Source organism: Carassius auratus, chromosome 6, assembly GCF_003368295.1.
Source record: "Carassius auratus strain Wakin chromosome 6, ASM336829v1, whole genome shotgun sequence".
Lineage (NCBI taxonomy): Eukaryota > Metazoa > Chordata > Actinopteri > Cypriniformes > Cyprinidae > Carassius > Carassius auratus.
This window is the reverse complement of record NC_039248.1, coordinates 23,917,425-23,970,957: the sequence shown is the minus strand read 5'-3', so window position 1 is coordinate 23,970,957 and position 53,533 is coordinate 23,917,425. Positions and strand designations below refer to the sequence as shown.

The 53,533-nt window shown below is 35.8% G+C and overlaps 2 protein-coding genes and 1 pseudogene across 3 annotated transcripts; 2 read left to right on the top strand and 1 right to left on the bottom strand.

The window, feature by feature from the left end:
* The first annotated feature begins 3,729 nt into the window (after window positions 1-3,729).
* On the top strand, window positions 3,730-13,072 carry LOC113102296 (SUN domain-containing protein 2-like). 2 transcript variants are annotated; one of them, XM_026265786.1, is made up of 18 exons: window positions 3,730-3,774; window positions 6,507-6,627; window positions 6,715-6,827; window positions 7,160-7,243; window positions 7,360-7,419; window positions 7,517-7,610; window positions 8,252-8,313; window positions 8,492-8,595; window positions 8,719-8,796; window positions 8,888-8,941; window positions 9,075-9,118; window positions 9,233-9,350; window positions 9,442-9,660; window positions 9,795-9,879; window positions 10,272-10,387; window positions 10,466-10,633; window positions 10,719-10,808; window positions 12,047-13,072. In XM_026265786.1, the coding sequence occupies exons 1-18, from the start codon at window positions 3,738-3,740 to the stop codon at window positions 12,158-12,160; spliced, it is 1,761 nt and encodes a 586-aa protein (XP_026121571.1). In that variant the 5' UTR covers window positions 3,730-3,737; the 3' UTR covers window positions 12,161-13,072. The 2 variants fall into 2 exon arrangements, with proteins under 2 accessions (XP_026121571.1, XP_026121572.1); XM_026265787.1 differs by lacking the exon at window positions 3,730-3,774 and adding an exon at window positions 3,964-4,242.
* Window positions 13,073-15,451: 2,379 nt separating this feature from the next.
* Window positions 15,452-32,931, bottom strand: LOC113102279 (solute carrier family 2, facilitated glucose transporter member 1-like). Its single transcript, XM_026265785.1, has 10 exons — window positions 32,574-32,931; window positions 21,040-21,135; window positions 19,056-19,216; window positions 18,657-18,897; window positions 18,409-18,571; window positions 18,129-18,316; window positions 17,909-18,013; window positions 16,530-16,631; window positions 16,196-16,399; window positions 15,452-16,110 (listed from the first exon to the last, which is right to left on the bottom strand). The coding sequence occupies exons 1-10, from the start codon at window positions 32,586-32,588 to the stop codon at window positions 15,913-15,915; spliced, it is 1,473 nt and encodes a 490-aa protein (XP_026121570.1). The 5' UTR covers window positions 32,589-32,931; the 3' UTR covers window positions 15,452-15,912.
* A 19,210-nt stretch (window positions 32,932-52,141) lies between these two features.
* The window catches only part of LOC113088954 (apolipoprotein B-100-like), an 11,400-nt pseudogene continuing 10,008 nt past the window's right edge, over window positions 52,142-53,533 (top strand).

Below are 53,533 nucleotides of genomic sequence, written 5' to 3'. Positions count from 1 at the left end.
CTCTTTCTCTCTCCCTAGAGAGTCTGTTCTTGTCATTCTGGTCGATCAGCCTAATGACAGTCAGTCTGGTTTGGCCAAGCAATTGTGAGGAGCCCTTTATGACAGCTATATTGCATAATTTGTTTCACAGGAAGTCAGCAATCCATATAAAATTTTCAGTTTCGGAGAAAAAATATTTCTGTCACGCAATCACTCTGCCGTGAAAAGATGCAATCAGTCTGAAAAACCATATATTTTCATTTCCCTTGTCACAGGCACAAATAATCACATAGACAAGTCTCTTGCCAAGTACAGGGCACATAGACCCCTAAAATACACTTTAAAACAATACTTGAATACATTTAAAGCTTTATTAACATCTCATTGTGCAGTATTATACTGTTTGTGTAAAGGGCCTTTAAAGACCTACTTTGTGAACATTAATACAGCAAAGTATAGTGTTGATAATTTGAAAGCTAAATTATTATATAACAGAAAGCTAAAGTTCTCCTTAGTGATTCAAAAATGTTTGTAATTGTAGTGCATGAAATGATTACATGAGAAGCAATTGAGCAGCTCAATTGAAGGGGGGGGGGGGTTGTATTCTCCACAATTCAGAATCCAAAATTCAGAATTAAAATTTAAAGTGAAGGAGAGTGGAAATTATGTCATAAAGTCATATAGTGACTTGACGGTGCACATGCAAACACACATGGTATACTCCAATTCACACTTTGTTTTAAAATTAGGTTAAAATCAGTCATGCATTTCAATTATTACCTCTTCCTATAGTTATAGTTAGAGCACTACAGTTTCTTCAGGAAATTGATTTATATTTGATTATCAATTAATAATTCATGAAGCACTATCAACAGCATATTTTAGAGAAAAAAAAATTAAATGGAAATTAATGACATATTACAATGAAAAATATTAATAATGAATATTTTACAAATATTTTTAATATTAAATGTCAATTAAATATTTTTTTATTAAAAGAAAAAAATATTTGTAAAATAATAATAAAAAAACTTTAATAAATAAGAAAAACTTTTAAGCTTTTATCAGTTAGCTTACACAGCTATAATAGTCTGCGAGCTTGATTGCCTTTCACATACAATTGAAAAACTGCTTCGTTATTCAGACTTGGTTTCTGAATAATGAATTAATCAGCAGCAGTAGGTTAAACTCGAATGAAGAATGTCCAGTACATAAGCTTTTAAAACCTGATGTCTTTTGAGTCTGGATGCTCGGATGTCTGTTTTTTTTTTTCATTCTCATTTTTGTGTGCATCTGCATGTGAGAGACAAAAAGAGCAAATTGAGAAGTCTTTCCTTTGATTATGTGATATTATAGCAGCTATACACAAACTATACACTCACACACATGTACACACACACTTACACACACTCACAACAACACACACACGTGCAACTGGTTTCCTTGGCAACAGCAGAAAGGCACTAAAAATCAAATTTTGGCAAGTGCTTCTCGTTTCCTCACATTCTTCATTCTAGATGACCTTTATGTCATTGTACCTTGCATAAGTGATAAACATTTTCAGTTCAAATTGGCCTGACATTACAGTGCATATCTGTGACCTTGAGCAAAACATCTGGGTCTGATAAAGCAATGTAATCTATAGAGCGGGCAGGAATAAATGATCACCGCATGTCACCTCACTTAATTAATCAAGGTGCACAGATTGGTAATAAGAGATTGTAAGCTTACTGCACTGCAATCTTAAAGTCAACATGAACATTTCAGCAAAATGGACCAGAATTACAAATAGTACAACCTGGGTAAGGTGTTTTTTTTTTTTTTTTTTTTTTTTTTGTCAAATGTTCTCTAGTATGAGAAAGTCCCTATTCCCTAATATAATTTAATATGACAAGCAATAGCATGTAGAAAACCAATGCTGTACGTAACCTATTTATTGTATTGTAAAAGCTTGTAACTGAGGGTGTTTGTCAAGCCCTGTTAATGTCTCATTAATCAGACACGTCAAAATTTAAATTTGTTCTAAATGCAAATAAGGATAAGATAAGCCCTTAAGGATGTACTATTGATTAGAATGTTTCCTTCAAGGTGAACACAGTTTGAGGCGTGTGTGACATTTTAAACATTCATCCAATCCCTCTTAGACCTGATTAGAGTTGATAGCTCTCAGTTAACCCCCAATGACTCGTTGAGAAGGGTAGCCTACAAATTGTCTTGTACTTGATGGTAGCAGTGCTCCGAATGCATTAACCCTGTCTATCTGTAACCCTGCCTGAAGCAAAAACCTCTCTCACAATGCTTCTGTCATCACAGCCGAAGTTAAACTCGGATTTGATGAATCTAAAGCAGTAGGCCAATGATATGAGAATTTCCTTGGTTTGTTCTGAAATAAAGTTTTCTATGTTCAGCTAGAGCAAACTTTTTTTTTAAGTAGGCCTATAACTTTTTTTCTTTCAGTGTGAGTCTGTGTTTTAATGTAATATTTTTTTAAACGCCCCTTGAATTTGACTGAATAGGAAGGCAAATGCGTTTCTGAGTTAAAACTCCATTAAGAAACGCAAAGAAGAATGAGATTCGACAGGTGGACAAACAACTGCTGAAAATGGTTGACACGGGCAAACAAATGTAGACTACGATTTAAATGAATTTGAGTATTGTTTCGTGCACGGTCCATTAGACAATTCAGTCTTAACAAGGCTCGATGGCGCCATCTTCCGAATATAAACAAATATTAAAATATATCACCCTTCCAAAACTTGGGTCGTAAAAGTCTTTCTTATTTTGTAAAATATCTTATGCTCACCAAGACTGCATTTATTTGGTCAAAAACACAATCAACCAGTAATAATCTAACATTATAACAATTAAAAATAAATGATGCAACAATGACGTTTGAGCATCATTACTCCAGTGTTCAGAGTCAAATAATCCTTCATAAATTATTCTTATCAATATGCTGATCCTCAAGAAATATTTACATATTATTATCAGTGTTGAAAGCAGGTGTACAGTTTTTTTTTTTTTTTTGAAACTGTGATGAATAGGATTTTTAAATATGATTAATAAAGCGTTAATTTTATTTCATATCAAAAAAATATGTTGTGTGTTATTGTGTATTTGTGTTTTGTGTACATATACTGGTAATATACTACTTAAAAAGTTATGGTTATCAATTTGGGGGGACTTTCCCATAACACCTGTCCTATTATTTGTTATACTGTGAACTAAATGGATATTTTCTATCCCTTAACCCTAAACTCCTACCTCTTAGTAGAAGACCCTGGTTTGCATCAGTAGCACTTCAGATAAAATTATAGATTTACTACTTTTTATAGTTTTTTCCCCAATGTTAGCATAAACAAGTGGCCTTCTTCAAACCGAGGTGTTTTTGTGTGGTTATAAAAGGACCATAGCTGACTATAGTAAAAGTTTTTGGTAAAAAAAAAATAATAATTCTAAAAAAATAATAAAAATACAAAATTTTTATTCAAGAGGTAGACCAAAAGGACAAAGATGAATCTGAAGCATTTCATTTTTATTTTATTAATTTCTATTTAAATTTCGTTTGGTAAAATCACTGAAACAATAAATATCTATACAAAATATGTTGCCTGTATTAATTTTTTTGATGGCGTTATTATTTTACCAAAACTAGCAAAATCACTCAAAAGACGACATAAGATTTCGTTACGACGCGATGATGAAGTGACGATTATTGTTATTTACTTCTGAATTTTCGCACATTAAACCGTTCACTTATGCAGCGGTTACGTAAAGTCAGCTGGTCGACAGAAGGTGAGTGCTTAAAACATGTTTAAAATAAGTGTTTGAACAAACGACGAAGAAAGTTTACATATAAGGGTCATGTTGTAAATGAATGGTGTAAAACGAAGCTCCCATTTGACGAGCTGGAGTTTCTACATAACTCCGTGAGTCCTCTGGGTGGCGCAGCGAGCAGCACACAGTAGCGCTCACTGCCTACATCATCTTTCTATAAACAACCCCAAAGAAACGACGACGAGAGGTGGAGCTGCTGACAACTGTCAAAAGACCAAAGAGCCGAGCCCTTCCGTCCTCAAAGCATCTTGTCGTAGCGCGTTAGAATCCGTTATAAGCCACGTGATTGAAGTGAGTATCTCGTATCTCGTGAGTTTAACGACGTCTCTGTCGCTATTCCGTTATTGCGGAGCCGTTTCGGATGAGCGGTTCGCACTTTAGCAGGTTTTGACAGACTGCAAGTCTTCCTGGAGACCCACGGAGAAGGTGAGACGACCACGAGTGTGTATGAACGCTAACTTTTATTTTCAAAAGCAGCGTTGACTGTTTAGGGCACTAGTCGACATGACGTTACGTGCTGTAGAAATGATGCTGCGCGAGCGTTTTATAGACATGTGGCGCTAGTAAATAACCGCATTTCCACGCAAAGGCTGCAGAGCTACATAATGTGTAGTTGTATTCACATCTGGAGAGTCTGTTTGTAATTATTCATCACAGAACATCCAAGAAAACATTTAATTTGCATCCACGTCGGGAAGGAAATAAAATGTCTTTGTGGTTAAAATTGGCGCAGATATCAAGAGAACCGCCAAAGTTAGAAACGGAAACTCACTTTGCCTCCTTCTGTGAGCTCCAAATCATTACCGTGGTTTATAAAGTGATATAAAGTTTTTTGCATGATTATGCATGTTAGTTAATATTATTCAAAATGATGGAGTAAATATATAATATTAATATAATGTAAAATTATATTTTTTGTGACCCTAGACCAAATTTTGGCTGAGATACTGTACAACTATTTGAAAATCTGGAATCTGAAGGTGCAAAAAAAATCAGAATGATGAGAAAATCACTTTTAAAGTTGTCCAAATGAAGTCCTTAGCAATCCATATTACTAATCAAAAATGAAATTTTGTTATATTTATGGTAGGAAGTTTTCAAAATACTGTAGCCTCATGGAACCTGATCCTGTCCTATTTTTGGCGTATAAAGAAAATCAATAATTTTGCACCATACAATGTGTTGTTGGCTATTGCAACAAATATACCTGTGCCACTAAAGACTGGATTTGTGGTTCAGGGCCACATTTGTTGTTGGCCATAACACGAATATCTGTAGAATATTAGTAGTCCTTTCACCTTAAATAAAGTGTACAAAATAATAATACAGACTATACACAATATTTATTCCAAACAGGTCTCTTACCAGTTACATTTTGGAACTACAAATAACGTTAATAATAGAAAATTGTATTCAAATTTTTTTTTATAATTTGCATACAGTTAACAGAAAAATATCTTAATCATGTATAATAAAAAAAATCAAGAAATAAATAAGATGATGAATTTAATGAACACAGCTGATCTGAAAGACAACTAAAAGACTGTTAGTTTAAAATAGCTGTTAGAGGGATTATTAGCTGGATGTGTTGCATTAAACAGCATCTAAAGTTGGTGTAAATAACTCTTCAGTTCTCAATCAGCATGTTTTGCGTCATTGAAAGCATCTGTTACTTATTTGAAATGTATAGGTTTCAGCAGAGATACTGATATATTCGGATTACAGATTCAACTTGGTCAGACTTTGCATGTTGTTTCATCTTAGTGTTTTCCTCTAACATTGGTCATTGAGTAGTTTGTAAATGTGGAGGCATGTTTTTAATGCTGCGTGAGAGTATTAGCTCAATCAGGATTAAGGATTTGTAGGAAAAAAAAGAATAGTTGCTTGCATGAATGCTGGTTTAAAACAAACAAGAGCTTCGAATGAGAGTTTGTTTGTATTTCTCCATCTGCACAGAATGGTGGATTCCTAACTAATTTAAGTTTAAAGTGCAGTCTGTTGTTAAGATTATCTAACTAAAGAGACTTAATGTAACTGATTGAAGGGGAACTGGAGCTCCGTGGTTTGGGAATTTGCTCCACGTGTTCTCCTTCACATAATCTGCTGCTCAAAGCTGCCGTTCGAGATTAGGAATTACTCAAAGATCAGTATCTGACTACACTTTGTGACTGCAACAACAAGCTGTGGACAGCGTATTATGAAATGTCACGTTTATTGTCGTGTTTTTCATCTTGGTGTTCTGATTCACAATGTTTTCTGGTTTTCCTGTGAGCAGTGAGTAAAGATGTTCCTTAATGAGTAAATGTAATAATAAAGAGGGAACATTTAATCAGGGTTATTATCATTAACTAAAACAAATCCTTTTAAAACTTTTTTTTGTGTGTGTTTTTTGTTGTTGTTGTTGTTGTTAATTGAGATACAGTAAAAGCTGAAACTAAAAAATAAGAATAACATTTAATTAAATTAAAAAAAGAAATGTTGCCTTGGTAATTAACTGAAAAAGATTAAAAAGAATATATATATATATATATATATATATATATATATATAAACAAAAATAATGACAATAGTACATTAAAATGGTACAATAGTACATTACATGAGCAGTAGTACTAGTCTTGGGTTATCAGTCACCACTAATGAGTTAAAGTACTTTTTTCATAATAAATATATATATATGTGTTCTGCAGAGATGTCGAGGAGAAGCACGAGGTTAGTGACCAAAGAGCCGTCCATCCCTGATGATGACGCAGCCAGCACGAGCTCCACCGGATCCACTGGCCTCATCTCTTACAAAGAGAGCCCAAACAGGTGTGTTTCTGCTGGAGCTCTCAGTGCATCATATACAGTAGATAGTTTGCATGTGCATTTCTGGCTGATGCAGATGTTTTCTTGCAGGATCTTCAAGAAGAGGAGTGGTCGCAAGAGCACAGGAAATGTTTCACGCAATTCAAGTCGCGCGAGCAGTGTGAGTCAAATACTGACTGGACAGCACACTGAGAACGAGAAGGGTTAGTATCTAAACATACAGAGCCTTTAAAAAAATAAAATAAATAAATATATATATATATATATATATATATATATATATATATATATATACATTTTATTTATTTATTAAATGATACATTTATTATAAGTAATGTATAATATTAATAGAAAAATATATACATATCAATAGTCATATATATATATATATATATATATATATATATATATATATATATATATATATATATATATATATATATGTATGTATATGTAATTACAATTTGTAATAAAAATAATATATAATAGTCATTTCATATAAGCATTATTTATTTTAATTGTCTCTGTTTTTCAGGCATGTCCCTTGCTACTCAGGGATTCTCCTCTGGGTATTCCTCTGCTGAGGAGCATTATGAACAATCCATAAAATCAAACCCTAGTAAGTGTGAATATACATTTTATAAATGGGGAGAAAAATAATCACTGGCTAGTTGGTTGGTTGGTCAAGCAAAGAAGGTTGAAAGACATCTACTCTTTGTTTTCCCTTTTCTCCAGGTTCTGCCCAGTCTGTATCTGAACCACCGTTCGTCATTTGGGACGTGTTTCATTCTCCAGGTATTAAATGAATAAACCCTCTCCTCACTAACCTCACTAACATGAACAAGCAGGCTTTTTTTCCTCCAGTAGTCATGCGCTCGTGTGTGTGTTGCAGCTCAGGCTCTGGTCATGTTCTACTGGTGGCTGGGAAGTTCATGGTACAGCCTGACCTCTCGACTGTCTCTGATCAATGTGTTTCTGCTCAGCAGGTACAGTGCTCTGTGTGTGTGTGTGTGTGTGTGTGTATGCTCTTGTTTTTGTGACATATCAGGACACAACTCTGTATAATGACATGGGTATGACACAGGTATTACAAGGAGAGGGTGACTTATGAGCACATAACCCATGTCCCCATTTTTCAAAACGCTTATAAATCATACAGAATGAGGTTTTTTTTTTGAGAAAGTAAAAATGCACAAAGTTTCTTGTAAGGGTTAGGGTTAGGGGTAGGGTTGGTGAAGGGTGATAGAATATACAGTTTCTACATTATAAAAACCATTACACCAATGGGATGTCACTAATTTTCACAAAAACAAACGTGTGTGTGTGTGTGTGTCATAATTTTCAAATGTCTGGCCTTAAGAATATGTATGATAGTTGTGTAATAGTTAACTGCAACTTTCATGCACTTAAAATAGAACCTTTATAAGAACCTTTTTCTTGTCTAGATTGTTTTAAACCTCAAAATGTTTTAAAGAGTCTCACAGACTTCAGAAAATTAAAAAATAAATGAAGTGAATTAAGTAGTTTTCTAGATGCACTCAAATGTATTTCTGTTCATATCAAAGAACCATTGAGGAGCATTTATTTTTTTTACACATGGTCACATTTCCTCTTCCCCTCTCTGTAGATGCACATCAGATATGAGAAAGACCGCTGTTCTTCTCCTCCTTCTCATCTTTCTCATTTTTGGTGAGACGGCAGATAGTGACTCTTCTAAATATCGAAAACTAAATCTGTGTACAGTATTTCAAAATAACCCACTTTGAAGACTACATACAGTACAGTAGATGTAGCTGTAAAAATGCTATTGCATGTTCATGCCTGAGTAAAAAACATTAATATGCAGTGACCTGATATTGTGTTACAGGAATATGGTACTGGTTCCCGTTTGCTTCTCGTTCTCTTCCTCGTGAGGTTGTTACAAAGACTCCGTCTGTTAAACACACAGATAGACCTGTGAAAGAAACTTTTGTGAGTAGATTGTCTCCAGGTTAATTAGACCTCAGAAAGGATCCTGTTTCATACTCAGTTACTGTATGTTTCTCTTAAATTACTCTAATTATTTAACTAAAGGCTTTTTTTTTTGCTCTAAAGGATCATCTCCAACATGCGAGCTTGTCTAACTTGAAGGAAGAGATCGTCAGCTTGCATGAAAGAGAGGCGAGCCTGATGGTAATTCAAATCTAATCTCAGTCAGGTTTGTCTGTGTCTTTTAAGGAGGAAGTGTCCTAATGTCTTTCTCTTTGTCTGTCTGTTATCTCAGAAAGACATCGAACTGCTGAAGATAGAGAGCATGAGACAGAAGGTCAAATCTGAGGTGAGGAAACCAAACCAAACGTTCCCTCTTCCTTTCTACCACCTCTGTTTCTTCTGCCATAGCAACAAAGTGCAAAACAGGAAATGATGTCATCAACCTACAGTAATTATGTATTTGTGTGCTTGTCTCCTAGATGATTCAAACTGATCTGAAGTCTATGAATGATCAGATGAGGAAGTGAGTGTCTTATCAGTTTTTTGCTTTGATTTTGTGGAGTTGGTTCAATCTTCTTTTGCATGTTGCATCATGATTTTATGCAGTGATGTAATAAATATGTTTAATATTCATCAGGTCCGAGTCTGAACACGAGCAGCAGGTTTCTGATCTGAAGTCCAGCATCTCAAACCTGCAGTCGACCCAAGACCTCCTCAAGGAAAGAGTTGATGCACAAGACTCTCTCAACACTAACGTAAGGATGCTTTCAGCGCATTGAAATTCCTTTGTTGTTGTGATGAATGCGGTTGAGTATTATTTGACTAATGATGTCATTTCCTCTGCAGCTGAGAGCAGAGCTATCCGATTGGCTGATAAAACTCCTGAAAGATCCAGGCTCATTGGAATCGACCATCGTGCTCCGTCCTGAGCTGCAGAGGGCGCTGGAGGATGTGGAGAAACGGATACTGGACAGACTAGTGCAGGAGAAAGAGAGCAGGAGAGACGTCTGGAGGACCGTGGGAGAGACGCTGCAACAGGAAGGAGCCGGAGCTGTCACTATACAAGTGTGTGTCTGTGTGTAACGGGATGACAAATGTAGAATTACTATAGTGTTTTTGTGCTGTTTTAGTCTTAGTTTGAAGTATGCATCAGGATCATGATGTCTTTTAATGAGAATTTGTTTTTTTGTATGTAACAGGATGTGAAAGAAATGGTCCACAGGGCAATTAGTCTGTACAGGGCAGATGGGATTGGATTGGCCGACTATGCCTTGGAATCTTCTGGTAATAATTACCCTTGTGTGTGTGTGTGTGTGTGTGTGTGCGCAGTAAATATATACAGAGATTAAAAAAGCAGCACAGCTGTTTTCAACATTGATAATGATAATAAGTATTTCTTGAGCTCAAATCAGAATATTAGACTGATTTCTGAAGGATCATGTGACACTGAAGACTGGCGTAATGATGCTGAAAATGAAGCTTTATATCACAGGAATAAATTACATTTACAATATATTAAAATAGAAAACAATTATTTTAAAATGTAATACTATTTCACAGTATTACTGTTTTTACTGTACTTTTCCCATTGATCAATTAATGCAGCCTCTTGAACAGTAGTGTATATATGTAACGCTACCGGACATGACTAAGTGTGTGTGTGTTTGTTTGTGCAGGTGCCAGTGTGCTCAACACCCGGTGCTCAGAGACGTATAAGACCAGATCTGCGTGTCTGAGTTTATTCGGCATTCCTCTGTGGTATCATTCAGAAAGCCCTCGGGTTGTTATACAGGTACCAGATCACACACACACTGTCACATACAGTAGACACAGATCTGACTGTCTAAGCTTCCGTGTGTGTGTTTTGTAGCCCGAGCTGTATCCCGGGAAGTGCTGGGCATTCCGAGGCTCCCAGGGTTTCCTGGTAATCGCGCTGTCTTACCCAGTAAGAATCACTCATGTGACACTCGAACACCTTCCCAAAGAGCTCTCACCGACGGCCCGCATTGACAGCGCCCCCAAGGATTTTGCTGTCTATGTGAGTTGTTATTTCAGTGTTTTTTTAATCATCTGCATAACACTGAAGCAAAAGCTTTGAGATTCCTCGGCTGTGGTGTGTTCAGGGTATGTCTGATGAGACTGAAGATGGAAAGCTGCTTGGGACATTCATGTATGACCAGGATGGAGAGCCCATTCAGACTTTCAAGCTTGCGGTGAGTCCAAATAGACTATCTATCATCATCATGGTAGTACATGTAGTATTTCTGTATTTAATATTAATATTACTGTTGTTGTTTTTAAAAAAATGCAATAAAACGGTAATATTGTGAAATATTATTTCAGTTTAAACTAACTGTTTTCTGTTTGAATGTTTTTTAAATATAGTTTATGACGGTGATTGTAAAGCTACTAATATAATACTAATTCTAATATGCTGATTTGCTGCTCAAAAAAACATTTCTTATTCATTTTATTAGTGTTAAACACAGTTGTGCTGCTTAATATTTTTGTGGAAACCGATACATTTTTATTTCAAGTTTCAAGTCTGCTTTATTGTCAATTTCCACATGTACAGTACATACATACAGAGAATCGAAATTGCATTACTCTCAGACCCCGGTGCATATAGATAACATTAACATTAAAGCCTAAAAAAAATAAAATAAAAAAATAACTAGATCAAATATAAAATGTAGATACAACTATACAATAAGGGAATGATATAAAAAAATAAAAAAAAGACATATAATATAAATTAAAAATAAAGTTAAAAATAAGGTTAAATAAAGCAGCGCAAGGTAAATGACAGATATAGTGCAAATCAATGAAGTGAACAACAGTGCAGTTAAAAGATTTTTTAGTGCAAAAAATCACTTATTAAGAATATCTTATTAAGTCTGATTAAAGTGACAAGTGACCAAGAGCAGTTATTTAACGAACTGATGAGGTAGTGGAATGACGTCAGTTCCATGCCGAATGAGGTAGTGAGCGGTGAGTGAGCAGACCAATGCTGCACAAGTGACTAGTGCATGCCATCATATAATTAGGCTGAACTTTCTATTGATGAATAGAAAGTTCAGAAGAACAGCCATTTTTTTTTTCAATTTACTTAGTTTGAAACCTTATAAAAGTATTTTCCATCTGTCACTTATGATCAATGCATCCTTATTGAATAAAAGTATGAATTACTTTCACAAATAAAAAAATCTTACTGACCCCAAATTTGTCAAAAGTATTTTATATTTACACTGGTTTAAACAAAATGGTTGTATTATTGTTAATAATAATAAAACGTCTGGACACATTAATAATAATAATATTTGATAAATTATTATGTAAAATATAGTTTTTATATACATATAAATTAATTCTACATTTATTAGAAATGTATATATATTTGGGCTACCTAGGTGTGAAACTTGAGAAATGTAACCTTTCTTCTTGGCTGTAGGAAGCGTCAGAGATCTATAGCATGACAGAGCTGAGGATCTTGAGTAACTGGGGTCACCTGGAGTACACCTGTGTGTATCGCTTCAGAGTTCACGGAGAACCTTCATTCGTCTGACAGGAAGAAGATCTGAAATCATTCTTCAGCTTTGGTTTACTCTATGCAAAAAAAAAAAAAATGTAAAGCTCAAATGCACTGGACTCTTAAAGAATGAATCAGACATCTTCCTAATCTACAGATACCAAAAAACACACATGAACGTTCGACTGATATCAGAATTGATATCCGATTTTTTGCCCTCTCAAAAAATATTCCACTTTTGCATTCCTTAAACATTGATTTTCAAGTGCTGATAGGAACGTTTTGATGAAAAGGTGTAAATTTTTAGTTGTTTATACAGTTTTGAATTAAATTTTGGGATTTTTTTTTTTTCATATGAAGGACAGGCTTATATTGATGTCATGCTTAGCTGGAATTAACATAACACAGCATTTGTGTTGTATTTTGTTTTATCCTCAGTATGTGTTTTGCAACGAAACGTGTTTATTCACGTCATCATTGAACCATATACCTCTTAAGAAGCTTCTAATATTATATTGTTTAGGTATGTCCTTGTTAGGTATGAGCAGCAGCTCTGATTGTACTCTGAGATGTTATTATTTTCCGCCCCAGCTCATGAGTATAAATGGGTACTAGATGGTGTACGTCTCCTCTGCGGGACGGGGGAGGGCTGGAGTCAAACTCAGGTTTTGGGTTTTCAAACCAAAGTGCTCTTGAATGTCCCAGATTATATACAGTAGTTCTGTTGTCCTCTATTTGTATATGTATATATGTGCTCGATGCAGTTTTTCAAATGCACACTTAAAAGGTATAAATATTTTCATTGTCTTATTTGATTTATTTTGGCATCCTTTCTTGTCAAGCTTTGTAGAGCTTCAATGTTAATTTGGCAAGTTTACAAGAAGTTTCTGTCACATGATTGATATTGTTTTGTAAGAAATAATAAAATAAATTTGAAATGGTACATAATACTGTGTGAATGCCAATATGAATGCATGAGCTGCACAAGACATTTTCATGCAGATCTGCATGTACAGCACTGCACTGATCCTTCCATGCTTCATTTAATAATTCATGGCCAAAGTTCATCCAAATCATTTGCCTGTTTTATACACTGGCAATTCAGCAACATATTTTTTTTTAGACCTGGCTCAATTTGAATTTGACTTCAAATTCTACCAGCATCTAATGCTTTTTATACATGCAAAAAAGCACTTTTTTCACATGCATTTTAAACTGCTGTATGTGACTTCACACATATAATTTATCTATATCAGTTGCATGCATTTAATATTAATAAAGTGGTAATATTTTTTTATCCACACTTTTCAGAAGTTGTTTTGCATCTCCGTTCCTTAGTGTGGACACATCATCTATAGTATCAAACACAATGAGAAGAATCCAGTGTCCTTTATCTATGGCTGACCAGAGAAGTTCACCTCACCCTCACAAATGCTCAAACCTTCACTACACAACACTACCAGGGTTCATTTGCTTTGCTGAATTAGAAATTAAAACTGTTCAACTTCTTTTTCTCGAGGGTCTTGATTTCTGACAGTGGTTATTGTAGGTCTTCTAAATTACTCGCCAGTTTCAGTTTGATCAAAGTTGTATCGGGTGTGTTTGATTAATCAGAACCACTTGTTGGAAACCCCAGTGCTACAGCTACCCACACCGATCCTCAGTTCAATCACAAAAACAGATTTTTTTTTCTAACAATTTTATTTCCATAACAGAAGTAAAACTGAAAGCAAAAAAAACTAAAATAAATTAGGTGAACTAATAAATACAGTATGGTAAACAAAAAAAGGTAAGGTGTTTACACTGTCTTACAGTATTTACTACCATGATAGTGCATTAAAGAAAAGAAATCTATTCTACATTATAAAAATAGATGAAAACAGTACAGCTATTAAAATCACACTATAAAACTACAATTTCTTAGACATAAAATTCACCTATTTTACATTCATTATTTACAGTTACAATCAACAAACTCTCCATATGCTTTAAAATATTTCTTTCTTTGACAATTCCACACAACACACATCAGTGATTTCAGTGGGACACGCTCATTCTGAGAGTTCACACGTACATGCATATGATCTGAAACACACACACACTCGTGTCTTTCTGATGTGTACAAAATCTCAAACACTCGTATGGAATGCTGTGAGGGTGAACATGTATTCAGGATGCTGGTGTTGAAACAGAAATTCATTTGACCTGTTTGTATTGCTGGCCAAATATCTCATGCACACACTCAAACTGCACTAAAAAGTAAAAAAAAAAAAAAAAAACTAATTTACAGGTGTCTGATATGTCTAAAAAGTGACAAATAATATAGGTGATTTATTAGATGTGAATAGCAAGCATTTAGGTTTTTTACCTAAAAACTATAATTTATTCTAAAGTTTAAAAACCGCATTTGACGACTGATGTGCGTAAAAATCTCAAATACTTACTGTATGCATGAACTATCAAGGGTGAACATACTAGGTTAAAAAAGAAAACTACGAGTCTGAAAAAATGACAAGGCACATTGGAGCCAGGCATACTGTGTTTCCAAACGTGTCTGTCAGAGCAAGCTGAACAGCAGACACATGGTTTGTACTAACAGCATCATCAATGGTCTGATGAAGAAGAGGAAGAGGAAGGCTGTTCGGTGCACTCTAATCATGCCACGAGTCACAGTGCATTTTGGTCGCTCTCCGTGTTTCCCCAACTCGATAATTTCCCCTCAACTGGAGGGATTCGACTGTGCAAAACGCATAAACTACTGACATCTGAACTATTACTCATGAGTGACATTATGAATGTCAGATATTTGCTGTACTTTATGATCAACATTCACTTGCACTGATGCGAATACTTTGATTGAAGAGAACATCTGATTGTGCATTAGAAAGTGACGACCTTTCATTAAAAAGTTGGGTTGATGTAATATTCAGTGACAAGTAACATCATGAAACGACTTCGAAATGTTCTGTTTGTCTCCCCCTGGAGTGATCATAACTAACTGCATTTCATAGAGCAAGAGAATTTGTTACAAAATATAAATGCATTTAAACGCATCTTGAAAAGCTAGAACAGAAGACATTGACATGAATATAGGGACAAAATATCTTGTAATGAGTAAAAAAAAAAAAAAAATGCTTGTTATGCAGAAGTTAAATGTACATACATGTATGACGTCATATTGTTTCAATGGATGACATCATATAGGGCTTTTAGTTAAACTGTATTTTTAGGATAAAAAAAAAAAAAAAAAAAAATATATATATATATATATATATATATATATATATATATATATATATATATATATATATTTTTTTTTTTTTTTTTTTAAGCTAATCTAACTTCGACTTGTCAAGGCCACACACCTTTTATATTGGAGATACAGTTATATGGAATACAGTACTGAATTGTCAATCTGCATATGTTTGGCCTTTGGGTTTGTGACATCAACAGTGTCACGGTTCGGTCAGGAGTGACCGGAAGACCATCAATTTTTTACTCACATTGCACAGCAAAAGTAACAGTTTAGAAAAACATAAAACCAAGTTAGACAAGGCTAAAGCGATTCCAACGCAAAATACATCACCTCAAACGATTATCTTTCTGATAAAAGGAATATGATGCCTACTCTCACTCCCTGCCTTTCAAACTAAGGTGTATCAGGGACTAAGAGACGAGTGCAGCCGTGGCAAGGAGGAAATGTTTGATTGACAGCCTGCTGACCCCTTCTCCTCAGTAGTTGCGTGCAGAGCAGTGATCGGTGAGGAAGGCGGGGCTGAAGGAGGGGTTTAAAGTTGAGAGTCCGCCCCCAGGCTGTTGAGCTCCTCGGGCGAGTACTTCTCAGCCCCTGATGCTGTCTGGCGGAAACCTGCGGAGATTTCATCGAACGTCCGGCCCTTGGTCTCTGGAACTTTGAAGTAGGTGAAGATGAAGAAGCACAGTAGAAATACGGTGAAGATGATGAACACGTACGGCCCACAGAGCTCCTGTTAAAGCACAGAGAGAATAAAGTTAACCCAGCCAGATACAAACGTGTCTGTTTTCTTGAGATAATTATCCCTGGCCTCTTACCTCCACATACTGGAAGCCCATGCCCACGATAAAGTTCGCTGTCCAGTTGGAGAATCCAGCAACAGCAAAAGCAGAGGGTCTTGGGCCTTGACTGAACAGTTCTGCCACAATGAACCATGGGATGGGGCCCGGTCCGATCTCAAAGAAGGCCACGAATCCAAAGATTGCTATGATGCTAATGTAGGACATCCAGTCATACTTTTCCTGTTAGAGAGAAGGGCAATAAAGCCGTGAGATCAAATATATTATAAACCTTTAGACCTCAAGGATGACTATTTGCATGATTAGTAACTCTAAACATGGACACCATGGCAGTGAAATATTATTTACATACCAGCAAGGCAAGAGCGATGGTCATCAGTACAGCAGATCCAGCCATTCCCATCAGTCCCAAGAGGTGCAGAGACCTGCGGCCCGCTCGCTCTACCACAAACAGCTGTGTAACAATACCAGATCATATTAATATGATGCAAAACCACGATTAATACTTTCTCATCATTTAATAACTGTCTGAATGAATAATTATCAGAAGAGTCAGCAAAGTCTTAAAATGTAAACTAATTAACCTATTAACTTGTCACCCCGTCCCGTATACGGGACACCTACGTTGACTATACTATATTACAATCAAATCTAATCTAATCTTGACAAACTATATATCGTTGGAAAGGTCTAAGACTCCCAAATATATATTTTACCAATATGTTTTGTAAAAAATTATGTAGGAAAAGTAATAGATGAATTTATGACAAGAGTGCACCCTCAGAAATCTACATTACAAAAGGAGCTTTGACCTTTGTTTAAAAAAAAAGACTTCCTCGTTGCCTTTTTCTCTATCACATTTTAGAAATCATCAGAAGTTATATATCACTTGAAAACATTAAATCTCAAAATTCATCCTTCAAAACCCATTTTAAAATCAGACATTGCATTACCATGTAAATGGCACATCAAAATCATGTTGCAAAATGTTTTCAGTCATGAATTATTAAAATTTAGGTTTGTATCATGCACATTCATGTCTATCTTCAAAAACGTGTTAACAGTGACAGAGTGACAGTTAACAGGTTAAATGTAAATAAATTGTGTGTAAAAAAAATCAAATAATAATAAAGATTTAAATACATTTTATTACACTTTCGTTATGGATTTTATACATCATATATCAGAAATTTATAAAGAGTATATATAAATGAATGAAAATTCAATGTATGGCATTTATTTATTTTAAATATTTACTTAAAAAATATTAAATATCATACAATACCCATTACCTGGGCACATTTTCAGTTAGTTCAACACGGAGTGAATTTTGAGTGAAATTATGTAAAATAATAACAATGCTTAAATTGTAGTAAACGTAAATTCACTATTCGTTTGCGTTAGCAGCGCAAAAGGTTGTGGGTTTGATTCCCAGGGAACACATGTTGGCTAAAATTTTTAGCCTAAATGCACTAAGTCTACTAATATATATATATATATATATATATATATATATATATATATATATATATATATATATATATATATATATATATATATATATATATATATATACACACACACACACACACACACACACACACACACACACACACACACACACACACACACACATATATATATATATAATTAATAAAATATGCTATGTAAATAAATCAATAATTGTTGTATTCTGTTCATGCTGATGTCTGTTTGCATACCCATACTCACCGACACAACAGTGAAAGCTGTGTTGACGACTCCTGCTCCAACAGTGGCATAAACCGGCTGCTGCACACCGGCCCTCTCGAAGATCTTTGTGGAGTAGTAGAATACCTACACAACCATGTGTAAACACCAGTTAGTCATGAAAATCAAGTTTATATAAAAGGTACAGGCCCAAGGTTTGTCTTAGTTGTAGTAGTAAACGTGTGCGTGTGCAGGTGCTCACAGCATTGATTCCAGACAGCTGCTGGGACAGCTGCAGCATGATGGCTATAGCGATGGGCTGTCGGTAGAGCGGAGAGCGGAACAGTTCAGGAATGGTCACTTTCTTCTCTCTCTTCATCTGTCTGCTCTCCTCCTTCATCTCCTGCATGTCTGTGCTCACATCTGTGGTTCCACGCAGCTTTTTAAGCACTACAGGCAAATGAAAACATTAGTTTACACAGATGAAAACATTCCTACGCTGGATGAATGGAGATGTTTAGGTGCTGTGGGTCTGTGCTCACCTGCTCTGGCTTTGTCTTCCTCGTTGCGGATGATGAGGAGAAATCGTGGGCTTTCGGGGCAGAAGGGCAGTAAACAGCACTGCGCCAGGGCTGGGATAAAGGTAAAGCCAAGGAGGAACGGCCACATGGTGGCATTACCCATGACTACGTCCATACCAAAGATCTACAATACAATAAACGGCACATAAATATGGAGAAACACCCAAATGGTGACTAAAGCAGCAATAACTTCCCGAGTATGTATGTACCTGAGCCATTAGGATGCCAACAACAATTCCCAGCTGATGAAGGGTGCCCAGGGCTCCTCTGAGGGCTGTGGGGGACACTTCACCCACATATATGGGCACAAAGCCAGTGGTCAGACCGGAGTAAAGGCCCACCACGAACCGCCCAATAATGAGCATCTCCCAGGATGCCCCAATCTTAGAGAAGCCCATCAGTGCTGCAGCGACAAAAGCCAGGACATTGGCCATGAGCATGGAGTTCCTCCTGAAATGAGAAAAATAGAACGAGATTTAGAATACAACATTAACATCAACAGAAACAAGGAATTATACAAGGAAAAGTATACAAGGAATTTTAAAAATGTAAAAGACAATGCCATAGTTAATGTTAAAACAATATCAGTGGTTACAACTGTATTTCACCTTCCAAAGCGGTTGACGAACAGCCCGACGGAGAAGGATCCAATGATGCCACCCACAGAGAAGATGGCCACAGACAGAGACCACAGGGTAGTCAAGGTTGTTTTTGAGATGCTTTCCTTATATCGATCAAACCATGTCTCATTGAGGAAGTTCTCAATGATCTACAAGACAAATACAGTCACTTATTACCAAGGTTGATATAGTTACTAAAACTGAGACTTCCTTGAAATAAGACAAATGTTTACTCATTTTATTTTAGTTTAAGATGATTTTTTTAAATTGCAAAAACTATATAGGACTTTACAGGAAAACAAAAATATACAGGGATATACAGAGGGGGGGGGAAACACTACTAACAACAAAATTACAAACAACAAAAAGAAAAAGAAAATGGAAAATATAAAACTAAAAACTGATTCAAAATATGAAAAAAACATGACTGCTTATGACTGCACATAATTTACAGCAAAAACCTATTCTTTATATATTATATAGTTATTGTTATAATTCTGACAATGTAGTTAAGAGGTTTTGTTTTTGTTAATAAAAATCTGAGAGCAAAACATCAAAATTTGAATCATCAAAAAATTGTTTAAATCACATAAAGTATTCTGACTCTTAATCATTAAAGTGTGACTCTTAATATATATATATATATATATATATATATATATATATATATATATATATATATATATATATATATATATATATATTAATTTTTAATTGTAAATTTAATTCTTTACTTTTTATTTATTTATTTTACGTCAAGACTAACATATTAACAAAATGTAAGTTCTGGAGATTATTGTTGTACTGAGCACTTGTGTCCAGCAGGTGGCACGGTCTCGTTCAGTGTTAGGTAACAAGGTTTTATGATGGAAACCGAGACCCATGGAGAGAGTCCGATTTCTCTGGGATCTTTGCGTCCCTGTGACTGTCTGCTGTGGAGTTAAAAGGAATGTCCCCCAGTAAGATTCAAGCTGCGTTATTAAGGGTAAGAAATTAAGTTTGTTCTGTATAATCCGTTGGCTCATTGAGGTCAGGAAGCCAGTTCTCTGTACTACTTCCTGTCTCTCCTTTCTCGTCATCAGCTGTCTGACACCTTAATTATGCAAAAAGCCCTCCAGCACACCAGCATGACTAATATCATTCATGGTTAAAGTCATGTGCCTCAAGGTCATTATACAAACCTGTTACGCAACACCTATTTGTTTGTTTTTATAGATTCACTATTAGAGTTGTCCACAGTCCCAATCCACTGCCAGTGTATGAAAAAAGAAAGCCAAATGGGTTTGGAAAAACAATGAGAGTGACAAACAGATAAAATTGTTCATTCTGATGAGACCTTTAAAGGATTATTATCCGAATGTATTCCTGCATTGAGGAGTGCAGAAAGCTACACCCGGTCAGAAATAATACAGCCTATTCATTGAGGAGTTTCACGCTAGATAGTGCATTATAACACAGTATAGTCTTGCTGATTTGCGAGTGCAGTCTCAGTAAGGGACTGTGGACAACGGCAGTAATCTTATCGAAGCGATTATTTATAGAGAGGGTCTGCGTCAGACCCACACCCACACATCTTACTCCTACTAAGGCATCAGCACAGCCCTATCTCATTTGCTAAAACCATTTACATCCTAGTTTAACAAATGTCTGAACAAGCTGTGCTATTTGTGTGAGACAGTTAGTCACTTATTATTTAACAAATGTAAATTGCCTTATAATATGTGAATGAAAGGCAAAATCTCTCCGAGGAGATGTATAGAGTAACTCTGCAGTGCCTCTGGAGTTTAGGACAGGAGACATTTGTGTTATGTTGATGTGCGTGTGTCTACTGACAGACATGGATTTGGAAACAGCTGCAGCAGTACAGACTGAGTGAAGGGGCAGCTTTTGATAATGTCAAAGTTCAAAGGCACACCTGGGATACTGGGGTGAACAGAGTTTGTGCATGTGTTCGTATGTGCTCGTCACTCACCTTTTGCGGGGCATTGATGACACCCGTGTTGTAGCCGAACTGAAGGGAGCCGATCACAGCCGTCCCGACAGTCAGCATCAGCGGCAAGGTCAGTTGCTGTTGAGGGAAGAATATAACAGAGTGAGTCATTTGTGCTACTCAATTAATTATTTTGAATCTCCATCATCTCTCAATGTCCAATATAGCTCTATTAAACTCAGGACAAAAGTGAAGATTGGCCAGACCTGACTGCAATAATCTGAACTATTCTCAGAGGAGTGGCGACCTATTGTTTGACATTCTGATAAGTGTCATGGTAGCTGTAGAGCTTGTTTTTATTCTGTACTTCCTTAAAATTGAAAAACAGCACATCATTTTAGCCAAACTGTGCTAACTGCTAGGCTACCGCTCAGATGACAACGGTTGTCTCACAGCTGTTTGAGAGTCTTTTGTCCGAAAGATTAAAAAAGAACCATATACATATTTATTCTCCAGTATTCTCAAAAGAATTCTATTGTTTCAAATTCCAGCATCACCCCCTACCTGGAGGACTTTAAAGATTTGTGTTGTGCAAAATGCCAAGCATTTCCTTTGCTTTTTAATACAATAGAAGTATTCACTCGCACGGATGCCCTACTGAGAGGTTTTGTTTATATGTCTGAAGATTTGGAAGATTTATTTTAATAAATTTTTAAGGGAAGTGCTCAGAGAATAAATAACTTTCCTCATTCCTACGGGGGGGGGGGGGGGGGGGAACAAGCTGAATTAGATTTGTTTTCAGACTGGTTGGTTTAAAAATGACTGGACAAAATGTGCTGAAATATGTTTGCAACCCAGGAAACTTTGAGGGTAAAAGGGAACTGAAAGTTCATTAAATCAGTATCGTCTGATAATGCAATGCTACTTAGTCATTCGTGAGTAAATCAAATTATATTATAATAAAAATAATAATAAAGAATAAGAATACAAGAAAAAAAACATTATTGATACAAATAAGATTTTTTTTTACAAATGTGATTTAGGATTTAATATTGTCATTAACTTAAGCAAATAATTTACTTACTACAAAAAAACAGAGGAGGTTTAATTATCATGAAAATACATGTCACAGTGCAAAGATGGAGTCTTCAGGTACAGAAATAGCTTTTTATTTTCTTATGAAAAATATAATTACCTATTTTTAGAGGTAAAATTTGACTGGGAAATGAAAGGGTTCACATGATTCAGTCTCTTACTATATTTGTTTCAACATTATCAACCCAAGTTTGGGTGAAATGACATTAGAGCGATGCTGTGCCTCTTGACCTGAAACAAACTGTTCCTGCAAACTACAAAGACTGAACCCGAACTTGTGAAAGTCTATGATGCAAGTCTATTAGACTACCTATTATACAAAAACAAAAATCACTGGATTGGATTATTCACATGGAGAGGATCTCGGATGGACATTTTCTTCCACATGGTAAACCATCCACATCTTTAAAACAACATCATCTAAAGCTTGCTGTTTAGTTTCCTGTTTAAAAGCCACTTGACCCATAAGCCAAGCCTTTAACAGCTTTGAAAATATGAATGTCTGATTACAAACTCACGCTCAAATACTGTTGTTGCATCACTGATACATACAGAACTCATAAAGAGCCTCGAGCACTCCTTAAAATAAAGTTTACTCAAACCTGAAAGACATAGCATCAACAGGTTCTACACTTTTTGTATTCTTTTTAAGGAAATCAACCTAAAAAGTAATTACTTAAGAATTTTAGAGTCTAAATTTGAAAATGGGATCTGTTAAAGTTCTCTGATTCATTTAAAAAGCTAAAAGAACTCTAAAAAGAAGCTTTAAATGTCAGGCTGTTCTTATTCGAGCTAGCATTTAGCATGCTAGATGAGACTATAAACAGAAAATAAACTGAAAATTTTTAAAGCTTGTATTCCACTTTTTTTTAAGTGATGAGAAAGCAGTTGTTGACTCCTTTCATTTGCACACGCATGCATATTGTGTACACTCCTCTGCACAAGACACAAGAGCTTACAGGAGGAGTGAAGTGGACACACCCCTACACTTCATGTTGGTGTACAGAGCCTGCAGTTCAACAGAGGTCATGACTGTGCTGTTTAACCAGCCCTGAAACAGGAAGCCAAATACACACAATCACAAAACCTCTAGGAGGTTTTTCAATATTCATTCTGTAGTTTAAATGAAGTCAGAATCACACGCATCGGAACATGTTAACCAAGCCAAGGCCGCACAAATGAAAAGGCAACAAACAGTAGCCTCGTCACAACTGACTTCATTCAGGAGTTAACTACATCCTTCCTGCTATTGAAACATTAGTTCTGATGGCAAACACAACTCAGAACAGATGCAGGGAGAGGGTCTGTATCTCTTTAAGAAAGATGAAACCTCGAATTATGAAAGATTTGGCCCTCGGTCTCACTTGAGGGTAGGGTGTTGGTTTGGCTATGAAACCTTTCTCTTGAGATTCCTTCCTTTACCCTATACTACTACGCAGACATGCCTAGTTACACACTGAATACCTGTAACTACATGAACACGGAGTAAAAAGATATATAAAGTCAGCCTGTCCCTCTCCACAAAATATATTAATGTGTGTTTTACTTGGACAATTTTGTAAAAGTTATAATGGTTAATGGTTTAGGTGCTACATATGAAAATAATTTTAGCTTTGTCATTCTGAATTCATGCCACTCACACCATAAACAGTCACACCTTTCTGCTGATACACATACTGATAGTTGACTGGGACACATATTTTGCCTCAAGGCTTTCATTCTATGTAAGTGTATTATATTGAGGTTAGGGCAAAGTTAGGACTTATTTTCGCTGTTCAAATAATAAGAGTGAAAATTAACTATTTTAAATGTCACCATTGCATAAAATAATAAAGTGAGAAGAAGATTACATGAACAGTAGAGGCAAAATAACTTGTTCATTCCTGTAGAAAAAAATGCAAACACAATTTTCCACAACAGGCAACTGGATGCTGGCTCTGTTGTAGCAACCAAACTGGCATGCAAATAAACCTCGCTATTCATTGAGACATTTTTCTGGGGGGGGGGGGGGGGGGGGCTCTGAGTTACATAACATTTGAACTGATCTTCGCATTCCTTAAGACATTTAACGCCTTAGATTCTAGACTACAGCTGATGCTGAAGCTGGGTTAAAATTGCTTTGATTAAATTTTTTTATACATTGTATTTTACATGAAAAAAAATTGAATTATACGTTTTATTTTGATTTAATTTTACCCTCTCAAAAAAGTGTGTCTTTGAGTGCGAAAATAAAACGAGGTTTAGTAAATAAATCCACGGAATGCCAAACTGCGAGACAACTATGTATTACATAGACAATACCAGACAAATGAAAGATCACACAGCAGCAACTTAAATGCAAGACAAATAAGGGCCATAACGATGAATACCCGTGTAAATTAAATGAATTACCGTGACAACTAAAGAGTGGCGGGAAAACTGAACAATAGGAAGACATGGGACTGAAGAAAACCAATGACAAGTCCATGAAAACACAACTAAGTCCAGGATAAAACTAAACAGAACTGTGACATAACGCCCCCTCCTGGAAGGCGCGACCTTGCGCCGCTGATGAAGAGGTAAGGAAGGGATGGTGGGGGCTTTGGAGGAGTGTGAGGAGTTGGAGAAGGGCTGGAAAGGAGGAGCAGGCAGAGGGGTGGTGAGAATAGGCAGGCAGATAGGCAGAAACTCCATGGTGGCACAGATGGAGGGATAGGGCTGGGCAATATAACAATATTTAAAATACATCGAGATATTTTTTAAACACAATATGGATTTTGACATATCGTATATATCGATATAGTGTTTTTATTTAATTCTGATTCCGCCACTTTGCTTGTTTGCCTTCTCTGTGTTGTGTTCGCCCCCGCCTCCTTGATTTTGTTCCCCCTCCACTCGCATGTTTTCTCATTGAACATGGCGTCATCCGCAACCACCCCGGAACTAGTCTCAAAAAAAGGGCAATTGTATCCATTATATGGAGATACTTCGGTTTTAAGGCGTCGGACAAACAGCAGGCAGATGTCTACTGTAGGGCCCTATGATTTTCCGCAATGCAGAAAACACATTTGTCAAATTTTGAATTAATTAATCAAAAGTAGGTCATTGCACTCACATCAAATCGCGATATGGACTAATATCTGTAAATACATTTATGGTGGGAGCAACCATAGGAGCATTGATGGGAGTTGTGGCCCGATGTTGCAGCCCCAGAATTCAGCAAGAATGACGGAGTCTATGGAGGAAGGAGCCTAGGTGTTTTCCGCATGGCCGACAACATCTGCAGGATGACCGAAGGAGACAGAGCTGATGTGAGGGGATCCCAGGGCAACGACAGAGAGTTTATGGAACCAAGCGACAACGCTGGCACTAAAAACCTAGGTGGAGCCGTGGTGACGAGCATCCGAGGTGGCGCCTGAGTGCCCGAGGAATAAGGCTGAGCTGGTGTGACCGAGGACTGAGGTGTAGTCATAGGGAAGGAGGAGCACACCGAAGCCGTAGGGGTGGAGAGACAGATCACAGCGGAGGGCTTGTAATTCCGTGGCACAGGCAGAGGGATGACTGAACAAGGTGGATACGGAGGGACAATGGAACCCAGTGAAGTCGTAAGGCTGAGGGTCTCTGGTGGATCCGAGGGAGGGAGGAGCCATGGTGAAACCGAAAGGTTGACGGGCCAAGGTGGATGGAAGGGATCAGAGGCCAGAGGCGGAGCCAAAAGATCCACTGACTCAACCGAGGCTGATGACTGCATGACCTGAGGCTTTACGTCCATGCAAGCCATCACTAGGGAAGACAAAGGGCTGCAGGCATCCAGCTGAGGAAGGGCTGGAGGACTGGCTGGGATTGGTGGTGGTCGTAGGAGAGTGAGGTTGGCTGGGATCCCAAATAATAATTTGCAGTTCATACCGGATGAAGAATCAGTCTTAGTGCTGGCTAAAACTGGTGGTGATGAAGAAAGTGTAGCAATATCAGGGTGGGGTAGGGTGGGAAGCAGTGCCTCTGTGTCCCAGACAATGAGCCAATCCTCCCCAGAATCAATGTCCACCAAAATTCCCACAGGGACGGCTGTTGCCGGCTCTCACCCCTGGTCAGACTTACATAGGGGCTTCGGCTCTTGTGAGAGGTTTTGGTGGGCTGTGCTCTGGGTCTGAGTTTGTGATGCCTGTGTGATTGGACGAGGCTGTTATCATCCTCCACTTCACCCACTGTGAACCTGGATCCATATGTCCACAGCGCAAAGTTAATAAGACTCAAGGGTCCAGCTGCGAGCATCGCGGGGCATGACAAAGCAGAGATCTTCATCCAGTCCACACCTAAATTCCTCCATTAGACAGACATCATCACAGGTGGCAAGATGGCAGATGTCGAGGAACTCCTCCACGTACACAGTTCCAAGACTCTACCTTGCTGGAACACAAACACTGTTCCTCCTTCCAGTAACTTGTTACCCCACGTAGGGGCAACATTAAAGGAAGCAATGTCCATTGTTCTTCTCATTCTTTTGGGTCTGGTATTCTGTCACGAATATTCCAAGAATGAAGACAATGGTGAAAAGTAAACTAGGTTTATTAAATAAAGCCACAGAATGACAAACTGCGAAACAGCTGTGTATTACACAGACAATTCCAGACAAATGCAAGATCATACAGCAGCAACTTAAATGCAAGACAAGTAAAGGCCATAACGATGAACAACAAAGTAAATTAAATGAATTACCATGACAACAAGACAAGAGTGGTGGGAAAACTGAACAAAAGGAAGTCACGTGATCATGATCAAGTCCATGAAAACACAACTAAGTCCAGGATGAAACTAAACAGAACCATGACAATAGCCTCAATAACATTAATACCAGTAGCGTGAGGATCTGTGCGTTTAGTTAAACAAACAACAAAAAAAAAGTATCTTGTAGCATGTTTTGTAGCAAAAGTATCATGAAATAAAGCCACAACAACACATCTATCTCTGATCAGGTAAAGAACACAATAAACTACATACTAAGGGTATAACAGTACACCTATTCTTACAGAAAATCTGTAAGAAAATCAAACTAAAATCAAACTTCCTGAGCGCAAGGAATTGTAGCTAGATTATTAATTTTATTTTATTTAAACGTAACATTGTCCTAAAATAGTTTTTTCAACGTGTACCACTTGCATAAACACTGCATCCGTAGGCAATATTATTCGTAGGGGTTGCCATTGTTGTTTCGCTTGCTGTGTGATGTCATAACTCGGAGTACATCGATCTAGTACGAGTTCACGGGTGGGAAGTCACGGGTTTGACTGCCATTCCAGTGCACTTTCACGGGATTAAGGTTGGAAAAACACGGGTTATGGGTTGCCTGGAACACGGCATAAGTCTTTTGTTATTTTAATTGTGATGACTTTTTGCTCACATTTAACAAAAACCCACCAATTCATGATTTCAAATTAGAAACAAATTTGAAAATGATGACATGCCAATCAGCTAATCAACTAAAGTCTTCAAAATGGTCTCTGACAATCATTGACACCCTTCACAAGGAACATAGGTCCCAAAAATTAATTGCCAATAAGCTGGCTGTTCACAGAGTGATGTGCATGTTAACAAAGCTGAAAAGGGTAAAAAAAAAAAAAAAAAAAAATAGTGTGGAAGAAAAAGATGCACAACCAACCGAGAGAACCGCAGCCTTATGAGGATTGTCTAGCAAACTGGATTCAAGAATTTAAGTAAACTTCACAAGGAATGGACTGATGCTGGGGTCAAGGCATCAAGAGAAAGATTTCTTTAGAATCCCTAGTGGATTGGCTACAGTTGTCGTATTCCTCTTATTAAGCCACTCTTGTACCACAGACAATGTCAGAGGCGTCTTCCCAGGGCTAAGGACAAGAAGAACTGGACTGTTGCCCAGTGGTCCAAAGTCCTCTTTTCAGATGAGAGCAAGTTTTGTATTTCATTTGGAAACCAAGGTCCTAGAATCTGGAGGAAGGGTGAAGAAGTTCATAGCCCAAGTTGCTTGTGTCCAGTGTTGTCTGTGATGATTTGGGGTGCAATGTCATCTGCTGTTGGTCCATTGTGTTTTTGGAAAACCAAAGTCACCGCACCCATTTACAAAGAAATTTTGGAGCACTTCATGCTTCCTTCTGCTAACCAGCTTTTTGAAGATGCCGATTTCATTTCCTCAGCAGTGCCACAAACTGATCACTTCCATGCCATCCCGAATTGAGCCAGTAATTAAAGCAAAATGAGCCCCTACCAAGTATTGAGTAGATGTACAGAAAATGAACATACTTTCCAGAAGGCCAACAATTCACTAAAAAAATTTTTTTTATTGGTCTTATGAAGTATTCTAATTTGTTGAGAAGGAATTGGTCGGGTTTTGATAAATGTAGGCCAAAAAGAACCAAAGGTTTAAACGACTTCTATTTTTTCATTTATTATGCAATTGTGTGTGTGTTTGTTTGTGTGTGTGTGTATATATGTATATGTATATGTATATGTATATATATATATACACACACACATATATATATATATATATATATCTATCTGTATATCATAGCTTTACTTACTCTGCACTTTTATGTATATAAAACACTATATTCTTGCACTTCTGGTTAGATGCTAACTCCATTTCATTAGCTCTGTACTTGTACTCTGCATAATGACAATAAAGTTGAATCTAATCTAATCTAATCTAATATATATATATATATATATATATATATATATATATATATATATATATATATATATATATATATATATATGCGTGTGTGTGTGTGTAAAGCCCTCTAACACTAGCTTGTTCTATTCGGTTTTGTTTTTATTTATTTAATTATCTAAAAACCCATGCTACGTGTACTGTGTTAAACTAACTGAGACTTGTTATAGCACTTAGTGCATTGCTCTTTTTGTTGTTTTTGATTGCTTCCACTGTCCTCATTTGTAAGTCGCTGTTAGTGATGTCTTAATTATGTAATGTATACGTTTAAAGAAATACATTATGTAACAAGTTGAAACAACACAGAACAGGACACAGTGCAGGATTTTGCCAGAAATGCATTCATAGCCGATGAGAATATTAAAATATATTATGCCTGCCGGACAAGCTTTGTTTGTTCTCCCAATAAACTATGGCACAACGATTCCCATCATAACTTCAATAACATTATTATAAGCTGAACTAATCATTGTCTGTGCTGGCACTTACTGTCAATTCACCCATTTATTCTTCTATTTATTTAATGGTTAATTAATAATCATGTGTAACACACCTATGTTCATCTAGTTCGAACTTGTTCATTTGTCTGGTCTGGGTTAAACGTTTAGATTTTATCGGACTACTAAAACTTTTCAACACAATATTTTGTGCATTCTACATTATTTCTTACTTAAAGAAAGAAATATAGTTTTAAACAATGAAACAATAAATATACTGTTTAAAGTATTAGAACACTTTCTTGCTGGCAAACTTGATGTGTCAATGGGGAACTAACTTGCCACTAAAAATCACTCAAATCAACTGGGACTATTGGTGAGAAGGTATATTAGATCTGAAAAATCCAGCATTTGTCATGTCACTTTGGTTTGGCATTCCTATAACATTTTAACGAATTTAGTCAAATTAAGTGTCCAAATATATTTTGAACCAATTAATGATGAATATAGGCCTGCAAGATGAGGAAGATAAGCTGTCTGGTTCGTATTCAAGGAGAAGAGCCAGCAACAAAGATCTCTCTCTTTCTGCCTCTCTCTGAGGTGATGCTCTGACTGGCACGTCCTCTTTCTCAAGCAGCATCTACTTCTGTTAAGTCTGGGAGTCACTCCACTAATATCATGGTTTCACATAAGCCACTCACGACTACACTGAATTACTTTTACATACTGCAACACATAGATTTCTGTATTTTTTTGTCAGTGCTAACAATGCTATCCTTCACTGGAATGGGGCCACTCAAGGATTTAACCCTGCTGTATTAAAAACAATATTACATAACCTACAGTAAATGACCTCAAGCAAAAACTTTGCCATCTCTTTTAAATGTCTGGTATTAACAATAACTCCGCACCGATTCGCTCCTTGATTTTTCAAGGAAATAAATTACCTTACTAGAATTCTATCATACCATAATCCGATTCCGCTTAAAAATGCCTTTATTAGCACCCATTAGGCTGAAAGGACATTGACAGGGAAGTACATACAAGAGACGCAGTCATGCAGGGGTGAATAAGAAAATGAGACCGACCTGAGAGAGTGAAATAGAATTAAGTCTTTTGACAGTCTGCTTTAGGTTTAATCCTTAATCAAAAGCATTAAATGTCATTCCAAAAATCTTAATTTCCGCTAAAAGCTTGTTAGTTCTGCTTGATACAGTACAGGTCAACTGTACACCTGCCCCCAATTACTTGATTTTAAGTTTGTTCTGGTGCTCAGCAGTCATTTTTCAACAGCTTGAAGAGATTAGATCAAATAACATGTTTTGAACCATATCTGAAATCTGAATAACACTGCTTTCGTACAAAGTATATGATGGTAAAGATATCAAATCACATCTCAAATTAATGTCTTTCTAACTCGGATGCCTTAATCTGGTTGGTTTAATGTTTTTTAGCCAATAATATCCCACAGTCTTATGCATGCAGTTCAGTGAATGGAAGAATTAAAAGAATGAAATTCTTAAATTATCAGATCTTTACCTGGAAATAATCTTTGTTTAGTCATTAAATATTTGCTTGGTTATCTAGAATGCCTTGTAGATCATTAGATACGACATTGTGCCTGGGAAGTCTGTATGAAACAAATTTCCTGGTGAGATACATTCATAAAAGCAAAAATGCTTCCTTCAATTTAGAACACAACCACGGTATCTGGGGAAAAAGTAGTAGAAAATAAATAGATAGAATGACAAAGTTGTCCTCCTACACAAATAATAGAAACCTGACAGGTGAGTGACAGGTGTGGTACTGCTGTCTATTCATACAAGAGAGTGATAAATGTACATTAAATGTCTAAGCAAGTTTTCTATGGTCGGTTGTAATATCTAAAACCTTCCCATCAAGCCTACGTTCTTCACATGTTGTTTAATATCAGAAGCTGGTTTGGTATGAAAAGACTAAGCACGAGGGATGTCTTAACAAACAACAATGCGTGTGCATGTTTCTCTGGCATTAGAGAGGCACGCAAGTGTGCACGTTGAATGAACAGCCCTGTACAACACAGGCAATATACTAGGCAGTGTGCTGGGAATGGGTCAAGAACACGACCTTACTGGCGGGGTTATATTAAATGTTCCCTAGCTTGAAGCCAGTTGTAGCTCTCCTTTCCCTAGAGACATCTCCATTGTTTCCAGCACGTCAACCAAACACTAGACTACAACATAAAACAGCTGAATTTATTTCTTAATACTTTAGGTCTAATTTAACTAAAGAAACTTGCTACATTTACTATAAAACCAATGCATTTCAGTCATCTTCAATTCTAAAGCATCTCAATTTTTTTTTTCTTCTATGGTTTGCTTTATCATGAAAAAAGAACAAATAAAACCCTCAAGATCATGTAAAGATACTGAGTGCAGGAAGACTGACAAGACACTTGATCTATCATGGGTTATCATTATGCAGCAGTGGTTAGGTTAGCCATGTATAACAGCCTACTAGTCACGTATGAGTCTCTAGATCTAGCAGTGTTAGTCACTAGTTTGGATGGTGCCCAAAATAAAGCCAGAGATGCCTTCAAATTAAAACATTATTATCAATTTTAAGGTGAATTTTAAGATGAATTTAGTCAAGAAATGCAAAATGCAAACCAATGTATTATATAGAAAATAGTATATTTTTGATTTTTATAATGTTGTAATAAATGGTAATATTGTGTGTAAACCCAAAAATGCCAACAAAGTACTTGAAATTAAAGAAAAGAAAAAAGTAAAGTAAAACAAAAGAAAAAAAAAGAAAAGCGCTGGCCACTGATGGATTAAAGTAGGCACGTACACCACGGATCTCTGTCTGTGTGAAAACCCAGTATGTTACCTACAAAGACAGCACTTTAGGGCATCACAGGCGCCACCACTGATACCTAAAGATGTCTTAACAGGCAGCTCATTGTGCTACAGAGACGTAGCCAGAAAACGCGCTGCCCACAATTGCTGTCTATGTAGGCAGCTTAACTGGTTTTTAGAACACAGCCTTTGTCTTCAAACAAACGAGTTCCATGTATTGACTGATTAATTTCGACCCACACCTACTAGTATTTAGGACACTAACGCGTTGATAAGTGTTCATCACAACTCTCTTACCCACCTGACAGCTCTCGTCACGTGGTACGGGTTTATTTTGGCTTTTTTTTTGTCACGTAACTTGTTTGTCAACTTTTTTAGAGTTCGAGATTAAGGCTCGCGAACAACCGAACAACCAAACTACACAGAAATACCATTACAGACAAATAACATTTTCCACATAATGTCTTGTTAGGATATAATATGAAATAAACAAAGTTTTTTTGTTTGTTTTTGCGTTACCTTTCCGTCCCCCATCACGTCTTGTCAAATGTTCGATGTCGTCTCGACGTACGTTGACTCGGTTGAAATTTCGCCCTTTTCCCACGGTTTTCCTCAGAATTCGACTTTTAAATAAAATGAACGATAAAAAACTATAAATAAATAAATATAGCTTCGCCAAGTACGGTGTAGCTTAAAAGGGAGACCTAGTAAATGCCTTCAGATGCCTCTCTTCAACCACTTCTGACAGCTCCCTAAGTTCTTAAATAAGTTTATTTCTCCCCCTTTTTCTTATCTGGTCTATTTTAACAAAACTAAACTTATCAGCTCGGCCCGGTGAGTCTGAGATGCCGCCTGTGTTGACCGGGTATATGTATGACGCAACAAACTCGGGTGTGATGTGGGCTGGACGGGAATAGTGATCTGTGATTGGCTCATACCGAATGCGTAAAAGAGCGTGCAGAACTAACGTTACACATCAAGAATCATTCTTTTATAATAATAACTATAGTACGCTTCTGTTTTTAAAACGTATAAGAGTTAGCATGCCCTTGGAGAATGCAGTCAGTATTTCTGATAATATTTTAGTTTTACATTTTTTGTTTATTTTATTATCATTATTTTACAAACAACTGCATTTTAAAAACTCTTGATACAAACTTCATCAATATCCACTAAGCCACGATTCAGCAGTGTTAAAAATATGCTCTCATTAATGTTGAGTTGCGTTTCATAATAAGATTTTTATAACTTAATAGACTAGAATAATATATAGAACAAAAATAATTGTGTGGCATGCTAAGAATATTTAGCAAATGCATCCCAAAATAGAACAAAAATACGGTTTCATTGCAGAAAATGCAGTGCATGATAGAAAATCTCTGATTCTTAAAAAAAAAATGTTTTGTTTTTTTAAACGTTTGAGGAAGTGTGTAAGGAGAAAACTCTTTGCATAATCAAAATAGAAAGAAACCTTTCATGTGTTGTTCCTTTGAAATCTAATGAAAACAAAAGTAGGTACTGGCGACAGAAAAGTCTGGGTATCCAGGAAAAAGAAAACTAAAATACAAACAAAATGCTAATTATTGCTGTTATAATTGTTGCATCCTAATATTTTATAATGGCTTAACACCTTTTCTCAACTCTTAAACTTATTTATATAGCATAGTAAAAAAAAAAAAAGATTCTAAAGATAAAAAAAAAATACTGATCCCAGATCCACTCTAGGTTAAAGGTGTTGGCAAATAAATATAAACAATTTTTTTTTAAAAGTCTTAGATATACAGGCTTATACGGCAGAATCATTATGCGAAGACATCATATCCTGCCAAGAGAGGAAACGGGTGTCCAGGTAACTATGTGCTGCGTGGGCTGCCTACTCAGGACCCTTTGTACCAGATCAACGATTAAACCAGTCAGACTGAACAAGTGTTTGTAGAGAAGCTCAAAGAGTGATTGTGTCTCACTCCTACAGACAATTCCTTTTGGATCGTGGGAAAGCCAGAGATGAGAGGGGGGTAATACGTAACAACTCATTACGAAACAGAGGTTTTGTTCGAGATGGTGGGGAAGTATCTGCTTATCGCATAAGTAAAATAATCAACCTGCAAGAGCAAGAAAAACAAAGCATTGGCACAGTAATCAAAAGAAATGTTACATTTCTTTGATATGCTAAGAAAAACAAAAACAGACATTTCTGAACAATCAATGATAGATGTTCTAAACCTGGGAGACAGAAAAGAAAATAAGAAAATAAGCGTGACAGTCCAGGATGTTCGTCATCTCAAGTCTTCAGAAGAGCGTAAAAGGAGTGAATCATGTTCTGAAACAATACAACGCAGGAAGGTGCTAAAATTAAAAGATTTCCAATCAGAATATACTCTTGTTACATAATGTTCATGGAATGAATGCTATTCATACTACTGAAATTTGAAAAATTTATATATATATATATATATATATATATATATATATATAAATATAATTGTAGAATTTTTCATATATATACTTTAAATCAGAACATGCAAACCCCTTGTCATTTGTATATTTAAAGCCAACTAATATTTCTAGTCACATACAGTTTAAGTTAAATGGTGAGACTTAATATTTAAGTTTTAAGAATTAAAATGTTAATATTAGTCATACTTTTTTCATTGTTCCTTAAATCTGTGCCTGCTTGGATTTCCCTTTGCAGCTATCATGCAGTGGTGTGTTGGCCTCATTCAGAAATACTGCCCAGTCAATCTGTCAAAGGCAGAACAACCAGCCATACACCCTTTAGGCAGGGTTTGTGGACTCCTGCACGTAAAGGGCTAGCTAATGTGCTCTTTTGTTGCGCTAATGTGCTTAGACGGCATCTACACTCATTCCATAGTGCATATCAACTGCACCAACCAGCAATCCTGTGCTTCATTCACTAGGAGAAGTCCGGTTAGGAGTAAGCAGGGTATTTCTGGGAATTTGAACACTGTTTGTTTATCTTTGTGAGTAAACAACAGTACTCAGTTGTAGGACAACCTTGCCTCGTATTTCATTCTCCTTGTCAAACAACAGGCAGGGCAATCTCGGACTGTTGTCAAAACACAAAAGCTGCTCATGAGGGTGATATAACTTCATATTTTAGAAATAAACATGATCTGTGGATCAGCTGACAACTAAATGTTTCCTTACATATCTGCAGGCCTGGACGGAGAAAGCCATGTGTTTAATATAAATCAGCTTGGGGTTGTTTTTATTTTCCACCTCATTCATGCATGTTTGGATACATTCAACATAAATGTTTTTTTTTTTTTACAGTAGACACTATTATCTTGGAGGGATCTGAATATCTACACTGTGTTGGGTTTTCAGTAAGTCGCAAGTGGTGAAGGGTTTCATTGACTGAGTTGTGAAAATTGACCGCTGAATACGGAAACTGGACAATAGTAAAGTATGTATCTTACAACATCGAGATACAACAGACAAATAATCATACCTTGCATCTAAGCGGGTGGTTTTCCTTCAGCTCTGCTGGAACACATGTTCTTGGGACCCCCTCAGGCCTGGGTTCAGGTCTTCAAAAGAGGATGTTTTATTATAAAACAAGTATCAAAAGGCCTTTCTCAGTCCCCCATGATAGGGCATTTTAGTTTACAATAACATGTAATGAATTAAGCAATCAAGAAGAAGATGACTTTAAGGGTTACTTAAGGAAAATATATATTTAATGCTGACTCAATCTAAACGTCATCATGACTACAGTTGAAATAAATGCTACACTATGCAACAGAAATACAAATAATAAAACAGAATAATGCATGTATAACTGTGAAAAGGGGTGCTCCTTGTCTGACCTTTTGCCTCCAGTCAATGCTAAAAGAAAAGCCAATACACAGTTTAGCTAGCAATCTAGTGTTACTGGCAAAGAAATGGTTCTGGTAAGTGTTAGAAACAAAGTGCTAAATTTGCGCCAGTCACTTTATGGAATGCCACATCTGCCAAAATAAAAAATACATAAATACATAAATAAATATACAAATAAATGTAAAAAAGAAAAATAAATAAATAAATATATAAATAAATATACATGGAAAAGCAAAAAACCGAAAATAAATAATTATTTATACATTTATTTCCTTATTTATGTATATATTTATTTTTTCCCATATTTATTTATTTCTACTTTTATTTATTTCTACATTTATTCATTTATACATTTATTTATTTCTACATTTATTTATTTTTACATTTATTTATGTCTACATTTATGTATTTCTACATTTATTTATTTATTCATTTATTTCTTCCTACATTTCTTCCTGCGTGGGGTAATGAGGAGGGCGTGGTTTACCTCAGACATAGCAATCGAGCTCAGAGTAAGCGAAGGCGAAGGGTTGAGGTCACAGTGACACCCTGTGGTGAAATACAATAAGTATCACTGACGTTGATACGGTCTGTGACTGCGAGGTATATGGTTAAAATCTTTTTTTTGGTTTTGGCAGTTTTTGGGCTACAGAAATCTTTACAAACTTTTACAATAGATAATTTGATTTGATCTTTGAAGCAGCCTATTAGAGATAGCGTCGACATTTGATCACTGTGGTTGGTTACAAAGACGTTACTATTCTGAAAATAATAACGAGATACAAACCTGTAAATATTCAATCGACTTTTCTTAAATTCAAAACAAAATATAAATGCATTCGTAATTTCCATTTCTGAATAGTTGCTATATGGTCATGCAGGTTTGCGCATTAAACCCATGGCCCCAAAAAATATAGCCTATCAACAATTATGTTGTTTCCCCGAACATGACCCCTCTCTGCCAACTTTTTGAACATTTGGTCATTTATTTATTATTATTAATATTGGGCTATTATAATTATTTAGATAATGCAAAGGCCTAAATATAAATGATCAGAAAAAAATGGCTTCAACACGTCGAGTTGTTTTTGATTCGGTGTATCAAACGAGTGGATTGAACGCACTCATTAAGACAGTGACTATCTGCCACCTGGTGTCTGTTTTAGTTTCATATTAAACGTAGGCTATCACTTCATTGATTCCATCATATTTATGTCTTCAAAATGTAGGCCTAAGACACTTCATAATATCTGTATGCACTTGTAGGCTAATTATAAACGCATTAAGATCTCTTCTGTACTATTGATGGCTCTGATGAAGCTCTGGTTGGATTTTAGTGGTAGGCTAACTGCCCTATAGGCAGTCTTATCCTCTTACTGAATTTATCGATGTGGATTAACGTGACGTTCATACATTTAATAAGGCTGTGGCTGTCAGTATTGTTTTTGGAAATTAGGTTACATTCAAATGAAATGGTCTTGTTTCAAAAGCATTGGTCAATATGCTTGCGTAGACTTCACTGTAGCCTATGTGCCCTGCTTCCTTTCCGTGAGTTTTGACCGAAAAATGGAAAATATCAAGCGCTTCCGTTTCAGAGTCTCTGTTTCATATTTGTTAGCCCAGGACATTTTACAAATCCACACCAAACGATGTTCTATGGCCATGTCCGGAATAAAGAAGAGCATATCCATGTCACACAGTAAGATTTTAACCATATTCCTCGCAGTCACAGACCGTATCAACGTCAGTGATACTTATTGTATTTCACCACAGGGTGTCACTGTGACCTCAACCCTTCGCCTTCGCTTACTCTGAGCTCGATTGCTATGTCTGAGGTAAACCACGCCCTCCTCATTACCCTACGCAGGAAGAAATGTAGGAATAAATAAATGAATAAATAAATAAATGTAGAAATACATAAATGTAGACATAAATAAATGTAAAAATAAATAAATGTAGAAATAAATAAATGTAGAAATGAATAAATGTAGAAATAAATAAAAGTAGAAATAAATAAATATGGGAAAAAATAAATATATACATAAATAAGGAAATAAATGTATAAATAATTATTTATTTTCGGTTTTTTGCTTTTCCATGTATATTTATTTATATATTTATTTATTTATTTTTTATTTTTTACATTTATTTGAATATTTATTATGTATTTATGTATTTTTTATTTTGGCAGATGTGGCATTCCATACACTTCAGAATCAGAAAGAAATAGCACATTTTCATTATTTATTTCGACTTTTGTAAAAATAAATAAATAAATAAAGTAATAAAATGTTGACCTTTTTTCCCCCCCAAAATAAATAAAATTAAAAAAGTAAAACAAATTACTGTGGCAATCCAACATCAAATAGTTTCCAAAACAACAATGTATCATAAAAGTAGTCCATAATATAATAGTCCAATAAGTGGTCCAATAGCACTACATTCCAAGTCTTCTGAAACTATACAAGATTTGTGTGAAAAACTGAAATTTAAGAGGGTTTTAACCAAACATCTACATCTATCATCGTTTTATTGTTTGTTTTGTGGCATTTGATATAATTTTAGAATGCAGAAGTAACTAAATGCACCGATCTTTAATGATTATTGTAAGCTTTAATAGTAATGGTTAAGAGGTCAGAAAATAAGTGGCACTCCCCAGCCCTAAAGACAAGTTCTTTCAAGAATACACACGCAAAAGTTTCATTCATTTGGGAAATCTTACCTTTACTTTGAATCACTTCTAGCTTTGAATCACTTCTAGCTGTAGCATTTAATTGCAATTTGAAAAAAAAAAAAAAAACACTTTAGAGGAGGAGTAACTGCAGTGCATATAATACAGACATCTATTTTGATACGGGTAACAGCTTTATTTAGAACCAAAAACGATGTGTAGCTAAGATCAAAAGGTCGTATAGCTGAATTAGCATAGCAACATGCCAGAAAATCTGGGCGGTCAAGGCCACAGACTGACCTTTAATCTATATATCTTAGCTGTCCAAACTAATGCCCAGTCCACTGGCATCCTTGGCCTTTATGCACAGGATGGATGAATGGCCTGGTCAGTATGTCTTTGTGTCGTTTGAGTCACTGGGAGTGAATCCAGACACAGCCCTGGCCAGCTCATACTTTGGCCTTGCATTTGCACGTTCTTACTGGTAATCTAAACTACACTCTACCTATGACATTTTAGCACCAGGACAGTTGAGGCAAGGGCTTTCATAGCTGTGAAATCTGATACATTGGTTGCAGAACTGACAAGCCTGTTACAACAGCACCGTAATGCCTAATGCCTTCTCTGCCAGTCACTGCCCCATTTAGGCCAGCTGGAGAAGGCCCGGAGTGTTTTGTGTTACTGTAGAATGTGTAATATTGCAACAAAAATTCCCACAAGACATCTCATTTCCGCTGTCTGAGAGAATGCAAACCAAGCCATGCTGCATTCTCATATAGCAAAGTTCATTTCGTAGAGCTTAAAAACTCTAAAAGGGGATTTGTCACATGGTCTTGACAGGTGCCCCATTGCCAAAGTTTAATTCTATTGTAAATAATACTCATGTAAAAACATGTATAATCTAAACAGTAACCTAACAGCAGTAGTTCTATATATATAAAAAAGGTCTGAGAAAATTCTCAAATGCATTCACCCTTGACAGTTCCTATCAACAAACAGTACAGTAATCCATAAGGTCAAACAGCCTCCTAAAATGGTCCTGCTGGCTTTATGCCATTATCTATTATTATGTTATCTAATGCCAGCATACCTCAAATTCAACCAATCACAAACTGACTGCAAAATAAATGTTGTTTTTGTACTTTGAGAAACATAGCAGTATGTTAAATATTAATACTAGTAGGATTTGATTTTAAAAGTCCCATATGTGAAGTGTTTCACTTTGTAAACGATGACCATAACTTATTTATTAGGTCAATCTAGTGCAAATACTGAACAATGACATAACAGTAAAAGTGCTTTGCTCAAAGGATTTTTAATGGTTTAGTGAAATCCTTACACAGTGGCCAGATCTTCTCTGATTCAGAATGAATGTGGTGGAGTCCATAGGTGGTGCACTTTTAGTATGGTCGTTCATAACTAACTTGTTCTGAGCCACCATAGACTCAGGATTGCCTGGTATCAATAAAAAAATGTCTGATTGTTTTACTGCCATAGTATTTCCTTGATTCAATTAAAGAGATGCAAGATAACTCAATAAGGCAGGCTTCTGCTAACAATGACTCACCTTGTATATTGATATCAGCTGGAAATGCCTGGCTGATGCAATGGTTACTTTAGTAGCTGTACAGATGTGAACTGTAATTGTATGACCCCTGAACTATAAATGACTACATTGCTTATTTACTCAATCCACTTTGAGCAGTGTCAGCCTCAGACGGCACACCAGTATGATGCACAGGTTTATCAGTTCACTGGGGTGCAAAGTTTTGTTGACAAGTTACCTGGTTGCAGTGAGCACTTCTGAGGGAGAATGACACTTCAGTGAAGTCTGCAAGGTTCCTTTCAACAAATCCCTGAAAGATAAGAGTTAGGAGCAAGTAAACAAGATATCCTCAAGCACAACTCTATATGACCCTGGACCACAAAATCACTCTTAAGTCTCTGGGGTATATTTTTAGCAATAGCCAAAAAAACATTGTATGGATCAAAATGATACATTTGTCTTTTAAGGCAAAAATCATAAAATATATCAAGATAATGCTCCATGAATATATTTAGGAAGTTTTCTACTGTAAATGTATCAAAATGTAATTTTTATTAGTAATATGCATTGCTAAGAACTTCATTTGGACAACTTTAAAGGCGATTTTCTCAGTATTTAGATTTTTAAATAGTTGTATCTTGGCCAAATATTGTCCTATCCTAACAGACCATACTTCAATGAAAATCTTATTTATTCAGCTTTCAGATGATGCATAAATCTCAGTTCTGAAAAATGTACACTTAAGACTGGTTTTGTGGTCCAGGGTCACATATATTCTGCTTTGTTTTGTCCACAGACAGAGAAATATGTGAACAATTTAATAAACTGCGCTTGCCAACTTTTTCTTTCTCTCATAGAGAGTGCTGTATTTAATATGAGCTACAGCTTACAGTGCTGCCATCTGTTTATCTCTCTCTCTCTATATAAAATGTTACGTATAAGAGTTATTTTTTAATGGACAAAAGCACTCATGCAGGTTTGGAATGATACAAACAAAACAAAACATTAATTTCTGGATGAACAATTCCTTTAAATAGGTTTAATGTATCATTTTTTTATAATTAATAATAATAATAATAAAACACTCCTAACTGCATATCAGCAGCTGACACCTGTCACTACAGACGAACAGTAACCCATGAGGATTACTTTTTGTGGCAGTGTAAACAGGAGCCTATAGCGACTGCAACTATGGAGAAAATACTTAACTGGAACATGCCTGGAGCGAACAGGGCCTGAATTGTTAATGATCGTCCAGGCTGGCTGATAGAAAGAAGCTTGGAAGGTGACCATGGGTTACTATATCAACTGCCTGGCGTATAATACTGGATATTGTGTTTAGAAATGTGAATTACTAAGATCATTTAGGGGCTCAGCTGTGATAAGTGTACTTGCATTCATACATCGATTGCTACTGTTGTTTATTAAAGAGCTTGTTCAGTAGGGATCTTTGTGAGACCTCAATTCCACAGATTCTTGATTATAATCCACAAATCTTCCTGTGCAGAATGGTAATCCAATGACTTTCAATCCCTTGGGACCGGGGGGCCCACTTTTGATTGATTGAGAGGGGTTTACAGGCAACATTTAATCTCACCGTAACTAAAAAGGGCCATTAGAAAGGGGACAGTCAGAAATAAACAGGTCTATTGTAAACATGCAACCCTTTTATAGATTTTCCCAGGGTTCCTTTGCTATGTGCAGACATTTTTTGGGGGGTAGTGTGCCATTTTTCTTGGCTCCAACTTAAATATAAAGGATTCTGTAATACAAGCTTTCTTCAATCGGTTCATCTCCATGGAGCATCATCAGGTTCTCTGTGGATTCCTTAAGACTTTCTGGTAAAACTATAAAAAGGTAGTGCCTGGTAAGGGTGGTATACAGAAAGCCGTAACTTATTCTTGGCTGGGCCACTAAAGATCCATCCTACCTGACATTAAGTAGGTAGATGCCACCCTTCTGAAAAAGTAACCTTGGTTACAACATTTTCTATTGGCTGATGCAATTGTAAAGAGTTTTTATAGCATTTGACTGTAGAGAGGTGAGAATATATAGACACTACCAAACACAGCATTGCACACAAATTATCTTTAAAAAAGGTTTAATCTAATAAATTCCAACTTTATTTACTGTAAATTAGATTTTTAAAAATGAATTTATATATTATATAAATATTTAAATGTCAAAATACATTTATTCCTTTGTTTATTCAATGGTTAATTATTGCTAGGCCCTATTCACTGCCTTGAAATGTGAAACAGCACAGTCAGTCTCAACAGGCCTATACATTTTACCTTCACTGAAGAATGCCATTATATGCCTGTTAGCTCTGACAGGAATTTATAGACCGAAAACTGTATGAAAGTTATTGCAATGCAAAATAAAATATTAAACCAAAAGAATCCAAAAGAAACCAAAAAAAAAATAAAAAGTACCACAAACCTTTCAAAACAAGAAGGTTTTACAGCTGGATAGTTTGGGGTAAATAAATAGCTTTTTTGAAAGAAATTAATAATATTATTCAGCAAGGATACATTCAATTGTTTAAAATGGACAAAGATTTTAACAATGATGCAAAAAAGTTAGGCCTAAATTTGCTGTTTTGAACTTTCTATTCATCAAAGAATCCAAAAACATGCATGACAATATCCACAAAAATATTACGCAGCACAATTGGTTTCTTGAGCACCAAATGAGCATATTGGAAGGATTTCTGAAGATCATGTGACATTAAAGACTAGAAAAATAACAATAATAATAATAATAATAATAATAATTATAATAATAATAATAAAAATATTGTAATTAAGTACAAATATATCAAAACTGCTATTTTACATTTCAACAATATTTTACAACATTATTATTTTTAGTGTATTTTGTCCAAAAATCCTAGCATCGCTGAGCATTTCTTTCAAAAACATAAAAAATACTTTACCGACCCCAAACTTTTGAATCATAGTGCACTTTTCAAAAAGATGATAATCTTTTTGGCACCACTGAACATCTTTATTTATTTTTAATAAAACTGAATAAGTGAAACTGATGAGGAAATAGTGAGCGAGCACTGAACCTAGTCATGTTTCATCCGCTCTGGCATTCATTATGTCCCATTAAGCATCTGCCACTCCAGCTTTTCTCTGCAACTGGGCACAATATAAAAACAGGCTGTCAGCCAGAGTTAAGCCAAAGCACTTTCAAACCAGCAGAGCATCAGCGTACCATTCTGCCTCGGTCGAAAGAACACTTTGTAGTCCAAACAACCTGGTTTTCTTAAAAGCATGCAGACAGACTAAATAAATGTAAAAAATAGTTGCATTTTCCATTCAGTTGATTGAATATTTGAATTCCACATATCTGTTTGTGTAGAGTCTATATGTTTTCTCCAGGTGTTGAGCATAACTCAAAATGCTTGTCAATGTCGCTAATAAACCAGAATTTTCATCAGATCAATTTGACAGAGGAAGATCTACAACTCCTTCCCTTTAGACAAGCACAGGACGAATGAGAGCATTTATAAGCTTTCATTACAAACATATTAGCATTCCACTAGTAAACAGAATAGTTTTGTGACGTGTTTTGAAAGCATGTGGATATACCAGAAAATATAAGTCAGGTTTATTAATGCAAAGTAGTCAAGTGATTATATAGGAAGTAACATACTTTATCATTTGAGTCATTAGGTGTCACCGTCTCTCCGTGTGGGAGACATAGTATTTCATTAGAACTGGGTTTGAATACGTGTGTGTTTGTGTTTGCAGTCTGGATCAGACTGGTTTAGAAGCACATGATGCTAAGGTGTAACGCTTGTGTGCCACCTATCACATCTCTTTTTCTTTTACTCTCCTTCTATTACAACCCCCAGTGATCCTACTATCTCACCATCAAAGCCTTTCAGTCTGAAATCTTCTCTCATGATGGCCCCCTCCATGAACTATGAGAGATTTAGGATTGTATTTAGAATAAAATGTGCATCTATTTTTAAGGTTACACTTTGCTGAATGTATAAAGATTTTATACATTTATACATTTATTTTATACTTTTAAGATTTTAACAATTTGTAATCCCATGTAATCCCTTTTCTTTACTATATAACATGTTTAATCTTCTAATTAATATAAGAAAAAACTGCAATACAACCAAAATAAATGACTAAAAAAATATAATAAAAGTGAATCTGCATGTGGACGCATTTGATAATATGCATCACATAATATGTTTTTTATTCATTCAAATTGCATGTTCAATATTTATAGATTGATCAAAATACAACATTTAAAACTGTCGGAGATTTTTATTTTGCATGTGCAATAATTATAAAAGAATTAACAAAGTGCATTTTTATTAAAAATATATATTTTAATTAATAAACATTATACATTTTTTGACCAAAATGCTGACTAATTTTATCATTCTGTTTTAATTTCATTCATAAAAATTACATTTGAAATAGCTATAAACATACTTTTTTATATAAAATAAAAAAAATAATTGACACCTCCAATCATACAACTAGTTTTTTATGCATTAAGACTTACTCTATTCGCCTTGGGAAGTCAAGCGCAATTCACATTTTCTTCATAAAGAATAAAAAAAGAAAAGAAATTGCTATTATTATTTTTAGTTTTGGTTTTGGTTTACTTCCATTACTGGTCCCTCTCTTTCTTTCAGTTCTCATTAATTTGAAAAACTCTCAGCCTCTTTTATACTCTATCACACACACACTCACAAACACTCTTTCTTTCTACCTAAACCTAATCCCCATTACTGGGGAAGCGAATACTCTCTCACTGACACATAAACACCCTGAAAACCAAACCCGGTAGATGTGTGCGTGTCTGCGAGCATGCACGTCTGCCATCTGATGGCACGTCCCACCTCACATCTATTTGTTTAAACAGGAATTTGAATGAAACAGCAGCTCAGCTTCTGAAGTGCTAACCACAACCTGTTATGACTGTTAATCCTGCTTTATAGAGCCATGGAAAAATTTAATGACCTCGTAGCATCAGCCCAGCTTCAGTCAAAATCAGCTGAATGGAAACAGTGAGGTTTTCATGGTAGCATCACATACTCTATCGTTCTGTTTTCTTAAAACCTTTTGTCACTGGAATAGTCAGCAGTTCTAAGCTACACTACGGCTTACAAATTAAGATTTACTGACTAAATAAAACCTTCTGCAAGTCAAGGTTCTGCATTTAATTTTACATGTGTGGCTTTCACATGCACATACATGTCTATTTCAGTTGCTTTGTTTTCATTTCAAATAGCAGATTTAGTACTGTACAGTCAAAACATTGCTTTAGAGAATGAATTAAAATAATAAATTCAACCAATAATGACAATTCTGTCATAAATTACTCACCCTCATGTCGTTCCAGACTTGTATCACTGATAGGAGAAGAGACTTTAAAGATGGTGCTAGTTGCTCTTTTCCATGCAATTCTTATAAAATAAAATAAAATAAAAAGGACACAAAGCATTTTTTTAAAATAGTCATAAAAGCATTCAATACAACTTAGTTTGAGAGCATTTATTTCTTAATTAACTAAATGCTTAATTAAGACAAAAGTAAATAAATGAAATAACCATATAAATAAATAATATGATTTATAAATAATTTGCCAATTTACGATTACAGCAGCAAATAAAGAATGTGGAAAGCTATTCAGAGAAAGTATGGCTACAAAAAGCAAAAAAAAAATAAAAATAAAAAAAATTATTTTTGTATTTGTATTTTTCATCACTATATAATTCAATAATTTCATAAATAGATTTAGTGATTTATTAAGTTCATATTTTGTTATTCAAATTAAGTAAAAGTAATATCTTTAATAATCTCATATTATTTGCAAAAGGGGATGCACAACCATAATTCATTATTGTACACAAATGTTGTCTAAGGACACAGTCACACTTCTGAAAGTGAAAATGAGAACGCAGGATGTAGAAATGCAAAACTTATAACCACCACGGGGGAAATGTGCAGCATAGTGTGTAAGACAGTCTGTGTTAGATGGCATGGGCACGAACCGCCTGATACTGGTTCAAATGCAGAATAACCTGCTCACAAACACATTCACTAGAAAGGGGAGGATTGGGTTTCGCTTTCAAGCACACAAACACACATCCAGAAAACAAACTCAAAGCTCACTGAATGTCTGCAAAACTTCACATTCAGACCAGAAGCCAAGAGACTGAATAAAAAGCATTCAGTGAGTGTTAGTACTTGCTCACTGATCCTTGCAGAAGCTTAGGGAGCATGCCGTGAATGCTTTAATACTTTGTTAATTTCCACTGTGACTGTGGAAACTGCATGGCCAGAAAAACGCAGCTTAATATTAGCTCATCATTGGCCAGTTCACATTACATCATTTTAATCTCACTCTTTGTTAATACACTGTTCTTTTTTATTTAGTGGGTAAAATGTTGCAGTGTGGACTGACTGGCTCCACATGTACAGCGGGATCTTTTCACCTTTCCTATGCCATGTACTTTATTTATTCTATATATGATATTAATGAATTATGAATAATATTCTATATACTATAGATTTGTTTAGCTATTTATTTTGAGTTTAAAAGTCAGGAAATCTTTTACTAAGAGTCACGTAACAATATTAAATCAGTTAACAGAAATGAAAAATGTTAAAACATTGAAATAAAAATTCTAATAAAGCGTTACTCTGAAAAAACTGCAGGGTCTCATTGTAAAAAATGTGATGTGGTTCAATGATCAATAATTTTCCTAGGCAATAATTATTTAAATATTCATTCGATTTCTTGCATTTATGAATAAAACATCAATATAATGTAGTATAATAACTATTATTCTCAGATCCAGGAACTTTAGTTTAATAATAGATAAGATAATATTATTTTGGTCACTTTGTGTGAATACTTTTGGTCAGCCTGCACTTGAAATAAACTCCAACACCAAATCCCACCTGGAAACAGTCCTTTCTAAATCACCATGCAAAGAATCAAACAAGCTCTTTGAAGAACATACATGGCCATTCAAGCTACAGGGAAAAGGGAACCGTCTTCTCGCGTCAGACTAAATATCCTGACTGCAAAGGTCACAAGTCAGTCACGTAACTAGACAAATAAACAAGTAACAATGAGTGAGGAATACTGACAACTATTATGTAAATATACAACCTCAGTGAATAATCCGAATCAAAGCACCATCCACACTTCCTTTGAGAGAGACTCCCTTGCAATTTTGATAAAGGAAAAGAAAACGAACTGAAATGTAATAATATGTGTTCAAATTAATGTTATTATATTTTTGCATAGATGACTGGAACTAACTTTATATGTATGTGACTTAACCACTTCCTACTGACAGATTAACCCTTTAGAGAACACACACACACACACACACACACACACACACACACATATTATATTATATTAAATTAGATCAAATTATTTATAACGTATTTTTCGGACTATAAGTCGCACCTGAGTATAAGTCGCATCAGTCCAAAAATGCGTCATGAGGAAAAAAACATATATAATTCGCACTGGACTATAAGTCGCATTTATTTAGAAACAAGAGAAAACATTACCGTCTCCAGCCGCGAGAGGGCGCTCTATGCTGCTCAGTGTAGACTACAGGAACACTGAGCAGCATAGAGCGCCCTCTCGCGGCTGGAGACGGTAATGTTTTCTCTTGGTTCAGGTCTCTTAGTTAATTTCTCTTGGTTGATGTCAAATTAATTTTGATAAATAAGTCTCACCTGACTATAGGTTGCAGGACCAGCCAAACTATGAAAAAAAAAAGTGCGACTTATAGTCCGGAAAATACAGTAAGTAGTCAACATTTGAAGTGAATCAAAACCTTACAAAGTTGTCCTACAACCTAAAACCAAAACTTTTTTGATCCACTTCAAATGCTGACTACTGTATATACACGCGCGCACACACACACACACACACACACACACACACAAATATGTACATGTATTTATATGTGTGTTTGTGTGTGTATACAGTATATATCTTATATCATATGAGCTCAGTCGGCAGGAAGAGGTTAAGTCACTGACATTAGATGAAAAGAAGGGAGAGTTTTTTCATTTGTGGTTAAATGTGATGTTTTATAGTGTTACTATTTCAAAGCGCATCTAGACGGAAACACATACACACAGATTGTCTTATTTTTTGCGGTTTTCATATCTTCAACTAATGTTTGATTGTTTTACATTATTGTATAAATACTATACACTATACTATCTAAAAAAGCTATTGCTAAAAAGCTTTAACAGAGATTTTTATTTTATTTTATGCACAGCAACTTACAAAAGATCAAAAGTTAGAGTGTAATTTTTTCAGGCAATATTCAATAGCTTTTTTTTGTAAAATAGATGGTCAAGATACAAACAGATTCAAAATTAAACTTGTCCTGAGAAATGTTCACTGAAGTAACTATGCACCACTATTATATCCATTTCCACTGCACAAAAATGCTCACAGTTGATTACATATTTCAGTTACTGTATGAAGTCTTGGTTGTGCATAAGAACTGAAAAGGACCCATGCAAGCCCCCTTGTGGAAGAATGAGTTTTTTGTTCTTTTTTTAACAATGCCTTATTCTGCTGAACAGAATAAGGCATGCTAGGACAAATCTTTTGTTAGGATAAAAGATTCAGATCTTCAGATTCCTACAACCTCGTGAGCCAGCGGCCTTCTGAGACTTGCCTGTTCATTTCTGACCCATGTCCTCACTAACGTCACGTCTTTCCTCTGTTGTTCATCTGGTATTTCACACTAGACCATTAGAGGGCACAGTGTTGCCACATCCATCCCACAATGCCACAGACGGCAGAGGGAGGAGCTTAGCATGCACTACCAGACTAGAACCTGCCACATTAATGCAATGATGGATTACAGTTTTACAGAACACATGCAATATAAATAATGGCACCTGTCAGAGACCTGTCACATCCGAGAATGGGAGACAACATCATTTATCAATTAAAAAATGTGTTTTAAAATGAAAAACCAATGGTGTCCTCTACTATATGTAATATGGATCAAGTGAATCAGGTTAGTGGAATGTAAAAATGTTGGTTGGGATGAATGTCTAATCCAGACAGCAAAGCACAGTGGTTAAATGTATAAGTGTATTTATTTTCAAACTATACAATATTTATAATCATTATACTGTAGAAAAGCAGGCATATCAATATTCCAGCTCACTTTCTTATGAAAATAGCTCAAGATGTCAAACTAATTACGACCACTAGATGGCAGCCATAACATATTTTAAGTAAGTGTTTTCATGCACTGACCTACTTTTGATATCACACCAATCCACACAAGACTCCATCCTTAATGAACATACAGAAAAACGATACGAATTTAAATTAGCCGACAGTGTGGAGAAGCTTTATGCTAAATAAATCGGTCTTTCTTTCAAGATTAGAAATGGCATAACACTTTTGCTAGCTGTGATCTCATTTAATGTTACATTTCTTCTTTGCTTTGAGGTCAAATGAGGTGATGACATACCAAGCAAATAATATACCCCCGCTTGCAAAGGTTCGACCAAACAGTATAAAAATAGCTACTTACAAATTTGATTAACAAATTAAACCCGTAGTTCTCCTCAATTAAAAGCCTATTGTGTTCCACACACGATCAAACCGCGGAAAATACTCAGGGGACATCAAAGGAACCACTGCAGGTATTTCTCAGTGCTACAACAGGACATCAGCAGCACAGAGGGACCCCACATAAATATTTCATCTTCTCGCCCATGAATTATGCATATTCTATTACACGCCCACATAATATGATGCTCGTGTCAATTTGGAGGTCCATTGCTCTACAGGGTGACGGCTATGAAATCCACCTCTCAGGTGAAATGTGATATAGCGCCGGATGCTTCTGCTTCTCCGCTGTGGGGCTTATGGGAATTACTGTTTTACTGGAAAACAGGTTAAGGCGGTGGGTCACTGTGTCTGGAAGCAGAGTATCAGGGGAGCTGTTGGGGACCAGATAATTAAGTGCTGGTCAAATCAGATAAGTCATATTGCAGATTAATTATTTAAGAATAATCCTTATGATGCATGCAGAGATTTGTGAATATCAGACATCTGATGCTAGATAGGGAGGTGTGTGAAATTAAAATAAAGTGTAAAATATGGTTTGTACATAGCAATCATATTGCTGAATTATAATAATGATTTCCAAGAGAATGATAAAAAGACAAGGCATGTAATACACAAACTCTTCTCATTAGCTACAATCAATTTAATTTTATGTTAAATAAATTGCTATTTTGGATCCATCTGCTTTGCCTTATGATAAATCATAAGTGTTGAAAAATACACAAGATTTAAAAATGTTCTTAAGAACATATAAGCAGTGCTTGTTGGTCTAAAACTCAACACCTTAAGGTACAACACTAGGGTAGCAGTTGCTAAGGCGTTCATATCAGGGTATATAAATGTACTGTATTTTTTGGTAAGAAAATATTGCAGCCTTGCATTTAAAAATACATGGACATGCTAGATATTTTCCAGTGGCTTCCACCTCCCCCCATGATGAGGAACAAACACATGACCACTGACATTAAGGCCAATCACCCTCTGGACCAATCAAGACACTCGGAATTAGCCTTGCAACCAATCAGCTTAACCCCAGGCCCCCGAGGACTGTGTTTTACTGTGATCTCGGTGCTCCATTATTTGAATATATTTGCATATATTGCAACCCAATTGCCTACACAGAAGCCAGCGGCTCATGGGATGTTAGCATTGTCTTTATCTAAAAAAAACTGAGATAGAGATTGAAGAAAAAATTACTTAAGATATCAATCTTAAGTAATATTCCATGTAAGATATCAATATCAAACATGGAATAAATTCAAAAGATTTTATGCGTCATTATTTCATTATTTGGCAACCCTTTAAAACAAGATTCAATTGTTAATATTAGGACATGCATTGCGAACAAAGAACAGCTATTTTACAGTAATTATTAATCTTTTAAATAAATAATTATGTTATTATGCATTATGTTAATTCATATACACTAGCTTAGGTTAGTTAACATAACTCCAGATGTTTATCTATTAGTATTTACAAAAGTAACATTAACCAAGATTAGTAAATCCTTAAAATGTAACCAAACAGGTCACAGGTCAAACAATTAATGAGTAAAACAGATCATTATTGAAGGCATCATTCATACACTTCTCGCTTGCGTCAGTAAACTTTTCAACATGCATTTCAAGCGAGCCGCCATGAAATCCTAAAGAGGCATTAAAGCCCTTTGTGTTGCCATGGTGCTGGTAGACTGACAGAACAAGAAGCAGGGGAGGGATTTAGGAAGAAGGGGGAGGGTCATGAAAGCATAACGTCCAGTGATTGGCTGAAGCCGTGTCACATGTGACTTTTGGAATGCTAATGCCCAGATTCACCCCCTACTTTCTCTCGCTCTGCTCTGCGGGTAAAGCTTACAGCACAAACACAACCCAGAAATGGTGTAGGATAGCAGGAAAGCAGGACGTAATCCAATTCTAAGAAAAAAGGAAAGGCAAAACCAAAGCGTAAGGTAGGGGATTATTTATATGCATGTTGTGAAATTCCTTCTTTCTGGTGGTTCTTAAACAAGGGCGGAAGGATTTAGGGAGAGGGAATGTGTTTGTTTTCTTACTGCATGCTTCCAGACCGGTTTCAAAGCCAGCCAGCCCAGATCTGACAGCTCGAGGGACGTCAATGTGGATGTGAGGGCACTGGCCTGCCGGCTGGCAAACCTGTACAGACAAAACACACTTTTAATAAGACAGCAATCCTATTTCGTAACTCAAACCTGCCATTCTTGTGTATAGTGATAAGCTTGAATGCATAACACATTACATACCTTAGATTAACTGCAAATGTTAAGGATGGAAGGAATATTATCAGCCTTTTCAAAAGCATAAAGAACTGGTTTCAAATCAGTCTATCTGAAGGATATTTCTTTAAAAGGTCAGTTTTCATCACACCAAGTACAGTATGTATGTGAATCGAGTCATGGGGTCAGGGCCCGGGTCATTGTGCCCTTGGCATTCCATGTGACCCACATTAGGACAGATTATATAGAATGGATAGCATGTGAATGAGTGCCGCCAGACCACAGTGCAATTGGATGATTGTGTGCATGTGCATGTGTGTGTACGTTTAAACTGCTCCTCTCTTTAGTACTTCCAAGTTGGTGATTCAGCCAAATAACAACACAGCTGGATTTAGAACGAGAAGCGCAAAGCACTCCAAACCAGATTCTGTGACCAAAAAAAAAAAACTTCTGCATCGTAATTAAATCCATAATGTTTCTTATCTTACGTTCTTATCTGCAGATTCCCAAACATGCAAACTCCATTCTGCCTCATGGAATTAGAATGGTGCCACTTGGTTCAGGTTGTTTGCCTTTATAATAAACACGCTCGCCTTATTATGATTACTTCGTTGAGAATTTATGGTAGGTGGGTTTGGCCTTTTTTTGTTGTCGCAGTACATGAACAAGTTTCACATGGTGCAAAGCATCTGCCTCGCCATTTCATCAATCTCTGATGGGATGGTTTTATTTAAGTTTTAATTAGTGACTAATTGAGACTAAACTCATTATAAAATCATGCATATAGATTCAAAGCAACAAATCTCACAAATGAGATTGAAAATACAACATCTTTTAATAGGCTAATATGTGATTGGAGTCATGTCATGACTATAAATCTATTAACTGTAGACAAAAACAGTAAAATTACTCAGTGCACCTTTAATTTAATATGCCTGGTGTTTGTTAAGGTGAATGCAATAAACAAAACTAGCTAGCCAAATGAAAGAATAAAATAAACATCATTACACTGTTTTTACAATCATAATAAGGTTTGCAGCTCCAGAGGACCAGTGTTGTTTACGTTCTGACTGGTTGTTGTAAAGTGAATGAAATCATTGTCTAAATTCAGATTCAAACCAATGAATTTAAACTAGCTATACATTTTCAGAAGGAAATGTGAGAGCTAATTTGCCATGCAAAACTCACCACTTTGTTGCTACCGTGTTCTGGACTTTCACTAGGTGCATTTATACTAGTTTTGCGATATTCTATGATATTCTAGTCATTACATATGGCTCGAGTCCCTCTTAATGATTTTTCACCCACTTTTTTTTTTGTCTGACAGATGTAAATCGTTAGTCTGAATGTTTAGAAAATAAATAGCAAACCTCTCCTCAACAAGACACGTGATTTGACGTATCATTCACGTCGATAACACAACTAATATGAGCAATAATAGCTATGCTTGTCTTAGAAAATACAGTGGAAGAATCTGTCTGTCTGCCCATCCACCCATACTTTAATACAAAAGCTTTTTCTCAAGCTGTCTGTTAAAGTGCTATTTTATTAAATAAACCATCTTACCTCCC

Bases quoted from the DNA above. Each gene is read 5' to 3' on its own strand.
- LOC113102296 (XM_026265786.1), top strand. From the start codon at position 3,738: ATGCAGCGGTTACGTAAAGTCAGCTGGTCGACAGAAG. The intron at 7,611-8,251 runs GTACAGTGCTCT...CCCTCTCTGTAG, and splicing joins AATGTGTTTCTGCTCAGCAG to ATGCACATCAGATATGAGAA. The intron at 9,661-9,794 runs GTGTGTGTCTGT...TGTATGTAACAG, and splicing joins CCGGAGCTGTCACTATACAA to GATGTGAAAGAAATGGTCCA.
- LOC113102279 (XM_026265785.1), bottom strand. The intron at 18,317-18,408 runs GTGAGCACAGAC...ATTTGCCTGTAG, and splicing joins GGAAGACAAAGCCAGAGCAG to TGCTTAAAAAGCTGCGTGGA. The intron at 16,400-16,529 runs GTATGTAAATAA...TCTCTCTAACAG, and splicing joins CCATCGCTCTTGCCTTGCTG to GAAAAGTATGACTGGATGTC.